The 72,089-nt window shown below is 49.6% G+C and overlaps 1 protein-coding gene across 1 annotated transcript; it reads left to right on the top strand.

The window, feature by feature from the left end:
• Positions 1–40,546: 40,546 nt before the first annotated feature.
• On the top strand, positions 40,547–70,185 carry LOC144122977 (uncharacterized). Its single transcript, XM_077655916.1, has 5 exons — positions 40,547–40,705; positions 49,647–49,757; positions 54,346–54,525; positions 66,277–66,384; positions 69,961–70,185. Exons 1-5 carry the CDS (start codon positions 40,586–40,588, stop codon positions 70,048–70,050), a joined length of 609 nt encoding a protein of 202 aa, XP_077512042.1. The 5' UTR covers positions 40,547–40,585; the 3' UTR covers positions 70,051–70,185.
• The last annotated feature ends 1,904 nt before the right edge of the window (positions 70,186–72,089 follow it).

Genomic DNA, 72,089 nt, shown 5'->3' with positions numbered 1-72,089 from the left:
CGACGAGCCCACCTTTCGACGACGCGGAACACCCGGCTCCTGCATCGATGTTGACTTCGCATCCAGAGGCATCGAGGCGACATGGCACCGATCACCATCTCTCTGGGGCTCGGACCACTACTCCATCCTGATTGAACCCACTGCGGCGGAGGCGCGCACCACACGGACATACTCCATCGTCAACTGAAGTGCTTTCAGGCAGGCTGTAGACGAGGCGGACGCCTCAGGCGCCCCATTTTTCACGAGTTTGGTCCGGAGCGTCCTCGCAGCCACCCGAAAAGCAGAGGTGAGGGCGGGGCAGCACACACCTGACAACAAACTGCTCGAGCTTGGGGGAAAAAGGGACCGCGCAGAGCGAAGGGCGCGACGGACCGATAGGGCCGCCGACTGGACGGTCTACAACCGCCCGGACGCGGCAGCGCGCCGCCACGCCAACAACCTACACCGTCGGCAGTGGGCTTCATTATGCCAAAGGATGGAGGACGACGCCAGCTCGCGGAGGCTGTTTGACACCTTGCGGCGCTTCACGGAACCCCAGGCAAACCCGCAGCCGCTTGCTGCCCTGGCAATATCCAGCGGCCTCAGTGACGAAGAGCTCGCTGAGCGGTTTGAGGCCGGTTCGCGCCGCCCAGCCCCGCCGGTGCAGCTAGCATGGCTGCACCCGAGAGCCCCAGAAGTGGTGCCACTCCCTCTCCCGTCACCTTGGAAGGTCCATGCGACGCGCCTTTCACAGCGGCGGAACTGAACAACGCGCTGCAGCGTTGCCGCCGCCGTTCGGCGCCCGCACCGGACGGGGTGACCTACCAGATGCTGCGAAACCTGGATGCGGAGCAACGACAGATCCTCCTGCAGCATATCAGCCTGGTGAGTGAACGCGGGGAGCTACCGGAGGACTGGCGCACCGCGGTCGTCTGTCCTATCCGAAAGCTAGGGCGCCCACCTACGGAGCTGAGCGGATACCGACCAGTGGCACTAACATCGGCGGCGGGTAAGCTGCTGCTGCTGCTGCTGCTGCCAGCCAGCCAGCCAGCCAGCCAGCCAGCCAGCCAGCCAGCCAGCCAGCCAGCCAGCCAGCCAGCCAGCCAGCCAGCCAGCCAGCCAGCCAGCCAGCCAGCCAGCCAGCCAGCCAGCCAGCCAGCCAGCCAGCCAGCCAGCCAGCCAGCCAGCCAGCCAGCCAGCCAGCCAGCCAGCCAGCCAGCCAGCCAGCCAGCCAGCCAGCCAGCCAGCCAGCCAGCCAGCCAGCCAGCCAGCCAGCCAGCCAGCCAGCCAGCCAGCCAGCCAGCCAGCCAGCCAGCCAGCCAGCCAGCCAGCCAGCCAGCCAGCCAGCCAGCCAGCCAGCCAGCCAGCCAGCCAGCCAGCCAGCCAGCCAGCCAGCCAGCCAGCCAGCCAGCCAGCCAGCCAGCCAGCCAGCCAGCCAGCCAGCCAGCCAGCCAGCCAGCCAGCCAGCCAGCCAGCCAGCCAGCCAGCCAGCCAGCCAGCCAGCCAGCCAGCCAGCCAGCCAGCCAGCCAGCCAGCCAGCCAGCCAGCCAGCCAGCCAGCCAGCCAGCCAGCCAGCCAGCCAGCCAGCCAGCCAGCCAGCCAGCCAGCCAGCCAGCCAGCCAGCCAGCCAGCCAGCCAGCCAGCCAGCCAGCCAGCCAGCCAGCCAGCCAGCCAGCCAGCCAGCCAGCCAGCCAGCCAGCCAGCCAGCCAGCCAGCCAGCCAGCCAGCCAGCCAGCCAGCCAGCCAGCCAGCCAGCCAGCCAGCCAGCCAGCCAGCCAGCCAGCCAGCCAGCCAGCCAGCCAGCCAGCCAGCCAGCCAGCCAGCCAGCCAGCCAGCCAGCCAGCCAGCCAGCCAGCCAGCCAGCCAGCCAGCCAGCCAGCCAGCCAGCCAGCCAGCCAGCCAGCCAGCCAGCCAGCCAGCCAGCCAGCCAGCCAGCCAGCCAGCCAGCCAGCCAGCCAGCCAGCCAGCCAGCCAGCCAGCCAGCCAGCCAGCCAGCCAGCCAGCCAGCCAGCCAGCCAGCCAGCCAGCCAGCCAGCCAGCCAGCCAGCCAGCCAGCCAGCCAGCCAGCCAGCCAGCCAGCCAGCCAGCCAGCCAGCCAGCCAGCCAGCCAGCCAGCCAGCCAGCCAGCCAGCCAGCCAGCCAGCCAGCCAGCCAGCCAGCCAGCCAGCCAGCCAGCCAGCCAGCCAGCCAGCCAGCCAGCCAGCCAGCCAGCCAGCCAGCCAGCCAGCCAGCCAGCCAGCCAGCCAGCCAGCCAGCCAGCCAGCCAGCCAGCCAGCCAGCCAGCCAGCCAGCCAGCCAGCCAGCCAGCCAGCCAGCCAGCCAGCCAGCCAGCCAGCCAGCCAGCCAGCCAGCCAGCCAGCCAGCCAGCCAGCCAGCCAGCCAGCCAGCCAGCCAGCCAGCCAGCCAGCCAGCCAGCCAGCCAGCCAGCCAGCCAGCCAGCCAGCCAGCCAGCCAGCCAGCCAGCCAGCCAGCCAGCCAGCCAGCCAGCCAGCCAGCCAGCCAGCCAGCCAGCCAGCCAGCCAGCCAGCCAGCCAGCCAGCCAGCCAGCCAGCCAGCCAGCCAGCCAGCCAGCCAGCCAGCCAGCCAGCCAGCCAGCCAGCCAGCCAGCCAGCAGCCAGCCAGCCAGCCAGCCAGCCAGCCAGCCAGCCAGCCAGCCAGCCAGCCAGCCAGCCAGCCAGCCAGCCAGCCAGCCAGCCAGCCAGCCAGCCAGCCAGCCAGCCAGCCAGCCAGCCAGCCAGCCAGCCAGCCAGCCAGCCAGCCAGCCAGCCAGCCAGCCAGCCAGCCAGCCAGCCAGCCAGCCAGCCAGCCAGCCAGCCAGCCAGCCAGCCAGCCAGCCAGCCAGCCAGCCAGCCAGCCAGCCAGCCAGCCAGCCAGCCAGCCAGCCAGCCAGCCAGCCAGCCAGCCAGCCAGCCAGCCAGCCAGCCAGCCAGCCAGCCAGCCAGCCAGCCAGCCAGCCAGCCAGCCAGCCAGCCAGCCAGCCAGCCAGCCAGCCAGCCAGCCAGCCAGCCAGCCAGCCAGCCAGCCAGCCAGCCAGCCAGCCAGCCAGCCAGCCAGCCAGCCAGCCAGCCAGCCAGCCAGCCAGCCAGCCAGCCAGCCAGCCAGCCAGCCAGCCAGCCAGCCAGCCAGCCAGCCAGCCAGCCAGCCAGCCAGCCAGCCAGCCAGCCAGCCAGCCAGCCAGCCAGCCAGCCAGCCAGCCAGCCAGCCAGCCAGCCAGCCAGCCAGCCAGCCAGCCAGCCAGCCAGCCAGCCAGCCAGCCAGCCAGCCAGCCAGCCAGCCAGCCAGCCAGCCAGCCAGCCAGCCAGCCAGCCAGCCAGCCAGCCAGCCAGCCAGCCAGCCAGCCAGCCAGCCAGCCAGCCAGCCAGCCAGCCAGCCAGCCAGCCAGCCAGCCAGCCAGCCAGCCAGCCAGCCAGCCAGCCAGCCAGCCAGCCAGCCAGCCAGCCAGCCAGCCAGCCAGCCAGCCAGCCAGCCAGCCAGCCAGCCAGCCAGCCAGCCAGCCAGCCAGCCAGCCAGCCAGCCAGCCAGCCAGCCAGCCAGCCAGCCAGCCAGCCAGCCAGCCAGCCAGCCAGCCAGCCAGCCAGCCAGCCAGCCAGCCAGCCAGCCAGCCAGCCAGCCAGCCAGCCAGCCAGCCAGCCAGCCAGCCAGCCAGCCAGCCAGCCAGCCAGCCAGCCAGCCAGCCAGCCAGCCAGCCAGCCAGCCAGCCAGCCAGCCAGCCAGCCAGCCAGCCAGCCAGCCAGCCAGCCAGCCAGCCAGCCAGCCAGCCAGCCAGCCAGCCAGCCAGCCAGCCAGCCAGCCAGCCAGCCAGCCAGCCAGCCAGCCAGCCAGCCAGCCAGCCAGCCAGCCAGCCAGCCAGCCAGCCAGCCAGCCAGCCAGCCAGCCAGCCAGCCAGCCAGCCAGCCAGCCAGCCAGCCAGCCAGCCAGCCAGCCAGCCAGCCAGCCAGCCAGCCAGCCAGCCAGCCAGCCAGCCAGCCAGCCAGCCAGCCAGCCAGCCAGCCAGCCAGCCAGCCAGCCAGCCAGCCAGCCAGCCAGCCAGCCAGCCAGCCAGCCAGCCAGCCAGCCAGCCAGCCAGCCAGCCAGCCAGCCAGCCAGCCAGCCAGCCAGCCAGCCAGCCAGCCAGCCAGCCAGCCAGCCAGCCAGCCAGCCAGCCAGCCAGCCAGCCAGCCAGCCAGCCAGCCAGCCAGCCAGCCAGCCAGCCAGCCAGCCAGCCAGCCAGCCAGCCAGCCAGCCAGCCAGCCAGCCAGCCAGCCAGCCAGCCAGCCAGCCAGCCAGCCAGCCAGCCAGCCAGCCAGCCAGCCAGCCAGCCAGCCAGCCAGCCAGCCAGCCAGCCAGCCAGCCAGCCAGCCAGCCAGCCAGCCAGCCAGCCAGCCAGCCAGCCAGCCAGCCAGCCAGCCAGCCAGCCAGCCAGCCAGCCAGCCAGCCAGCCAGCCAGCCAGCCAGCCAGCCAGCCAGCCAGCCAGCCAGCCAGCCAGCCAGCCAGCCAGCCAGCCAGCCAGCCAGCCAGCCAGCCAGCCAGCCAGCCAGCCAGCCAGCCAGCCAGCCAGCCAGCCAGCCAGCCAGCCAGCCAGCCAGCCAGCCAGCCAGCCAGCCAGCCAGCCAGCCAGCCAGCCAGCCAGCCAGCCAGCCAGCCAGCCAGCCAGCCAGCCAGCCAGCCAGCCAGCCAGCCAGCCAGCCAGCCAGCCAGCCAGCCAGCCAGCCAGCCAGCCAGCCAGCCAGCCAGCCAGCCAGCCAGCCAGCCAGCCAGCCAGCCAGCCAGCCAGCCAGCCAGCCAGCCAGCCAGCCAGCCAGCCAGCCAGCCAGCCAGCCAGCCAGCCAGCCAGCCAGCCAGCCAGCCAGCCAGCCAGCCAGCCAGCCAGCCAGCCAGCCAGCCAGCCAGCCAGCCAGCCAGCCAGCCAGCCAGCCAGCCAGCCAGCCAGCCAGCCAGCCAGCCAGCCAGCCAGCCAGCCAGCCAGCCAGCCAGCCAGCCAGCCAGCCAGCCAGCCAGCCAGCCAGCCAGCCAGCCAGCCAGCCAGCCAGCCAGCCAGCCAGCCAGCCAGCCAGCCAGCCAGCCAGCCAGCCAGCCAGCCAGCCAGCCAGCCAGCCAGCCAGCCAGCCAGCCAGCCAGCCAGCCAGCCAGCCAGCCAGCCAGCCAGCCAGCCAGCCAGCCAGCCAGCCAGCCAGCCAGCCAGCCAGCCAGCCAGCCAGCCAGCCAGCCAGCCAGCCAGCCAGCCAGCCAGCCAGCCAGCCAGCCAGCCAGCCAGCCAGCCAGCCAGCCAGCCAGCCAGCCAGCCAGCCAGCCAGCCAGCCAGCCAGCCAGCCAGCCAGCCAGCCAGCCAGCCAGCCAGCCAGCCAGCCAGCCAGCCAGCCAGCCAGCCAGCCAGCCAGCCAGCCAGCCAGCCAGCCAGCCAGCCAGCCAGCCAGCCAGCCAGCCAGCCAGCCAGCCAGCCAGCCAGCCAGCCAGCCAGCCAGCCAGCCAGCCAGCCAGCCAGCCAGCCAGCCAGCCAGCCAGCCAGCCAGCCAGCCAGCCAGCCAGCCAGCCAGCCAGCCAGCCAGCCAGCCAGCCAGCCAGCCAGCCAGCCAGCCAGCCAGCCAGCCAGCCAGCCAGCCAGCCAGCCAGCCAGCCAGCCAGCCAGCCAGCCAGCCAGCCAGCCAGCCAGCCAGCCAGCCAGCCAGCCAGCCAGCCAGCCAGCCAGCCAGCCAGCCAGCCAGCCAGCCAGCCAGCCAGCCAGCCAGCCAGCCAGCCAGCCAGCCAGCCAGCCAGCCAGCCAGCCAGCCAGCCAGCCAGCCAGCCAGCCAGCCAGCCAGCCAGCCAGCCAGCCAGCCAGCCAGCCAGCCAGCCAGCCAGCCAGCCAGCCAGCCAGCCAGCCAGCCAGCCAGCCAGCCAGCCAGCCAGCCAGCCAGCCAGCCAGCCAGCCAGCCAGCCAGCCAGCCAGCCAGCCAGCCAGCCAGCGACTGGCGCCTTTCCTTCACTGTACAACACCGCGCAGCGCCGTGCACAAGGGGTCACCGCTCTAGGGACAGGTGGGGGCGGCACTCTACGCGTTGCCGCTCGTCTCGGTGCGCAAGCCGTGCTGGAGGAAACGAGCTCCAGCAGCGCAAGGACGTGTGCCTCGGCCTGCCGAAGAACTCCCAGTGCGCCGCAACACTGGCCGAGGCAGGAGCGTGGCCGCTCCAGCTACAAGCAGCGCGCAGGGCGCTGCACCACATCGACCGGCTCCATCGCGCACCGGACGGCGGCTCGCTACTGCAGCGGATGCGCACGCACCCACGCTCACGAATGGGTGGGGCGCTGCAGGAATACGAGCGCCTCACAGAAGCCCCCCCCCCCCCGCCCCCCCCTACGGCCCCTGCCCGCCCTGGCCTGCTGCCTCGGAGATGCAGCGAGAAATCGTCGGCATCGCGGGAAAGCGGAGCACACTCCTGTGCGCTGTGCAGCAGCTGACCAGAGCCGTCATACACGAGGAGCTTCAAGACCACCTCCTCGTGTACACCGACTACTCAGTGGTCCGCGACAGCCGCTCCCTCGCAGCGGCGGCTACCATACCCGCCCTGCGGCTGCACAGCCAGACACACGCCACCTTCCTGGGCTCCTCCACCACGGCGGAACTGATGGGGATTCAGCTGGGATTGGACCTGCTGCTCTCCATCGTCCCTCCGCCACCCGGGAGTGTTCTGCTATGCGACTCCGCACCGCCCTCACCCGCCTGCAGTGCAACGGCCGTGGTACCCCGCTACTGCGCGGCATTCGCTCTCGCATCGTGTGCCTCGCGCAGAAAGGACGCGCTGTGCGTGCACAGTGTGTGCCCGGTCACTGCGGCATCGCTGGCAACGAGGAGGCCGACGAACTCGCGACCGCCGCACACCAGCTACCGCCAAGTGATCTCCCCCTTGCGCTAGAGGACGTGCGTGCGATCAATCATGAACATCTCCGAGGGCAGCACCCCGACCCACGCATCGCAGGAGGTGAGGGCATCGCCAGCATCAACGGCTGCCGCGCTCTTTCGCGATCGCAACGCGCAATGATCCTCCGAGCGCGCATCGGCTGCGTGTGGCCCGGGGAACGACGGGTGCGTCACGGACTCGCGACGAGTGATGTGTGTGATGGATGCGGTGCAGTGGAGACACTGAAGCACCTGCTCCTTCGCTGTGCCGCGTTCGTTGATGCTCATCGTGATATGCTCGCGGCCTACAGAGCGCTGGGCATACTCCCAGACTCGCTCAAGACACTATTGTGGCCGCAGGGCAGTGCGCGCACCCGTGAGCGAACTATGGTGAGCCTCTGTGAATTTCTCGAACAGACGGGCTTGACGTTCCGTCTGTTTTGCGCCAGGTAGGGATGCGCTGTGACCGAATGCTCCGCGTGCACTAACTTGGACGCTTAACAGCTGGGCGCCCCACCCCAGCTATTGTGTGCAAAGTGTTGTGCGCGTGTGTTATTTTATTTTTCTCATTGACTGTACACGAGCACAACCTCGACATCTTTATTGTTACTCTTTGTAAATAGCGTATATATGACCACTCCCTATGTCCTTTCTTGCTGTCCCCTCACCTCTTTCATTTCTGTTCTTCATACTGCCTTCTATCCTTTATTTCCGCTGCCCCAACTCAGGTGCCGCCGACACAGTGATGGCAGATGCCGGGGTTAGCTAAAATCTTTTAACTTCCTTTTTATTATTTTATATCAATAAACACTTTACTACTACTACTTCGGCTTTGGAATCTTCAGAGGCTGGCGCTTAATGAAGAAGACGAGGAGAAGCGCCGAACGCTCCGAAGGTCGAGCGCCGAACGCTCCGTCCCTCGTGCGTGCTTTGGACTGACGGCTGCGACTGGTCTGTGCCTGGACTGTACCGCTGGTTGTTCGCGACGCTGTGCTTTGCAAGACGTTCCTTATTACATAATGTTCAACCAAGCAAAAAGTAGCATTGCTATAATGTTTTGGTGCCACCTGGAAAATTCACAAATGGTCATCAATAAAGTAAGGGCACGAGAAGAATGATAGGAGAAAACTTGGAAAGGAAGGACATATTCCAAGCTAGATGAGGCAATTGCTACCGCGCACTAAAAAATCGTAAGCTACCGCCCGCCACATCTTTGCACCATATGTACTGATATATATCCCATGTAGGACCGAAACATTATAATGTAATTTTCTTCTTTAATTGTGACGGTATACAAGTTGGCACTTTTCAAAGACGAACTACGGGGGTGGCACTTAAGCTCCACACAGAGCACAACATGCAAATCATACATTCGCCTCCGAACGGGTACTATCGCCTCAAGCCTATACACCCCTAACCAACGGGTGGCTGGTTAGTAATAGTGACGAATGGGTAATAAAGAAAACTTCCTAAAAATATATTGGAGCTGTGCATAGACTGCATGGCAGGCACAATTTAAGAGATTTATTTGCAACGTACAGCTAGTCGAATATTATATTTACTGTGGGAACAGTGATAAAAGGTCTGGGACAAACATATTGCACTTTTGTTGATGTTTATGATTTCAACATTGTAATAAAGTTTAGAAGACTATATTAAAACAATGTTCATTTGGAGCATAAAACTAATGTTTTGGCACAACATACAACATTGTATGGCAATTTTTAACAATTACTAACATTAAAAAGTCATCAAAATAATGTTTACTCTCAAAGTTGAACTAATAGTTTATTTATAGCACATGTTATTTAATAATGTTCAACATTAATGTAACATTCCAATGCGACATTTAACGTTACTACCATTATTCTAATGTTCGATGTGACCCGCGACCCATCCACCTCGTATGAACGCTATTGTAATCGACCGCCCTTTACATGGCGTCCTTTCTGTGCGTATATGTTTGTTTCTGTGAGTGCCTCCTATACATTTTGCGATCGGAGCCTCGGCGCGGGGGTTCAGCGGGTAGTGCTCTCGACTGCTGAGCTCGACTACGAAGGTTCGATCCCGGCCGATGCGGCCGCGTTTCGATGGAGGCGAAATGCAGAAGGCGCCCATGTTCTGTGCGATGTCAGTCCACGGTAAAGAGACCTAGGTGGTCGACATTATCCGGAGCTCTCTACTACTGCGTCCCTCATAGCCTGAGTCGTTTTGGGAGTCTAAACCCCATAAAAAATTGGCTGTGGTTTAGCTCTGGTTAAACCTGGTAGGCAGGGAGAGCGACAAGCCATGACTAAGCTTAGGCTTCGCTGCTGTTAAACGATGTAATGCTGCTGATGGTTTACTTGGCTAATCTCTTGTCTATGCTTGTTTCGTTCCAACGCTGAAGTCTGGCTTCCTTCAGAGATGTCAAACTCGGCACGTCGTCTTCTGCCGTCGCGGATTCACTGTAGGAGGCCAAGCGAGCTCGTCTAGCCGCGTCGTCATTACGGCGCTTATCGAGACGTTTGACACGCTCTTCTTCAGTCTCTTCGGCACGCTGCCTCATCCCTGTTTCGTTCGGACGCCGACGTCTGGCTACTTTCAGCCTAGCCGACTCATCGTTCTCCATAACGGCCGAAGCACGAGGCAGCGTTTCTTAGGCGCCGCGTCAGCGTGTGGGCTACTGGCGTCGCTGGAGGCGAAAATTCGGCGCTTGGAGCGAGGCGACGCAGGGAGACGCAGATATCTGGTGAGGCGTCTCAGCGTCGGCGCCGGAAATACCTCGTAGGTGGGGATTGGTAGGGCTGTCCGTTTCTGCGAAGGCAGCAGAGTCCCTTCTATACCCTTCCTATTGTTCCCCTTGCCCCCGCATAAGGTTCCCGTCGCCGCTGAATGGGACGATTAGCTACGGACGGGATAATTGAGGGGCTTTACCCACAATGTCTCTCCACCTCCATTTGGAGACGCCAGTTCGTATGCCCTCATGTGTTTGGTCGCCCTCTCCTGCGGGCTCCGAGCGACGACGCCGGTAGACGAGACGGACGCGACGCCGAACAAACGCTGCTGCTCGCCTCCCTCTACGCCGAACCGTAAGTATATACACATTGCGACAGCCCATCTCCCTCTACTACGCATGCGCACAACTGGCGAGGCGAGCAGCGCCTGCTCCACGACGAGCGCAACGGCGGAGTGACGTCATGCCGGATGGCACGCCGAGTGGTGCGACCATGCTGAAGACGAAGCGGCTACAGTAATGTAGCTCTCGCTATAACAATAATAATTGGTTTTGGGGAAAGGAAATGGCGCAGTATCTGTCTCATATATCGACGGACACCTGTACCGCGCCGTAAGGGACGGAATAAAGGAGGGAGTGAAAGAAGAAAGGAAGAAAGAGGTGCCGTAGTGGAGGGCTCCGGAATAATTTCGGCCACCTGGGGATCTTTAACGTGCATTGACATCGCACAGCACACGGGCGCCTTAGCGTCTTGCCTCCATAAAAACGCCACCGCCGCGGTCGGGTTCGAACCCGAGAACTCCGGATCAGTAGCCGAGCGCTCTAACCGCTGAGCCACCGCGGCGGCTACAAAACAAATTTTACGACCGGAGTGGCGAGTGTCCCTTCCCCTCGGAAGTCGCGCGGCGTTCCTTTCACCTCCGAAGTGCGCGCTCGGGGACATTGTGGCAAGTAATCCCTTGCACGTGTGCGCGCCTCTGTGTTTGTTTGTGCTTCGGTGTTTGTGCTTCGGTGCCCGGTTGTCAACGGAGCTGAGAACAACCAAGACAGCGGACGAGAGAGCGACTAGCGGCAAGCAGTGTGTGTGCGGTTGCTCGACTGTGCGGATGCGCGAGCAAGATCGAGCGAGGTGTATGAAGCTGCGAGCGTGCATTTATCCTGTAAATAAGTTTTCGTTGCATATATAGCCATTTCTTGTTTTCGACGTACGCGTTCAACTGTTTTTGAAATCAATTTTTACATATTTTCTAACACTATCGACCACGAGGAACTCCATGGCCAGCTTTGTCTCGCGCGGTCCCGAATAATGGCCATCCGACGCCTCTTCAAGCGTCAGCGGTTGTCTGACGAAGCGTTATCCAACTGCGCCCCTGAAGATTCTGGTGTGACATGTGACAATGGTGTAGCATTTGACCAGATTGATGCAAGCTTTCATCACCGTACAGTAGGTAATGTCGTCGACCTCATGGAACGAACACAACCAACAGTGAGCTCCAGTGACGCAGCAGACCGAGATGATTCCCTTTCTCCTTTCTTAGGATTGAAGTCCGGATTTGACCAGAGCGATGCAAGCTTTCATCACCGGACAGCAGCCGATGTCGTCGACTCCATAGAAGGAACTCCACCAACAGCGCTCGTGTTGTCTCTTTTTTTGTTCGTCCTGGTGTCTTAGCGCTATATGTTCCGTTATGTTCCGAGCTCCAGTCACGCAGTAAGCCGAGACGATTCCCTTTATCTTTGCTTGGGATTTAAGTCCGGAGACAACAGCAAGAAAACAACTAACTTGCCTCATGAATATGACTTAGGAGAGTTAATAGGCAAAGCTAAACTCACTGGCATCCCGGACTTTTTGAAGTTATGTCTTCTTAATGAGCAATGGTCGCCAAATGTTACACACAACTTTAAGAAGGATGTAGCACCTGGAAAGAAGCCTTTTCGCCACTAATTGCTGGGAGATTACGCCACTTGGCTTGCGTACTCAGCGACAGCGAAAGGCGCCCTTTGTCGTTTTTACGTCACTTTTCCTCCGCGTGTTCACCGGGGTACTCAAGGTAGTTTTAACGTGCGCGCTTTCAGTTATGGAAAAATGCACGAGGCGTGCAGGGATCACGCAAATCCCAATGGCACCAGGAGGCAATGACGGCCTCACAGAACTTTATGGATGTGATGAAAGGCAAGCAGCTACCCATTGTACAGCAGCTGAACAGAGCACTGCACGAGCAAGTTGAAAGGAATCCAGCTGCATCCATCAAAAATGAAGCACTTCAGCCGTGTTGAGCTCGCTGCCCTCGCCGGAGAACTCCATTGCTTTTACGGCATCGGCAACCTCAAGGAAAAGGCCATCTCTTGGTACGAGATGTGGTGCAACAAAACTGGGGACCCATCAAAAATAACTTACTGTGAGCTTCTACATCAGGCGAAGGCATTCTTCCCCGGTGTTGCAAAAGTCATTGAGGTGGCTCTGGCTTTGCCAGTTACTACCTGTACGGTAGAACACTCCTTTAGTACAATGAGGAGAGTGAAAGTCTGGCTACTATCAACGAGGACAAACGACAGGCTGGACGGCCTTTTTATGATGAGTGTGCACTGAGAGCATGTAATGAAGCACAGAAATGACTTTATCACCCGTGTCACCACGCAATTTGCCCGGAAAGATCCGTGGGGTCTGCAGTTGCTGTTCAAAGAAGACACTGACTGACTAGTTGCGTGTTTGTGAACATATTTTGCTGTGTGCTGGTCATCAATTCAGGTGTCGACAACCCGCGTGCGACAAGACTGAGCACTCTTCTCCACGAAGTGATCGTATCTTTTTACATTCTTAATTTTAATCGTTTGTGCGTTAATAAACTCCACTGTATCTCTTCAAGCCACGCATTAATTTGCTGTTCGTAATTTTTCTTTCATATGTGTATTTTACTTATTCATTTGTAAATAAATAAATAAATTTACTCGGCATATAGTGCTTTTTTGCCGCGAACATACCACAGCCCCCCCCCCCCCCCTCCAGCGCCAACAAACAACGGACTCCCCCCCCCCCCCCCCTGCAAAAAATTCTGCTGACGCTCTTGAGCACAGCCTAAACGCCTAAACGGCACCGAAAGCCGCGCAAAGTTCTTAGCCGCGTCCGTCGCTCCGCATGCGAATGGCCCCTTCTCCGCAGCGACACCGCACCGCTGCGGTCGGCACATGTACTAGGCGGCGAACATGATCTGGCGCGCTCTTCGCCGCGGCGGGCGGGCAGTGTCAACACCTAAAATATTCTTACACCGTGGGCTCAACACACCCTACCAGGCTATTATACCTCTGTCGTTGCCTACGAGGATGGCACCATCGGGGCCGCAGCCACCCTCCGCGCCAACAACCCTACGGAGGCATGAGGGCTCGGCCATCGCCTTGGCGCTCATACACGTTACACAAGATCCCAACGTCACTGAAATCTGCACCGACTCCCAAGCTGCGTACTATCACTATAAGCTAAGCATTATCACACCAACCGCCCGACGCATTGTCGCATCGGGACACACTCTTACCCAAGAGATAATCCTCACGTGAGTTCCTAGATCGATCCCCGGCAATCAGCGCGTTCATGCGCTGGTTCGAGAACAATTCCTCCGGGCCCCGGAAGATCGGACATTGAAACCCACGCAGGAAACCTCGTGGGTCCTACTCACATACCACGAAATCACCACTCATTACAAAAAGAGTCGCTTCGCCCTTCAACCACCTCACCGTACACTAGATTCAAAACACAGTGCGGTCTGGGGGCAACTGCAGACAAACAGCTATATCTCGCATCACCAACTTCATCGCTACCACCTTACCTTGACCCTCCCAATTTGTTCAAAATGTGGAGAGCCAAGGCCACCCTCGTGCACTAACCGTCGCAGCACCCCCAACCGATGGCAATTCTCCCATACACAACCGATCCTCCTGCTCATGGGAGGCAGCTCTGCGAGCTGCTCAATTAGCTGGTCAAACATGGCTAGAAGACAGAGCTCTCCGTGAAACCTAGGCCCGTGGACAGTTGGACAAGTAGGATCCAACCTTCCTCGTCCTCTTCATTTGGCCACGCTGGTCAGTGTCAAGATCGGCGAGAAAGCGTGGAATGGAATGTGATGATGCGTCGCATGGTTCGGCGTGAATAGACCGCGGGTGCCGCTGAGAGGAGGAGAAAAGAACGCAGACCCGCTAGCCGAGGGTGTAATACGAACCGGCATCGTCGCGAAGCAGTCGGTTGCCGAGCATTTCGAGTTCCATTGAATCCACGCAAGCATCTCCACCAGAGTGTTCCCCACACGACACCGCTCAAGAGGCCACGATATACGACAGCGGGATCACGGGTCGCCAGCGAGAAGAGTCACGTACAGAGGGCAAAACACGCCTAGAGCGACCTAACTGTGTGTTTCGACCAGGAAGGCAAAAAATGACGATGAAATCCCATGAGTTTAACTGCACGCCCAGAACGTTTTCTAGACAAGCGTTTTGCCCTCTTTGCGAGACGTTCCACGGGACGACCGGTGAACCGGCTACCAGACACCACCAAGAGGCCATGAAACGGCGACGAGACCGGGTCGCAGCAAGGGCCAGTCATGAGGCGGACCGGGGTCTTGGTAAAAGTGATGGGAATATTCACGCCGATGCTCCCGCCATGAGTGGCGCTTTGCAAACCCCTTCCACAAATTCGGCGCTTGAAATAAAACTCAGGAGAGTGGGTAGGCTTGCCTTGGGGGCACATGGAATCACTACTAATGAAGCACTTCAAGGTGGTATGGGGTGGTGAATATTCGAAGCGCGTGCGGCAAAAAGTAAGGTGTAGTATGAAGAACAGTTGGGGCATGTGAATGAGAAAAGATGGGTGGCAACAATTTTCCTGCACTTATACCGATGCAGTATCAATACTACATGAGGCGAAGACTGGATGGCTTGCTATTAAATACAAATCGCAAACGGAAGAAACCGGTAGTAAGACAACCTTGATCAAAGTACAATCCTCAGAAAATACTCACCGAGAAAAGCTGGGTACGCCGAAGTTGGAGCTAAATGTAAGATTTAAGGGAAAACTTTTTTGACAATTCCAAAGGGAGTGGTTTACTTTTCGAGGCTCGGGCTGGGTGCTTGAAAAAGGGTTACCAGAAAAAATTTGACACCACGGATTAAGTTTGCTGTTGGTGCAAGCAAGACGGGGATAGAACATGGTCTTATCCACTGTAAGACCCTCCAACCCTCAGTGCACGATGCCACCGCGGAAATCTGCAAAGCACTATAGAGTTTCGGAATAGCCAGGACATACTCAATTTTTAGAAAGTAGAAACAAGTAAGAGATGTCTAGAGGATTATTCGAGAAGGTGAATAGAGTAGGTCAGGAATGGACAGAAAATTCGCAATTAGTCCGAAGATATTTAGCACTCTAGGAGTTAATGGGTAGGTGACACTTCTCACCACCCTGATAAAAAGAGGCTGCTAATAATTATCTTTCAAAACTCAGGCAGTCTTCAATAATCCAATTTTCCATCCTGTTTTGGAGCCCTGCTATAATGCTATAACAGCCGTATCAGATTTTAGGATTCAGATATCGCTGTCTCCCTGGGTGCTCCAAGGCAAAGAATGCTGCCCATTCTGGTGATTGTGATTTTTTTTATAGCAAAGGCATCTGGGGCCAAAGAGCGCCATGGCACAAGGTATTTTTTTTTTCTTCTCAAGGTGGGGTCATAGACCCATTTCCTAAGAATTTCACCCTAAAGAAGCCGAGCACCAGGGCAGGGGAAAGCTTGTACTCATTGTATCACCGGTGGGTACCCGGCGGACGTGGAGGTCGAACCCCGCACCTCCCGCATGCGAGGCGGATGCTCAAACCACTAGGCCACCGCTGCGGTATGCTGCTTATTCAGGGCGTCATTCGAACACTGCAGTAGTACTGTGCGTAAAGAACGTCCACCAGCATATGTTATACGGCAGCGCACGTGTCACATGGCCTCTGTCCCGCCCGGGTTCCTAACCACGTGCCCGGCCCGGTACGTAAACGTCACGTGACGCGTTCGCGGCCGAATGACGTTAGCCTGGTGATGGGCTGTTTTTCACGCGCAGTGTTCGAATGACGATTGAAATGGCTATGTTGCGCCGGTTGCGCCGGTTGCGCCACACCGCCGAACGCAGTCGCGTTTTCGAAATTTCCAGGATTAGAGTTGTTACTAACAGCCAGCCAATTACAACCAGGCGCCTATTAGTTAAAAATTCATTAGCTTTTCGTTGAGTCAACTGTTTTATAATCACAATCGCTTGAATTATTATGCAGCAAAAGCCATCTTTAGGCTTCAAGAAGCCTATTTTCAGAAACTATACTGGTGGCCTTGATTGAAGCACCTGGATGTTTTGGAAGGACCTTGAGTCGGCCAGCACGATAAACTGTTGACAAAACAAATTCAGCGGGACACCTAATTGCCTTATGTATTCGCAATGTGATAGCATTAGAAGCTTTAATAATCCTGATGAGCCTGGGTAAGATCTGCAGTGTGGACGCAGAAATGGGTAAAATTCTGGCGAGCAAGTATTTCTGCATAAATATTACGGACGATCAATGCGATTGATGCGGCAGAGCGCGCGGCAGAGTATGCGTTAGCATTGTGTTCCTCCCGGACAGAGCAGCCGCTGCCGGGTTCAGACCGTGCGAGCAGCTGGCGTTATCCAGTCCGTCAATCACCGGGTGGCACGCCGTATCCCTCTCCATCCTCGCCACCCCGCTCTTTGCCTTTCCTCTCCTACTTTGGAAAGGGAGATCTTTCTCCACTTTGCCACCGCCACCCGTCGCCTTCCACCCTCCCTTCGTCTTCTCTCTTCCTCCCCTTACCTCTGAAAGTGGAGAGGGACATTTTTCTCTCTGCGCTTTGCCAGCCGCCAAACGAGGCTTCGCGCAGAAATACGGGCGGACACAGTTTTACGACGTGGGGTTCTGATGCTAACACACTGAAATTGACCTGTCATTATGACATGCGGAGTTACGAATCTTAATGAGAATGATGCCTTTGCATTTTCGCTTTTACAATGATCGCCTTCCCAATTCGTCTTGGAATTCGCCGTCCCTTTTCTGTTCCGTCGCTGCACGGGCTCGTTGCTGTTTTGTCAAGGAGCCTAGCTTGTGATGCCTTTTCCGCATCACTTAAGCATTAACTGCTCGACGTCGTTGTAACGCAGTATCTCGCTTTTCCCAGTGCCGCCGAAGCCGCGGCATTTCGGCTCGCCAAGCGCGCCAGGAGTTGTGGCGTCTTCGCAAGTCGAAGGGCCAGGAGTCTTCAGTCCACGTCCGCACTGTTCCGAAGCCAGCGATATAAGCTAGCTCACGACGGCGATGACATATATAATGGCATGCACTATCGGTGGGATGATATGGCGAGCCGATCCGGGCGCAGTACGGTTTTTAACCCTGCATTCCTCCGGCGTGGGCGTCAGTTGAGTTCCGTCCAGCAAGGGGCGCTCTGCTAGAGGCGATGGAATGGTGCACCTTCTGTCTCTCTTACCTATTCTTCTTGCGCTCCTTCTCTTTGAGGCTTCGCAGGCAGACCCACAGCGCTGCGCAGCTACCCAAAACTTCACCTGCCCCTCAATATTACGCATATTATTAATAATCACTGAACGAACGAACGAATGAACATAGTATCCGCAGAAAGATGGCTATACTGTTGCCGCGATATAAATGATCAACGGTTTTACGCCTGTGTGACATGATATTCAGCGGTAACAATTCGACCCGCAAACGGAGCTGGGCTATCGAGACCAAGGAGGATATAACAATAAAGGAGGATATAATATAAAAACAAGTTTTTTTTATATCCTCCTAGATCAAAACAAACTAGACAACCAATGACAGCCCTAGTTGCGCCATCTACGCCCGGAAGTGCGAACGGCTCAAGCTCTAGTTTGCGCCAGTGGGCGAGAGGACGCCACAAATCCGCGGTGATGACACATAAAGCTGTGTGTGGCCTTTGGAAACAATTGAACACCTCATACTCGAATGTAATGGCATCGATCCAGATGTCGATGCAGGCACCGTTACTCTCCCTGAGGCCCTATGGTTTACTGCACCGTGTTAACAATGGTCTTGTAAATAAATCTGAGATAGAAGTTAGCAAAAAGCGATTGGAAAAATGATGGCTCAAAAGCAGAGGTGACATAAGGTTAGAAGTGTGGGACTGAAAGCATATTCGAGGAAACTGGCGGATTTTAGACCAATTTGTGAAGTAGTAAAAATAAAGATAAAGAAAAAGCCGAGCATTGGCGCAACTTCCACCACCCCGTTCCGAAGGGGACGCTCCTATCATCCACCCACCCATCCATCCATCCATCCGTCCGTCCGTCCAGCATGACTTTAGTGGGGCGGCGTGCGGCGCCACTCCTATTTGCTAACGACGCCTCAGATCAGGGACACGTGTCCATAACAGCTGTCGCTGGAAAATTGAAGGATTGTTCACGTAATGTGACATATGTTTTGACTTTGGCCGTGAGCAGTTGGCCACGTATGAGGGTTTACTGGGTCGTGTTAGTGTATGCTCCCACAGGAAGTAGAGAGGCGCGAAGTTCCCTTATTTCTTTCCAAGCTTTGCGGGAAAGCTGCTTCTCATGTGGCAGGAGCCTCACGAGAAGGCTGTTTAGAGGCACCCCTCCTCGTCCCTGTGGGGGCTTCACAATACCCCCTCAGTCGGGTAACAAAGCAGACAGCACTCAAGATGAGGAGCCCCAGGCCCCATCCTCGTCCAGGTGGGGCCTTCACAATACCCCCCACCCCCCACCCCCCTCCCGTCGGATAACAAAGCAGACTGTGCTCAAGATAGGAGGGGCTGTCCCCGTGTGTAGCGTTCCTGTGGGAGCATATACAGCAACACTATGCCTGTGAAGTCAACCTCCCGGCGGAAAGTTGAACACTTGACGTCACGAAAATCATGTGATCGTCTCTCTGCGAATGGCGTTCGGAGCGGCAAGGGAAAACAGACGCGCAACTCTGCTCCCTGCGGGAGAATATACAGGAACACTAGGTCATGTGACAGTCGTGCATGATCCAATGATGTGACCAGTGATTACGTCACTGGTGATAGCTACATGAGGACGACGTGATTTCGTGCGAATGATGCAATCTTCGCGCAGCAAGCCTTTAACAGCCACGGTCCGATGAGATCGTGGTTCGGGCTGCCCAGACCAGCCTTCCATATTTTATTGGCGTTTCGACAGTGCTGGTGAGAGTGGCGCAGTTCCCGGGCCTGCTGTGACGGTCCAGCATGAAAATGAATACTGAAGCGGCACCTGGCACTCGATCGAGACTAGGTGCGTCCCTCGTAGCCTCGCCATTGTACCACCCTAACTTCGGTTACCGTAGCGTTGCTTCGTTCGAGCCGCCGCAATATTCCCTGCATTGCATAGGATAAGTGAGTCCCAAAAGATTAGTAGTTACGACGGGTCTTGCATGCGTGAGTACGGCGTTGCGTTCTCAGTTCCTTCTCAACACTGGCTATGTCGTGCCTTTGAGCGTTTTGTCTTCCCAGAACTATCCAACGCGCAACAGCTCCTTCCGCTATTTTACTCCAGTGATCCACATTTCCGCCAGGTCAGAGCTTGCACTGCAGCTCTGTGAACTGAGGCGAAAATCACACAATATAAAAAAAGCCGCGCACCTTAGAGAATCTGCTGTGCTGGCAAATAGCGCCGCCAATGCGCACCAGCAGGTGTGGCGCGGCTCCATGGCGGCATTCAAGATGCAGAGGGAAAATGTTTAAAGGGAGACAGCGCTGTGCACTACATTACATCAGTTATAGCTCAGTCATTTAGGGACGACTATAGGGTAGTCTCCGCAAATTAGAAACACGGGACAACATAATTGAAAGCAGCTTAGAGCTGACAAATCTTCACTGGAAAAAGGCGGAAGAAAATATTCCTAAACGCACATCCGCAGAAATGGACGAAATTCCAACCAAGCTGATTAACGAACCAAGAAGGAAGGAAACGTTGTTAAAAGCATTGGAAACAGTCGGAACAAATAGGCAAATTCCGAACAGCTGGCGACAGAGTAAAATGAATTTAATTTATAAAGGGAAATGAGATAGAATACGCATAAAATCCATTAGTCTGATTACGATAACATCTGTTATATACAGGCTGACAATGCAGGCGGTGAAGTTAGAAAATGCAGCCATTGGTAGGAAGTCATAATTACGTACTCGTAGAACTTCAGAACGGGTTCAGAAAGGGTAGGCGCTTAGGTGATAGCCTGTTCGTGCTTACCCAATATATGGATATAGCTAAGGCGGGAAACATTATTTAGCCTTCCTGGAAATAAGTGGTGCATACGACAACGAACAGGGGCATACTGAAAGATGAATTGTATCGGTTATGAGATAATTGATTTGCTGCAAGAAATATACCGAGATAATAAAGTTGAAATTACATGTGAAGGGATAAGAAGGGCGACAACTGTCGAAGTGCGCAAAAGATTAATGCAAGCTTGTCCTATATCACTGCTGCTGTTCATGCTTTATATGGTAAATATGAAAAGAAGGTTACAAGAAAGTAGTCTAGGTTATGATCTGTCGTACAGATTAGGCGGAAAGGTTGTTGAGCAATGGCTCCCCGTTTTAATGTACGCGAACTATATTGTACTGCTAGAAGATAGCCAGGAAGATTTGCAATATCTGGTTAATCGCAGAGACGAAGGCGACTCTGCAGGTTTCAGTTTTAACGCAACTAAGTCAGGTGTGATGATTTTCAACGATACAACTGATCGAGGCGATGAAGTACCCAGAGTATGCTGAATACAAATATCTCGGGGTATGGGTAAATATAGCGCAGGTATATACTGAAAAAGCATGAACAGTCTGTTAGATCAAAAGGGCGGAGAGATGCTGGGATAATGAAACATAAGGCATAATGGGGGTACAACAAATATAAGTACTGAGAGATATTTTTTTAGATACATCTTTTATTGTTTAGAAAGAAATAAAGTCTTTAATTTGATTAGATTTGATTTGATTTGAATGCGGTTTTGTGCCCAAGGGCAGAAGTTCAGTACAGATTAGAAATAAGTCAGATAGTTATTGGAAGATTAGCACCAGGTCCCCACGGAAAAAACCACAAAGAGGCAGTAAAGGGGGATATGAGCTTGACATGGTTCGAAACACGGGAAACTTAGAATAAAATATTATATGAAGGACGCATGGACGGTAACAGGTGGGCAGATAAGGCATTTAAATGCTTATCCGGAAAGAACGTTAACTCAAAATGGAAGAAAATGACTAGAAAACTAACTATTAAGTACACAGGACGCAAGGACGGAGAAATAAAGCGTTCAAACTACAGGTAAAAAACGCAGAAGGTAAAAACTGGATTAGTTCAATTGAAAATAAGCAGAGTGTACAACTATATCGAAATTGGAAAATGAAGATCAAGAAGGAATCATTCTATAATAACTTGAGAGGTAATGCTGTACTCTTTGAAGCTAGATCAGGGTTTCTTATAACGCGCAGCTGCAAAAAGAAATATAACCAAGAAGATGACACATGTGTAGTGTGTGGTATATCTGTAGAAACAATTGAACAGCTTATATTCGAATGTGATGTTATCCATCTGGATGTCGATGCAGGCACAGTCACTCTCCCTGAGGCCCTAGGACTTAGAGATGACAATGGTAATGTGAGTTAGCCTGCGGTGTAAGCTAGCAAAAAGCGATTGGAAGATTGGTGGCTTTAGCTCTTTTTTAGTTTCCGAGTTATTTGAGTTAAAAAGCGTTACGGGCGGACGGACACGAACTTGGCCGCGAGCGTGAGCCATTAAAGGGGCACTGAGGAGAAATTGAAGTTGGCTTGTATCGATAGAAGACCATCTCCTGATCACAAAAACGCCACTCTTACTGAAAACAAAGCTTTTGTAAGGTAGAAAATAGGAAGAACCAAAATACAGGTATCGCCGCCACAGTCCAATCTCGCAAGTACAAGCGTGATGACGTCATAGGACAAGAGACGCCACCTTGGAGGAATTTTCCTTCCTTTATGGATTCCACGAATCTCTGAGGCTGACAAAGGAAGGTTTCACGGTTCAATATTGAAGTAAGTTTTGTTTCTAAACCGATAGTGCATTTTTATCACACAAGGAAGTCAGCAAAAAGACAACCTGAATGTTGGAAGCAAAGAAAACGGATGCTTCGCGGCGCCACAGGCGGCCAGGAGAGTTTCGATTCGTTATGGCGCTTCGCGTCTATGAGCTCTGCGGGCCCCGTGTTTTTTTTTTTTTTTGACGCGCCTCGATATACAAGCGCCGAACAGCAGAGGAACTCCAAGTGCCGCTTCAAGTGCTAGTCAACCTTTGAAGGAGCCTGTTAAAGCTGGTCACATGATCGCCACGGTCGATAAAAAACTATGATGGCACGATGGTCAGTGATCGTACAAGGCAGTTCGCAGTATAAAGAGCACTTGTGTCTTCGTACGATCGCCCTGCGAAACATTCCCGGCTGTGCCAGTCAACTTCAAACTACTTAACGGAAATCATTTTTAGGGACGGGAGACAAGGTACAAGGCAGTTAAGAAAAATTGCTGATGGCCTAGCCCTGTTAAGCCAGGATATACGTAGCGAAAATGCGGAGACTTCTGCATCGGAAAAGTGCATTCACTAGATGCGCCTTTATTCATGGTTAAAGCCTGAGCCGTCATGGCGGAGTGGTAGCATCTCATCCTCAAGCGCCAAAGACCCTGGTTTGATTCCGAGCCTCGGCACAGGTTTTCTTTTTTCGTTCAATGAGTGTGCGGGGGGTTTAAGTGGCTCCCATAGATGCCGCCACCGAATACATTGGTTAGCGGTTAAGCGCAGGCTCTGTTAAGGCGCGTTTATACTCCGGTGTTACGCGCGCGCGTGCAGCACGGCGACGTCACGTCGGCCAAAGCGAGACCATCTATACTCTAACTGCGCTTGACCGCCGACGTGTTCGGCGGCTTCGGCGCACTCTGACCGCATTGGCGGAGACTTGGAGCACGTCTCTATTTCGCGCGGAGTGCGCCAGCCGCCGCGGCCCGGCCAGACTGATTCGGCTCCGCGGCGAGGTGCGCGTTGTGACGTAATTCAATAGCTTCGGCAGTTGGGCGGAGCTGTTCTTTTCGAGCTCTCGGCTAATTTAATCCATTCACAGAACACATCTGAAGGTATATGCAAGTGGGCGAGAGAGCCCGACCCAGTGGACCCCGTACCTCCGGTAACGCGCGGAACCCGTTGAAGCGTCGTGCGTCGGCTTTACTTTCAAATCGCCAACTTTAAACTCGAGCGCCCTTGAGCCTCCATCCGTTTTTTTGTGGCTAAAATTTAAATAAATAACCTGGCCTTTGCAACCGTGGGAGACCACGACGCCGCCTGCTGCACCGTGCAACAGCGCCGTTCAAGGAATCACAATCCGTTTGCCCCAAAGATCCCGGCCAGCCTCCGATGCGCGCGCCGCGCCGATCTTTAATGATGATTTTAATGCCCGCTCGCCTATAACGCGACCTTTCCGTTCCCGCACCACTGGCAGCTTCGTCGTCTTCGTGACAATATTGCCGCTTTGCACATAGTTTTTCCGCAGTGCCACGAGGTACGCCTTAACGAGGTTTTACTGTACCTGTGAGTACTAAGGTTGCTGAATTTGATGTGTCTCAATGTGAAATCATAACCGATTCATATACCTTCTGCAGTAAGGCCCGTGAGCCATGTATAAAATTGAAGTTCTGATCTATTGCTATGCGATGCGCTCAGAACAGGTGCTGCCCTTGATGGTCTCACAGATAACTTTGACCACAATGGCAACACAGGCATCAAATGTTGCCTCCAAGCTATAGCTCTCCACCATTCGTTGCATGTTTTCCGCTGCTCTACTGTCTATTTCTACAGTGGCCCACTCATAACTCACCTCAGTTCTGACTGCGGGGCCAATCCAGCAGACATGTCTTACGCAGCGCTGTTCGGATGGATCTTATGGCCATGCCACTGCTCTAATTACACCACACCACTTTCGCTCGGCCCCATGGCGAAATTCCTAACAGAGGTGGGGGAAGGAGGAAGTTGGAGCACCACGAAAGCCAAATGTACAACAAGGACGTAGTGACATGGCCTCGCTCAAAGTTCTTGCCCTGAACTCAAACAGCACATGTCCTTCTGGTTGAGCTTACAACTTTGTCATGCCCGAGCTGACAGCTCACCAGCCACACACATCGAAACAAATTTTTAATTACACATGCCAACAATGCCACACCTGTTAAGATATGGAAGATGATGTTTAACCATCTATGCTCTAACCAACCCGAACTTCTTACCACTGTCAAGTAGATGACCTCGGTTCTCTTCAGCAATACATCCAGCTCATTACTGTTCACAGCTATGGTAAACTGTCATTTTGACCTCCCAGATTTTCTCATCTAGAGGCACAATGGCAATTGGTTAACTGTCTGGTTCTTGGGACCAAGCGCCATTAAGGAATCACTACGACCTCTGGCAAACACTCCCTTAAGGGGCCACCGAAAATCTTGAACCTAAGCTGCAAATTATACTGTTTGAAAGGGCACTACTTTTTTATTTATTTGTACCTCAAAGGCCCACAAGGGAGTATTACATGAGGGGTGGGCTGACATGTATTACAACCTCCTGACACAGATTTTTTTCAGAAAAGGCAAACTCAAGAGCTAAACTGTTCATCTACATCCTTGAGGCTTTTTTCCCTCCCATAATTCTTACTACACTAGAAGTCGTGTGTTGGTGCTTCAATCTTAATGCCACACACCCATATGCATGCAGCACACATCCTTTACCAGCATAGCACCACGTAAGATCATGCCAATGCCTCATTTGGGGGCACGGGGTGCAAGCAGACAGAACAATAGGAACAAAACGCAAACACTAATGTTGTGTGAATCACTCCTGTGCTCTGTCTTTTGGGCTGCATGTCTCAAGGTGAAGAAATACCCTCTCCCCATTTTGCTCAAAAAGTGAAACTACAACAAACATCTACTCCGAACTTGTGAAAACAAAACGACAAACATAGAAGGAAGAACATAAACATGTCCCGTCCATGTCTTTCCATGTATTCTTCAATTATGGGAACTACTTCCTCGTTCAGCTACCTGTCCTACCTACATTCGTCTGTGGCTTCTCGCCTCTCGCCACTGCTTGTCTCTAGGGGCACAAACGTTGCCAGTTTCACAGCAGGAGGCCCACTTTCAAATTATATTTTGCTAGAACAGTGACAGCCTAGTTGCTTTGTTCACTATACAGGGAGGCTTTGTTCATTTGGGGTCTGCAGGTGAAAGCTGTTTTCTTAATAGTGAATGTTTCCACGTTTCCTTTTTGTTTCTTCTTTCTATGTAATGGCTAGGAAAAAAACTGTCGCCCGCCCAATGCAAAGGAAATAGCCACCTAATCTTAAGGCCTCTTCCATTTGGCTACACTTTCTGCACTAGTTCAAGAAGTGCAGCATGAGTTCTAGGCTGGCTCGCACTCGCCGAAATGGAAGCGGAGCTGCGATGCAGCAATATGGCGGTGGCCATGTGTACGTCGAAGAAGCGGAGAAGGCATGGCACTAGTTATTTAATGAAATGATGGCAGTTCTTTGTTGAGATGTTTATGGTTTATGGGGGTTTCACGTCTCAAATTGACTCAGGCTATGAGGGACGCCATAGTGAAGGGCTCTGGAAATTTCGACCACCTGGGATTCTTTACCATGCACTGACATCACAGTACACGGGCCTCTAGAATTTCGCCTCCATCGAAACTCGCCCGCCGCGGCCAGCATCGAACCCGCGTCTTTCGGGTCACGGGTTTCATCCTGGCCGCGGCGGTCGAATTTCGATGGAGGCGATTTTCTAGGAGCCCGTGTACTGCACGTGTACTGCACGTTAAGTGCACGTTAAGGGAGCATGGAGACCTAATTTTGGTGGCATATTTTCTGCTTTATAATGATGCGGAAGACACTACTAAGCATGAATCGCCATGTGGTATTCGCCTACGACCGCTATATGATATATAATCGAATTTTTCTGTCATGCTGTTTCGGTTTCAACAGCCGTCATAGAAAACTGCGATATAATTGCTGCTTTATCGTTTTAATTTACTGGAGGGCTGAAGACAGCCTTCCTCAAGAGCTAAAATGACAACAAATGTAGAAGCACCAATTATATTGCAGTTTTAAGGGCCGCCGCGGTGGCTGAATGGTAATGGCGCTCGGCTGCTGGCCCGGAAGACGCGGGTTCGATCCCCGGCCGCGGCGGTCGAATTTCGATGGAGGCGAAATTCTAGAGTCCCGTGTGCTGTGCGATGTCAGTGCACGTTTAAGAGCTCCAGGTGGTCGAAATTTCCGGAGCCCTTCACTACGGCGTCTCTCATAGCCTGAGTCACTTTGTGACGTTAAACCCCCATAAACCAAACCTATTGCAGTTTTTCACACCTCACATCACCTACAACCTCTCTCTATGAGGTCACAGCCATCGTTCAGCTGTTGAAACTGGAACAGCACGAAAAAAAAAATTCAGTTATAAATTATTTACCAGCCGTAGGAGCATACCACGTGGTAATCCGTGTATAATAATGCCTTACAGTTCATTACAAAAAAAAATCGGTTTGGTTTATGGGGGTTTAACATCCCAAAGCGACTCAGGACACCGTAGTGAAGGGCTCCGGAAATTTTAACCACCTGGGGTTCTTTAACGTGCACTGACATCGCACAGCACATGGGCCTCTAGAATTTCGCCTCCATCGAAATTCGACCCCCGCGGCCGGGATCGAACCCATGTTTTTCGGGTCAGCAGTCGAGCGCCATAACCACTGAGCCACCGCAGTGGCGTGATTACATTACCAAGAAGAAAACACGCACCCAAAATTTAGGCGTCTGTGCTCCCTTAAAGAACCTCAGGTAATCAAAATTTCCGGAGCCCTTCTATACGGCGTTCCTCATAGCCAGAATTGCTTTGGGATGTTGAACCCCCCATAAACTATAACCTTTCAGCAAATAACTGTCGTCATTTCATTAAGTAACTCGTGACATACCTTCTCTGCTTCTTCGACCTACACACAGAGGAGGTGAGTGACTGTCTGAGGCGTCATAATGAAAACCTAAGCGGTCAAGTCGAGTCGCATGGGCAACATTTCAGCGCTAATTCGTAACTCGCTTGTCTGTATACATGAAATGATTGTTTTTTCTGTGAAACTACGATTTCCTAGAACAGGTTCATGGTAAAAGTTCATTGCGATTTGCTGCTTGAAAGTTCTTTTAAGTGTTTCAGAATTTTGGTGGTCGTTGGTGTCGGCGGCATGCAGTTGGCTGCAATTTCGTGACGACAGCAAGGCTATCAGACAATCGGGCCTGCACTCGACCATTCGTTTTGTAAACCGGCCAGTGCCAAGCTGCATTTGAAATGCATGAACTGACGCTGCACACTGCCGGCACCACCGCGGAACTTCACAGAACTAGTGCAGAGAGTGCAGCCAAATCAAAGAAACCTATGATAACCACAATCTTAACAAAGTGGTAGTTTGGGCTTGTTGGTATAGCATACTAGAAGACATAGCGCAGCTAGCGGGACAAAGAAAAGGAGCACACGGGACGAGCGCTTATCCTGTGTGTGCTCCTTTTCTCTGTCCCATTGTACTGTACTATGTCTTCTAATATCACAATTACCTGTCACACACTGCAACAATTACCTGTCACACACTGCAACAGTGCCTTGTGAGCTTTATGCACCTCACAAGCTTCCAAACAGTCAAAGGACATCATGCACATTGTCCACAGTGTTAATCTCTTTAAGGCCTCTTTACAGCATCAGCTGTAAAAAGGTCTTAAGATTAGAGGCCTTGAAAGAACGCTTGCTTTTCCAGTTGCCTCATGCGCTCCATGCTAGTTGGCCACCTAAGTCCAAACACCTTTCCCACGTAAAACCGATGTTCGGTGCAGGTGGCACAGCACTGATTTTAAAATTATCACAGAAGGTGGAGGGCTCACCTTGTGGCGCCTCAAAGCCTTTGCTGCCTCAGAATTTTAACGTCCCATTTGTTCAGTCTCTGCGCTAGCAAGCGAACGCCGGACTCGAAGCAGGAATCGGGAAGATCCGTGCATACCAGAAAACTGTCTGTCAGTTTTTCTAGTGCTGTTTTCTGAAATAAATATGAATTTAAAAGAAGAACATGTTTCACTCTGCAGACACCAAAGCGTAATCGCTTACCTCGCCGCAATTTTGGCACCTGTTTTAGAAAGCTAATTGTAACACCGCATTAAGTCAACACTCTAGTGACTTTCCCAGCCGCGGGGCCACAAAAAATCGGACCGCCTACAAAGCTCATCACACAAACGGTTAGATCAACTCACGACCGGCTTTATTAGTAATAAAGCCAGTCGTGGTTCAACTGGACGGTTGTCAAAAGTTTCCCGCCTTTTTTCGGGAGCACGCAAGAGCAGGTAATTATGCGTGTTTTACATGACCATGAGTTACGTTGGGCTGGGTTGACAAAAGATATGAAAATACGCTCAGCGCAAGCTTATTTCTGTAGACCCGCACAGAGCTTTTGAGCAGAACTTATGATAAAACAGATGAGTCTTTCCCTCCGGGCCTTTGGGTCCACTGCCGGGCAAGCGGGCTCAGTGCTAGTCCTAGGTTGTCTGCTAACACAAAATATTCGGGCGCAAGGATGTTGACAACTCAAAGCCGAGTGTCAGATAACAGGCACTCACTCAGTATGTGCATACTAAAAGATAGAAAGAACAAATTACTCACGTGCAACACGATCGCGCGCTCTTTCCGCCGACCGGCCATAGTGCTGCTGAAAGCAACGCTCGGCTCGGCGCCTCGGCTCAGACAAGGCTGAAACCGCAAAAAAGTTGCCGGACGTGACGTCTTTTCTTCAAACCGGATGCGACGTCATGGGTTGAAAAACGCTTGCGTTATTTCGGCCTGGTTGCAGCAGTCACTGCCCAAAGTCCAACAGATAGAATAGGCCAAAAAAAAAAGGGAAGCCAAACCAATAGAGAGAAGAGAGAAGCCAAACCTATCGAGAGAAGATCAGAAAGAAGGAGAGTAACAAGATAGAGAAGAAAAAAAGAAAGGTACATAGAAGGAGGGGCACAATGTGTGTGTGTGTGGGGGGGGGGGGTGGAGATACTTTAACTAAGCCGTAGACTAGTTTAGACAGTAATTTTCTTTCTATTTCTGTGCGCCGAAAATGAGTGTTGTTAACCGGAGCAGCCTCACATTCACAACATTAAGAAGATTGCTGCACTATTTTGCCGAGCCAATCAGAACAAAAAGAAATGGCCGCGACCTCTTGACTACACACGCACATTTCGCGTGCATCCTCAGGTCTCGTGCATTGTCATCTTGCGGCATGCATTGCGCTCGCGACAAATCCTATCTTGCCCTATCTTGCTGACGTGCACGCTACAAAGTGCCTAAAGTTCGTTTTCTTGCAGTGTTTCCCTAGCACACAGTTCAGTGGCCGCGCTAGAGCACTCACATAATCAAACACAGGCGAGCGGTAACATTCGGTGTCGCATGACTAGGCTCGCAGAGCGGATTATTTTCGTCGCACAAGTCTCGGGAGTCGGGCTTGTTCGCCGCCTCGTGGGAGCCGCATGATGGCTCAGCGCACTCACTACTTCACGCGCATCGTCGCATGGCGCCCTTCTCGCCGTTCACGATTTCGGCCAAGGTGGCTGTCTAGCGACAGTCGTTCCGTCCACTCGATGCATTGGAGATCATCTGATTGGTCTCATGGGCCGACCGCTACGGCTGTCAAAATGCCCATTGCGTCTCCTCGAAAACCGGTCTAGGCCACCGCTTCGCACGCGTTTTTCGATTCCTTCGGTCGACGGCGCAGCTCTTCGTCAACATCACCGCACGCTGTGGCTTGCGATGCCTCGCGTGTATCTGCACCCAACGCCTCGAATAGGTCTCGACTGGATGGTTGCTTCGCGCTCGTCGTGCGATCCGTTCAACATGCCGGCCAGCCCTTCGGCCGTCCCAGAACACGCTCCCGGCTTCCTAAACCGCCTGTCGAGGCGCAAGGGGCGCTTAACAGATGACTGGGTCAGCGTCTCGCACTCATGATCTGTTCTTCTCAACGTGTCGCGAAGCGTCCCAGCTCTCTCACTAAAATCAGTAGTCTCCTACATCTCGGCGACTACCGCATCGGGTAACATCCGCGTCATCCGGCAGATGAAGTGCCTTTATGCCTCTGGAGCACAGATTGCCCGGGTCTGTAGGCTTGACCACGCAAACCTCTCGGATTCTGAACCCGGGAAGGTCTGCCTGCTGCTCGCCAGCTCTAACTCGGCATTTCGCAATGCGATGCGGCTATAAACCTTGACCTGCAGTTTCAGAAGCCTCGCCTTTGCATCGATCTGCCTGCCTTCTTCGAGTCCCTTCCTCTAAAGTTTCCCTACAACTTACGAGCTTCTCTCTCTCCTTCAGATTTTTGAGCATTTAGATGTCGAGCCTCCTACTCTGCTTCTATATGAAGAAGCTTCAGCTTGAACTGAAGTTCGAGCCGTCTCACCGCGACTGCGAAGTCAATTACAGGCACGTGAGTCTGAGGCATTGGGTCTCCTTGCCATCCATGCCTATTAATGTACTGCGCATGTCAATACCAATACTCTCGCTCAAATGCCTGGTCTGACGTTGCTCCTATAGCTCTCTCCTCTCTCGATACGTCGTTCATCGCTGTGGAGCCACATCCTGACTTTGGTGCCTCAAGCCACCACCCTTCGCACGCGTCTAAAGAATGCCTATCAATGGCATGGTCACTAGGGCAGGTGAGCCAATGCCGTGTACCGGGGCTCGTTTTTCTCGAGTGCGTTGGAGAAGTCTCTTTTTTTTTTCTCCGGTGGGCGCACCGGAAATGCCTTGTGTTAACCGTGCACCGTGGGCTTACAGACTATTTACAACTTTTTATGCGCAAGTTGTAAATAGTCTGTAAATAGTTGTAAATAGTCGTAAATAGTTGTAAATAGTTGTAAACAGTCTGCAAGTAGTCTGTTGACTACTGATCCGGAGTTCCCGGGTTCGAACCCGACCGCGGCGGCTGCGTTTTTATGGAGGAAAAACGCTAAGGCGCCCGTGTGCTGTGCGATGTCAGTGCATGTTAAAGATCCCCAGGTGGTCGAAATTATTCCGGAGCCCTCCACTACGGCACCTATTCTTCCTTTCTTTCACTCCCTCCTTTATCCCTTCCCTTACGGCGCGGTTCAGGTGCCCAACGATATATGAGACAGATACTGCGCCATTTCCTTTCCCCAAATACCAATTATTATTATTATTATTATTATGCGCAAATGCATGCTTTTGCCAAATGGCACTTATTGAGAGCATGTGCGAGGTCCATCACTTTCTTCCTGCCACTCAGAAGGCCATTTCTTCATTGACAGGCAGCGGAAATAGCGACGGAATTCGTGAGAGATTCCCGTCACAAATGGCCGTTGGTCTGATGCTTTATACCAGTGAAGGAAGCAGACCTCTCCTCCAATTTCTTTTGTCCGTAGAGGGAGTGTGTGGACAGTACTACTAGAATGTATTGAAGGACTGTGGCACTGTGGCACTCTGGCACATTCTTATAAGCCTGCAAAAACCGTTCACATGGGCTTTTCGAGGCCAGAGGAGTCTAATGTCTTCTGTTACGGTGTAAATTAAAGCAAACTATTATCTCTTCATGGGACTAAACGCCTTGGCGTTTATTCCCCCTGGTCTTTCCTGGAGCCGTGAAATTGATAATATAACTAGTATGCAGAATTCTAGATTTCCTGAAGTTATGTGCAGAAAGGTTACCACTTCATGTAAAGGATACATGATATACATTTAATGTCCGATCTCTTCCGGGAATGCGCTTGTGCTGTATAGAATCCATGGTTGGCACGTGATGTGAAGAGTTTAGAAATAATTGATATCATAGCAATTCGGGTTTTTTTTTTCAAGTAATTGAACACCAATGTAATGCCTGGCTTGAGGAGTTAGCGGTTTGGCTCTATGTTAATCAACTTCAATTAAACGTAAACAAAACAAAGTTTATGCTCTTCCATCCAAAAAACAAACCATTAGATCATCACATCAAACTATTTTTTAATGACTTTAACATCGAGCAAGTTCATAGTTGCCGGTTCCTTGGTGTGTTTTTTCGTAGCGATTTGGGTTGGAGTGATCATATAAACTACATTAGACTAAAAATGGCCAGATCTATTTATGTTATTTATCGTGTTAGACATCTCCTCCCATTACAAGTTAAAAAACAGTTATATTTTGCCCTTGTTCATTCTCACCTGGTGTATTGCAACCTAGTCTGGGGTACATGCAACAAAACTGATTCATACAAATTGCTTTCTCTCCAGAAAAGAGCTCTACGTTTATTAAGTTCAAGTTCATCTGTTGAAGCAAATCTTTTTGAAATATTTCATGTTCGCAATTTCATTAATTCATACAATTTTAGTTTGGCTCTTCACATTTTTTATAAAGTCAAGCATGACTTTAGCTCTTTTTCTAATACTTATAATTCAAGAAACGTTGCGTATGGTCTACGTTCCGTTGCCCTATCTACTGCAAGACCCAGAACAAATTATGGTAAACAAACAACCGATTATCAAATTATAACATTGTGTAATGCCTACCAGTATCTTACTCAGATTGCTTTAGAAAGTTATAATGTGTCTGTATTCAAGAAAAAACTGACGATTCTTTTCCCCCCCGGTTAAATTTCAGCTAATTCTGTATACTTAGTTTTTTTTTTATTTTTTGAGTGTGTGTTTGTGTTCTGTTTCCTTTATTATTTTTTTGAATGTGCATATTATGAAATGTTTCGTTTATTGTTAATTGATATTTATTATTGTCTATCATTAACTATTTTCTATTGTGATCATGTTTGCTCATTGTTTTTTTATCTTTTGTCCATTCGGCCCCCGTTTTCCATGATGTGTGATCGGGGTGTAGGCCTTGTCAGGAGGTATGCTTGGTCTACCTCCTTTAGCCTCACCTCGAGGGCATATTGTATATAATATGGCCAAATAAACATACTACTACTACTACTAATTTCAGATTCTCGAGAGGGGAGGAAAGACAAGATGAGGGATGACTGCAGAAGCGCAGAGAAATTCTTAGCATGAAATTTTTGCACAACATATCTTACACTCATGCACGTATAGACCCCGGAAATTATTTTACAAGCCTGATTGCTTCGTTTCGACTGGACTATGTAAATATGATTAGAAACGTTCAAGATGTCATTTTTGCCAAGAACCACAAGCCAATGGAATAAGCTACAAACCGATGTCGCAATGATTGTCACAGGCGAGGCATTTCATATCGGATTATGACTACTGGTGTAACACAATGAAATGTCTCTGTACAATTGTTCCGTTTAAATGTGCTTACACATGCATGACGGGTTGCGTTTCAGGCATTCTTTGTTATGTTTTGTTTTCTTCTGACTCCCCCCCCCCCCCCTCCCCTGTAAAACTTACGGGCACTGTGGGTAGTGGGATAAATAAATACCGTTGATCAAAGGAGGCATTTCACTCTCTGGTCAATTTGGGCGGAATAAACAGCAGCCTCCTTGCCCTTTTTGAGTTCTCTCCAGTTTTTGCAGTGCAAACATTGGCAAGCACGTGTAGCAGATCAGGTGTGCTCTTCCCGAAAGAAACGTAATGTTCGGGAGTCGAAATTTAATCACTGCAGTCTTTCTCCTAGAACATAGAGGAGCAAGCGCGACTTGAAAACGCGCATACTTGGCGCCGGCAGTATACAATCAGGTGAACTTGCTTCACTTTCTGTTCGTGCCTCCTCCATTGTTACTTTTAGTGCGCTAGCACCAAGGCTTCTACTCCGCCGAAAAGCCGTTGTCTGTCTGGTTGACGCTTGATTCTTGTGGGTGGCGCCACGGAGGGCAGGTGGCAACCTTCCCACCGTTGTCCCGTTGTCTGTCTGGTCCCTCCGTGATCTGGAAGAGCTGGGTGGCAGGTGGGCTGCCTGGGTCACGTGATCTTGTGGCATCATCACAACCTGTCCACCCGATTGTGAGCATACTTGCCACAGTGATAGGTGGCAGTTCAATTAATGATTAGTCGCGAGAGTTTCCTCGGGAAGGGTAACGCGGGTCTCACAAGCCCGACCGATGACAGCACCTGCCATCGCAGGACAGTGATGCGTCGGTTAACCACTCGGCCACTGCGCCAGGAGCGGTATGAGGACTACCAAGGACCTATAAATGTAAATAATGACCAATTCTACTCAGTATAAAAGAATGCAGTATCACGCAAACTTACATCATATGATATATCAACCAGGGTTAGGCAGTTCAAATCAAACAAAACCAAAGAAAGTCAAGACAAACCGTGCAAAACGAGGGGCTAACCGTGTTAGCGGACTATATTTCATGATTAGCCCCAAGTTAAGCTGCCCGTGACTTCTTTTTTTTTCTACGGAAATAAACGGGGCTAGAATTTTAAATAGTATAGAAGCATTTGAGTATCCAGAAATTTGATTTGTTTTTTGGGTGAATATAACGGCAGACGGCTGCAGTCTGAGATGGGCACAGCTCCTCTGAAAATGGGTTGTGCGGAGGAACCAGTGTTGATCAGGTCGGAGGATCAGTGTTGATACGCAGGGTTGTTCATAAGTTTCCAGGCCGTAGGATCTGCTCTTGAACAGTAGATAGTCGCACACTTTGGGCGCCTGTCGAGACTTTATATGGCAAGGTCCTCGGGGTGCAAACGGGACTCATGCTCACCATTCAGAGAATACGAGCATCAAGAGGTTCGTAAATGCCCAATTACACGGTTAAAAGGCAGACACTGTTTCGTAAGGATATTTGACCAACCTGCACGTTTTGTTGTGTAGTATATACGACAGACGATGGCGCATCAGATAGTTGTGCCTCGGAGATGTGTACTATGTTCTGCCCTGATGGTCTATTTTAGCTGTCAGGTTCATGAACATATGTGCCAGTGCACTTCGGTGTCCATTATGTCGTACAACGCCAGCGGTTTCTGAAGCGCGTGAAAGATTTATACCTAACGACATTAAGGACACTTTTTCCTTTTTTGTGCTATAGAACCCTTCAACAGGTTTTTTTTTCAGATGTCCTTACCCACGCAATCCGTTGGAATAAAGAGGTGGTACCATATAATCAGGAGACTGAATAAGATAATGCTCCCATGTATGAGAGTGGTTTGTATTGGCTGACGCTTGGGCTATCATACCGCTGGCTATCGTATTTGACCAGAGTACAACCGCCAACCAATTATGAGGCAGTTTTGATACGTACGGTATTAAATATAATATAAGCAGGTTTTCCTCATTTTTCTTTCGCAAACTGAGGATACAGTAACTTGGAAAGCGGACTTAGAATCGCAGGCAGCCATTTGCAATTTGGTAACGCACTTTTTATCTGAATTAGGGTGGTCAGAAGAAGATTTCGGGTGGTTAAGATTGCCAGAGGATAAAACTCACTGTGTGGACTGTAGGCCAGGTATAGCGTCCTGAAAGATGCGGGAAATTTAGGGCCCTAGCTAAACAACTTGCTTGTTAACTCTAAGACAAAATGATATTCCTTATGAGTATTGCAGGCGAATGGTGATTAATAATTGCTTGATGTTATATGTGAGTGAGCGAAAAATTCTAATTATGACGATCCACGTCCGGGTTGTTAAGAGGAGCCTGAGAGAGCTCACTGGCAGCCGTCGATGCGATGCTGTGGCAATACGTCGTGCCAGGCGAGGCCGGAAAAAGGGGCACTTTGCAGCGACAGCACTCTGATAGCACTGGCACCTTCAATTTCCTGTGTGCGCTCAGTCACTCATACCAGGAGGGCGACATAGACACATTGGCTCCTACCGCTGTAGTCGGAAACCGCCTAGCTTTTGCCTCAGCGATTTGCGATTTTCAGCTGTGTCAAAAGCTTTGCACAGTGCTCTCAAACTTCCGGCTTCGCAGTATAGTATATAACCTTGGAGAGAGAACAAGCGTTACTGTGGCGTGTGAGTTCCGTCCCTGAGATGCACAATAATCGACTGGAGCTATGATACGTTGCTGGGTCTAGAGCTGTTTTCTCTGGCAGCGATCGTTCGCAAACAATGGGCTCGAGGGAGACAACGAGTCGCACCTTCATATTGCTTTCGTGCGGTGGGCGTCACGTCTGCGCAATATTTTTCCAAGTGCCTTACGTCGATGCCAACGCGGTATAAAGTCTTGGAAAGCGGGATTACAAAGTTTGTGCACTCCGTGTACGCGAGGCCATACAGTAAAGTAAAATTCCCGGGGCGCGAGCAAACTTTGTTGCGAGGAACGCTGACGCAGATCCTTTCAGCGCTCCCATGCCTCGCCCGCCCGCTCATCTTAGTTCGGTGCAGCGTGGCCTAAACCAAGGAGCGCTGTAAGGAGATCCTGAAGCAAACGAAACGCAAAGTAATCCCGCGTTTTGAGATACAGCCTTTGTCAAAAGTTTAAGGTCCAGGAGGCTTTGCTTCCAAGCAGTGAAGAAGGGCTTTTGTAGCATCCTTGGAAGTTCTGACCTTCAAAGGGGTGAGGATGAAAATTCTTCCCTCCTTCCAGAGATTTGGGATGCTTGGGGATGCAAAGTGAGCCACACTAAGTGGCCCGGAAGCAAACTCCCTGGGCTCTAAATTTTTGACAACGAGTTTGCTTCCAGTACTCGAGCTTGATTGTTCTCGCGCTTCCCATCGTTGTCCTCGTTGGTTGTTGGCTCCTTTTAGAACGTTTTAAAGTGTTAGCTTTCATTTTTCTGTCGTCTGCGAGAATCTCGACCAATAATCGAGGTTGTTAACGGTCATGTCGCAATAAGGGGTGGTGGCCGTACCTTATCGCAGTCGCAAAACCCAGTTCATGTTTCACAAGAGGCGTAATTATAATGCATCCATGAACTAAATTCTTTTCTTTCGTACGTTTTTCACTTGGTTTACTATATTTCTGAATTCTGTGCAGCAGAAATTTTAGAATTATTGACAAGCGGGAACGATCATGAGTGCCTGAGCCCAAATGCTACCGCAAGAGGCAAGGTTTATGATCCCGCGGCTATATGAACGCGATCGGTTTCCGTTGTGCTTAGTTCGCGGACCGTGTCAATGACATGTCAGCTTATTGCTAGACTGACACAGCGTATGGTCTCGTCAGGGCTCTTAGATTTCGGCACCCAATGATATGCGTGAACGTTTCTAGTGCAACCTGTTTGTTGCACCCGATGGGTTAATTCAGAACGTTGCTGCTCAGGGTGCTTTCGCTTCTTTGCAGCGCAGCTATTTCATTGGAAAGTTGCATTCCTGTGTAGATTTATGTATGCCTTTGTAACGTTTAAGATGTCGCGTGCTTATGAAGCAAAGCCCCACCATTTCTTCTGACTCTTCATAAGCATTTATAGACATGCGGGCACATAACGTGTCTAACGCTTTCTGCAAGTGTTCAACTGCTGCAACTGTGACACTCGAGTTCCGAAATGTAAAAATGCGTATAATTGCCGGGAAGCTTAGTTGGCACTCACGATGTATTATGTACCGCAAAACAAGCCTGCGTGTGATGCCATTTCCCACGACATTATTGCGCCTTGAACGCACGAAGTTAGAAAAGGACCACACAAGTTAACGCGCCAGTCAGTGACTCCACTTTGCTCTCGCACAGGATTTGCACGAAGCCCACGGACGTCGAGTCCGGGCACCGCGGTGCACGGAACTGCGCTACGGGGCCGATCGCTGAGGGAGCGTCGTAGGAAGGGCCAGCACGCCGCCCCGGGGCGTGTTTATCGGTTGCGCGTGGCGCCCCCGCGCGGCGCCCAACGGCGGAAGTGCATTAGGCGAGTGGCCGCACGCTGGGCGGCTTGCCGCCGCCGGTCCATCGTTGGTCGCCGACACGGCGGAGCTGCTCCGGCGACATAGCACGGGGCACGCGGCGATCAGGGAGAAGGGTGGGGGGATGCAAAATCCAGACACATAAACAGATATAGAGACGCAGATATACCAAACACACGACGGCCTTACAGCGGGGTGGCGTTCCTCCTTGAGAAGCGTTAATGCAATAGAGCCCCTGGGAAGAAGCCTAGGAACGGCGTGATCGTGGTGGCGGGGGTTGACGAGGCCGCCGCCGATGCCGCGTCCACGAAAATTCAGTTTGTCGATCGGCAGTGTGTCTATACATACGATACTGGCAACTTTCCGCTGCACCCACTGAGTTCGAGAAGGCATTGTTGGGCGTCCTCAGCTGCAGCCTCGTTCCTGATAAGAGCCCTGTGGTTTATCGCTTTAACTTGGTAGCCTGTATGAACCCCCTTGCTCTCTACATGCGGCCAGGGGTAGTAGGAAGTAAAAAAAAAACTGAAAAGTTTTTTAATGGCAAGCGCTGTCGGATGATTTCAATTTCACTCTTAAAAGGGTCAAATGTATAGTCAGAGAATTGCATGCAGTTATCTGCGAGAGGCAGCGGCAGCCCCTTGGAACCCGTATTCACGATGTTGTGCAGAATCAGCTCGGCAGAAAGGTGGTGCTCCAATAGTCCCGTAACGTTTCTGAATTCAAAAATTCCACAACATGAACATATACCTCCCACCATCACGAAAAACGCTCATCGCCATTGAAAAAGCGCTTACGACATTTGGTACCTGGAACGAGCATTTTCAAGACTTCCGTTTTTCAAACTGAAGCCCTGTAAATTTAGGCAAACGATTCTAGTTTGCGCAGTTGCCACCACGTGCCGCGCGGCGCTCATCACTCAAAATCACCCGGGAATTTCGAATTTATGGTACATCCCACTGATTTTCAATAGCCGTCGGAAATACTCGGCTTGAGCGCAGGAAGTGTTTTATAGGTCATATTTTGGGGCACGGAAGAAGACTTGGCTGCGATAATCCGCATGTTCGCACAGTCTCCCGGCAGTCTAATTTTGTCAAAATTACAATTTCAAAATATTATCATTGAGCTACACATTGTTCGCTACTGGTGGCCAACACATGGCGTTCGTTGCTGAAAGTGCAGGAAAGCTGGCCACGCAAACAGGCAGCGCCTGACATGCACAGCGACAGCTGAACGGTGAGCAGTCTGGCGAATCGGTCGCGTGTCAGTAGAGAAGGAGGAAGAAGGGCAGGAGCAGCTCACGGCGCGTGTACAGTACGAAAGGGAAGAAGAAGAAGAACTGCCGTCGGTAAGCGCTCAAACGCATTACTGCCTTTCTGCTCATGTTTACGTTTTTGACGCCACAACATCGTCCACAGCACGCCGTGTAACATATCGTGCCTTACACGCTTTGGTTCGATTGGTTTTGGGGGTTAAGGCTAGCGGGAGCACAACCGGTAGCAAACATATATTCCTTTCAGGTCCTGCCTGCACAAATGTGTGGATGCATAAAAAAGTCTCCTAAGGGAATATTATGCGTTTTCCGGTTCAACAAACGCGTTTGTGGAGGTTTAAGAAATAAACCTGCCTCGCTAGTTCGGGAAAAAACCCAGAAAGGGGCCTGTCATCGGTTCATCAAAAGAACGCACACTTAAATTTAAGACTTCCCGGATGGCGTTGAAAGATCCCTGCACGCAGCGAGAAGTGTGATGTTTACTTGTGTTTGACATGAGAAGGATATTGCTTCCTATTTCTTGTGATGTGATGTATCTTTTATCTCTGCTGTAGTGACAGTTTAGCCAATAAATGTCCTACCAGCACATAATCATGACTTAATAATAATGATAATTGGTTTTTGGGGTAAGGAAATGGCGCAGTATCTGTCTCATATATCGTCGGACACCTGAACCGCACCGTAAGGGAAGAAATGTAGGAGGGAGTTAAAGAAGAAAGAGGTGCCGTAGTCGAGCGCTCCTGAATAATTTCGACCACCTGGGGATCTTTAACGTGCGCTGACATCGCACAGCACACGGGCTCCTTAGCGTTTTGCCTCCATAAATAGGCAGCCGCCGCGGTCGGGTTCGAATCCGGGAACTCCAGATCAGTAGCCGAGCGCTCTAACCACTGAGCTACCGCGGCGGGTAGTAATCATGACTTCCATCTCGCAATTCAGGATTTGATTTCTTGATGCTTTGATCCTAGATAATATGCCAGGCGACCTTATAAAGCAATAATCGCACAAAGTGATTACAGCTTCCCAGTTAGTGTGTTCATGGACCTGAAAGGGATATAACTTGCCACAACATCGGTGACATGCTTCCACCGTTCCGACGTTCGAAACCTGGAGTCGATACTTGCTGGAGTGTGAATTGCTTTTAGAACAAGACATTGCGAGCTTGCTGAAACCGATGCTTGGACTTCATTCATAACTTGCTGCATTTATTGCCGCCTAGACTCCAGGTATAAGCTTGATTGCTGCATTGTGGCGCGAAGCCCAGAGAGCGCGCTCTCCAGCATGCAGCGGCGCAGAAGTGGCGTCGATCTCGAAATGACCGCGCTACATTTTACTTCGCAGCCTTCTTTGGAGGCGTAATGAGGCCTCGCGTTCTTTCCTGCCCTGGTCGTTGGTTGGAGGCTGGTGAGAGTGCTTTGCTCCAGCAGACCGTAGTCTTTGTTGCCGGTCGTATGGCGCATGCTCCGCCGTCACAGCGTCCCTTATAGCCCACATGCCGTTTCGGGACGTTATACCTCACACATCGTGCAACACCATAGCATAGAATAGCTTTGCATAGCATAGCACACCACACCACACAATGCCATACCGTATACGATATACCATACCCTGCCATACTACACATGTCCTATCGTACATGTGATATGACATGTCGCATGCAGTCTATTAGATGTTGTTTTAAGAAGCGAGCGGCGCACTCCTGATATATATATATATATATATATATATATATATATATATATATATATATATATATATATATATATATATATATATATATATATATATATATATGTGTGTGTGTGTGTGTGTGTGTGTGTGTGTGTGTGTGTGTTTGTATATATATATATATATATATATATATATATATATATATATATATATATAATATTTTTTTGCTTTTCCACTAAGGCCTGACACAGTCGCAGAGCCCCGAGGCGTGCTTGGGACATCCGGCAATGGCACGAAGGGTGCTAGGTTCCGTCCGAGACAGGATAGCATCGTGGTCCATGTGGATGCGCCAAGGAGGCGCCCCGGTGACAACTACGTCAACCAGCGAACACATCGACGATGTGCCCGTACGTCTTTGCACTACAGTTTTATTGCGTCCCCTTCTCCGGTGCTGTTATCTGGGTATTATCACTATTGCAAAAAAAAAAAACGTAACCATGGTAGCAGATCATAATATATTATTGGACCAGTGATTTTATGGTGCACTGAATGTTAGGGCTAGCAAAATATCATATGTATGAATGGATGAATGCACACCCGCCCAACAATTATGGATACGTAGATTCGTTCAAAAAAAAAAAAATTCGGAGCACTGCAGTGTTTTTCCCCGCGCTGCAGGCTTTAAAAGCTTCATAGCTGCCACCACATAGCTCAACAGGCAGCAGTGCGTTACTCTTGAGTGCTTTTCTAGGCGCTGTATATCTGCCGCTAAGGTAAAAACCTTAAGCAGTTGTCAGTTAACGTCTTGCGATATCGTGAACCAATACTGAGGGGAAAATTCACTACATTTACACTGTGCTGCATAATGCGCTAAACTCAGCGAGAGTTGGGCTGAAAGTGCGCGCTGTGCAGATTTTTAATGCGCGAGCATTGGAACGGCCATCTGAACAAAGCCCCGGCGTCCGTCTATTCATGTGCAGTGGAGTAGAGAGAGGAGGAGAAGTTGAGTGAGGAGGAGGAGCAGGTTCCGTGATGTCACTAAGGGGGAAGCGCAGAGCGCACAGGTGCGCCGCGGCTCAGCGGGAGGAGGAGTCAAAGAACCGCAAAGGGATTGGAAAAATTGGAATTCGAATGGAATGGAAATGAGAATTGCAATCTGCCTTTTTCTCAAGATGTGGCGCTCTCTGGAGAGTGGGCGAGAATGTTGAAAAACAAACGCACGTGGGTGACGCAGGCCCGATCAGGTTGCACGAGGCTCCAACTCCACCTGAGAATTGGCAAATGTGTACTTGGCAGCAGCTACCGTCTACCGCCTGCACCTGTCACTAACACGAACTGCACATCCCCAGCAGGAGCCGGCGGTTTGCTTTCAACCGATGGAACTGGAGGAGGAGACGGGAGCATGCGTAGAACGGCCGTGTGAAAACGGCAGATTTAAAAATTAGGCTTCAGAAAAACGAATGAAAATTGGTTTTGAGCAAAGGAAATGGCGCAGTAACGGTCTCGCATATCTTCGTGGACACCCGAACCGTGCCGTAAGGGAAGGGATAAAAAAGAGGAAGTGAGTGAAGAAAGGAAGAAAAAGGTGGTCGTAGTGGAGTTCTCCAGAACAATTTCGACCACCTGGGGATCTTTAACGTGCGCTGACATCGCACAGCACACGGGCACTTTTTCGCGTTTCGCCTCCATCGAAACGCGGCCGCTGCTGTGTGGTTCGAACCCGGGTACTCCGGCTCAGTAGACGAGCGCCTTAGCCATTGAGCCATCGCGGCGGGTTCAATCTTGCTACGCTTCCTTATTTTGTTGGAGGTGAATTACAAAAATTGACGCAGGTTCCTCGCAATTCTGCCGAAACGTAATGCAGAGCGAAAGCTGCTTTTCTGAAATTTACACATTTATTTCTGCAATTCTCATGAAAGAAGTCAGACAGTTACGGCGGATTTCCTTTCCTCAAGGCCTTTTTTTATGTTCGTTTTCACAGGTGTTAGGTTTCCCACTAACAGCTCTCGCGTTAGAAACGAGCGGATCATTTTAGATGCAGGGGTAAACAAGACCTTCCACACCTATTAGGGGACCGCACAGGTTCATCGAATGGGCGCTAATACGAGGTCAGAGGACAGTTCATTGAAAATAGTGGGGCTTGTTGAGCTGGCAGCATTAGGTTCCGCTATTTATGAAATTTCCGGCGTAGGCGGGGTGGATAAAGAATCGAATTACTAAAAAAAATTCCCCAGAGACCGTGTGAACATAACCGCAGCACCCCATCTTCATTCTGCCAGCTAGTGGCCATTCAAGAGGAACTTGCGGAAACGCATCACTGATGAATGAAAAAAAAACTATTGTATTTACTTATGAGGAGTAATTGGTAGTTTATTGCGGTCACCCTACCTATCTGTGGGAAACATATAGAAGACATTAATTCGTTTACATTAGTAGACATTTTGATACAGCTCCAGTGGAGTGAATGAGTCTGCATTTCTCTCTGCGCAATGTACTAAGTTGTTTTATCAATCGCAGTGCGAACCTCTTTGTAAATAAATAACTTCATTTACAATTTTTCGTTGGCAGAAAAATTCAGCTGTCCGCACTGAGTGGTACTCTGTGAAAGAAAAAATGAAATTGCGCCCTTTCTTGTCGTCGAAATATGTGTGCTTGAGATGCAGTCCAGAAAAGGCGTAGCATGTTCTGAGATGGCTCACAGATGACGGTATTAGACCTTGGCTGTTTGAAATGCCGCTGACTCCGCTCGCTTGGATTTTTCGAGCTAAGCAGCGCGCGTGTTCTCTCTGCCGCGCTCAGCGTCCTCAGTGCTTTCGCTGCTTGACGAGCCGCTTCAGTCGTCTACTGTCGGGCATAAGGGGTGCGTTGGGCCGCCTTCTAATCCTCGAGTGCAGCTGCATTAAAAGGCAACTCCGGTGTTTTTTCGTACCTTCCCGGATTTTACTGAAACTTTCAAGGTATAAGTTCTCCGCAATTTTCTGGCCATGTGTGCCGAATTTCGTAGCCAAGGCTACGCCTTGTGGAAGCGCACATTAATTTTAGAATTTTCTATTTTGTAGCTTCAGTCGGGACTCTTTCTACTGGCCACCTTGCGTGTGTGACAACACGCGCTGACACACTCATTGATATTCGCTCGGTGTATGCTGAAGGACTAAATTTCGCGCTTGTTTTTGGTCACGTCAGACAAATAATCGTCGATGATGTCGCCAAGAGCCGCAAATTTAGGCAATCAACGCACACAGGTTAAGTTCTGGGACAATTCTCGTGACGTCGTAGGTTGATATGTCCTGATGTCGTGATTTGGCTAAAACGCAGTTTCGATTTCGGTTTCCTGGTTTCTGGTGTCTTAAAATACGTCTACTCGGTATATTGAAAAACTTTCTTTTTTGTACCAGATAGCATGTTTATGCCTTTATGCGGTTTAACGTTCCAAAGCGACTCAGACTATGAGGGACAGTGGAGGGCTGCGGATAATTTCGGCCACCTGGGGTTCTTTAACGTGCGCTGATCACATCGCACAGTACATCGGCCTCTAGCATTTCGCCTCCGTAGAAATGCAACGGAGAGGACGACTCTAAGGAATGCGATATGATTATCAAATAAAAATGTTCGCACAACCCCGGACTTACCATTTATGCTGCCGTCATGGCATGGCGACATGGCGAGATGGGTGCACCTTCCTGTCTCTTGACAGACCCAGCCTCATTGCCAGGCCATGGCTGCACTGCTGGCGCCGCCGATCATTAAAAGCTCACAGCAAACGAATCTAAGTTCACAAATACAATAGCAATGTAATCGATAGCAACTCATATATACCAGTTAGAACACACAGCGCGGGGAGTTGTAGCGATGGCGGCGTGATTGGAGGCGAGTGCTGGCCGACTGCTTTGTGTTCGACTAACAGATGCTTCTTCCCGAGTCTCTCAGCTCCGTGATTACTCACCGCTAATAACAAAGCACATTTCTTTTGTTTTTAGTAAGCATAAGAACTGCGCATAAGACGGGGCATAGAAAACAAGCACACAGGACAAGTGCAGACTAAGGACTGGCTTATTGCACCCACGCCTCCTTTCTTCTTCAACAACAAACCGCATGCGAAATAAACTACCCCCCCCCCCCCCTTCCTCCTCTACGCTTCGGGGTTTGTAGTAATACGCACTGTATGCGTCATACTTGGACGAAACTTGGGAAATGGTTAACCCAGCTCTTACCTCCATAAAACTAGGTTTCAACGCGAAGCGAAAAAAAGGCGGAGCCAAAAGCAGCTATCCTGCTTCGCGATGAAACTTACTTTTTCCGCATTAAGGACCGGTTTAACCATGTTTCATGTTTCCTCAAACTATGATACATGCCGTAGTGTACGCCACCGCAGGTTCGGGCTTGAACTGCATCGTGGAGCGAATAAGCCACTTTTTTTTCCAGTCACTATTTTTCACATACTACAAGAGCAAAATTTAAATCTATATATTGAGAAATGGATTTTTTGAACAACGAATTAAGGCAAAAACAACAGGCTTACAATGCATTGCATCACCTTTTAAACTGTTGTTTTTTTTTAGGAAACACTAGCAGTGAGTTACATATGTTTTCTGTATCGTCAAGCGTGGTGAGAAGTCACACACGACACTGGTCTAGAGTCTATGGCGTTCGACTGCTCAGCCAAAAGACGAGCTACCAAATCTTGGCTTCGGGGGTCGCATATCGACGGAGGTGGCATGGAAAAGTGCGTTTGTGCTGGGCGATGTCAGGGCAGGTGGTCGAAAGTAGCCAGGAACACTCTACTACGGCGTCTGTCATAGCTCATGTGGAGCTTTGGTTCGGCAACGGAGCACTGTAAAGAACGCCATGCGATTGTTTTTAGTAATAATAATAATAATTGGTTTTTGGGGGAAAGGAAATGGCGCAGTATCTGTCTCATATATCGTTGGACACCTGAACCGCGCCGTTAGGGAAGGGACAAGGGAGGGAGTGAAAGAAGAAAGGAAGAAGGAAGTGCCGTAGTGGAGGGCTCCGGAATAATTTCGACCACCTGGGGATCTTTAACGTGCACTGACATCGCACAGCACACGGGCGCCTTGGCGTTTTGCCTCCATAAAAACGCAGCCGCCGCGGTCGGGTTCGAACCCGGGAACTCCGGATCAGTAGTCGAGCGCCCTAACCACTGAGCCACCGCGGCGGGTAATTGTTTTCAGTAAAAATTGGTTTCTTGGCTCTTTCTGGCCATGCTAGCATTTCTCCGGTAGCAAAACACGCTTTCGTCGTCGAGAAAATTGGGTTCAAAAATCTTCCCGCCAGTCGGTTCAAACTCGTGACATCCTTGCCGAAAAGGACGGGTGGCCACCATTTGAAGTGCATAGTAGGATAGCGTAGGCTCCGAGATCCGCACGAACTAGCACTCTGGGGTCGACGCAAGCACTTCGCTTGCAAAACCGGACACTGGATGGCAACACTTGTATTTCGTTTCTTAGTCGTTTGTGGCCGCGGTGGCTTAGTGGTTAGGGTGCTCGACTACTGATCCGGAGTTCCAGGGTTCGAACCCGACCGCGGCGGCTGCGTTTTTATGGAGGAAAAACGGTAAGGCGCCCGTGTGCTGTGCGATGTCAGCGCACGTTAAAGATCCGCAGGTGGTCGAAATTATTCCGGAGCCCTCCACTACGGCCCCTCTTCCTTTCTTCTTTCACTCCCTCCTTTATCCCTTCCCTACGGCGCGGTTCAGGTGTCCAACGATATATGAGACAGATACTGCGCCATTTCCTTTCCCCAAAAACCAATTAATATTATTATTATTCCCGGGTTCGAATACGACCGCGGCGGCTGCGTTTTTATGGAGGAAAAACGCTCATGCGCCCGTGTGCTGTGCGATGTCAGCGCACGTTAAAGATCCCCAGGTGGTCGAAATTATTCCGGAGCCCTCCACTACGGCACCTCTTCTTCCTTTCTTCTTTCGCTCCCTCCTTTATCCCTTCCCTTACGGCGCGGTTCAGGTGTCCAACGATATATGAGACAGATACTGCGCCATTTTCTTTCCAAAAAAAACTAATTATTATTATTAGTCGTCTGTAGCTTATAAATCCAGAAGCTTCGGAGGCCGCGGGTTCTTCGGATCCCACCGGCGGCATGTGGTTGTTTTTTCTTCTGCTTTCTAACCTATAAGCGATAAAATAATTACACTCTTAATCTCCTACTTATCAGCATTAAAAATTAAAACAAAAAATAAAGATAGGAACATTCCGTTATGCTCCTTGTTTTCGGTGCAATTGTCTTCCTTCATATGTACTATAAAAGCTGCGTTTTCCGTAAGAGTTGTCTCTGAGATTAGAACGCAGTACCCTGTGGATACAGGTCAACCCCTATTTCTCCTCAGTGTCCATTCAGGTTGTATTTTTTTTTTATATATTGTCGCCGACAAACGTAGGGCGACACAAAAGGGGCTTTTAATCGGATGACCAAGAAGACCAGCAGCGCGCGTCCGAGCGGGAACGTCGTCTTCCTCGCTCCCACACGGGCCCAGCCATGCCTTTCGGCCGCATGGCGGCGCTCGCAGAATGTGAGCAGTGCAGCAATATATGGGAGTTTAACGTCCCAAAGCGACACAGACTATGAGGAACGCCGCAGTGGAGATTTCCGGAAATTTCGACCACCTCGTTTTTTTTTTTTTTAACGTGCACTGACATGACACAGTACACGGGCCTCTAGAACTTCGCCTCCATCGGAATTCCACCGCCGCGGCCGGGATCGAGCCCGCGTCTTTCGGGTCAGCAGCCGAGCGCCATAACCTCTGAGCCACCACGGCGGCTTCCCTTTATTGATTTATTTTCTTTCATTTTTACATACTGCAGCCCCTATTGGGGCTATTGCTGGAGTTGGGTTAACAATTCGTGTAAAAACGGCAGTGTATACATACAGACACAAAAAGATTACATCTAACATGTTTGAACACATAGCGCCAACAATGAAATAGGATGTAACTAATAAACTGAAGCAATGCACAGTAAACACAACACAAAAGAAAACATGTGGCACCGATAGCTGTTAAAAATGAGTAATGGAATGGACCGCGTTATGTCAGGAATAAAGCTCTAATGTTCAATAGTACGAGGAAAAAAGCTGTGTTTGAAATTATTAGTACGGGCGAAGTATGGCTTAATATTAAGGCTGTGATGACTCCTGGTTGATCGGAAAATATCAGGGGTAAAGTAGACATTAGGTGTGACATGATAAAGTCAATTGACGATGCAGTGCAGGAATTTCAGTGACTCCACGTGACAGCGCACGGACAAGGGGGTCAGATTCAAAGCGGACAAGGAAGTGAAAAATGGCGATCATGCCGATGATATATTAACCTGATGGCTTTCCTTTGGATGCTCTCGATTTGATCCATTTCACTTTGTTTATGAGGATTCCAGACGGGAGATGCGCATTCAATTACGCGACGATTTAAAGATTTGTGCATTGATAGCTTAGTTTCTTATGGTGCATTAGTCAACGCTCTCCTCAAATACCCAAGTGTTTTTAATGCTTTAGAACAAGTTAAATTAATATGTTTCGCAGAGTACATGTTAATGGTGAATATAAGGCCGAGATACTTATATTCGAAAGTCCGCTGCAATGATGAATTATTGAAATCATAATTAAACAGTTAAAGGGACGTGCAGTTAGTGAAAGACATCACTACAGCTTTAGTAAAATTTAATTTTCATTTCCCATTTGATAGACCAGGTGCAGAAACTATTAAATGAGGTGTTTAGTTGCAAGTGATTACCTAGTGTGTTAATTACTTGATATAATACACAATCATCCGCATAGAGGCGTATTTGTGATTTGACATTGCGAGGTAAGTCGTTGATGTATATTAGGAATAATAAAAGGCCAAGCACTGACCCTTGAGGAACGCCAGATAATACATCGACAGGACAGGAGTTAGTAAAATTGTAGGAAACAAACTGTGAGCGGTGGAAAAAAAAAAACAAAAAATAGCGATCCAATTAACCAAGAAAGAATTTTTTAAAATGACGTTTAGTTTGCACATGAGATTATAATGTAGTACAATGTCAAAAGCTTTCGAGAAATCTATAAATGTGGCGTCCATCTGAGCTCCAGAATTGAGGGCGAACGAAATGTCGCGCACAACTTCAATTAGTTGTGTTAGGGTGCTGAAACCTTGTCTAAATCCATGCTGAAAATTTGAGAGCACATTTTTAGATTCCTGAAATTCTACTATATGTTTGTGGATTATGTGTTCCAGTATTTTACGCGAATATGATGTTAATGAGATTTGTCTTTAATTAAATAGAAGCTGTTTGTTACCAGATTTGAGCGATGGAAACACCTTCGCTATCTTCCAGGACGATGGTACCGCACCAGAGGTTAGCGACACACGGAGGATGATGGTTAGATATCGAACAGTCCATACTGAATGTGGCAGTTTGGGTTAGTTGGTATGACAAGACATAAAAATGTACAGCGCGCTTGAAGACGACAACAACGAAGGAAGACAGGAGGCACAACTTGGGAAAACAGGAGACAGATAGCGATCGTGTGTCTTCTGTTCTCCCATGTTGTGTCTCCTGTCTTCCTTCGCTGTTCTCGTCTTGAAGTGCACTGTGCATTTTCATGTCTCCTGTCTTCCTTCGCTGTTCTCGTCTTGAAGTGCACTGTGCATTTTCATGACCTTTTAGGCCGAACATACGTATTCCACCATGGTGGGAGGTCCCGCTCGTGGTCCTGCTTGCTTAACGGACCTGGTCTGCAAACCAAGTCGGCTAGTCCGTAAAAATTCAAGCAGGGAGCATTGCTTTATTTTTAGCTGAAAGCTCGCCATGAGAAAGCCTGGATGCTGGCTCGATAAATCTTAGCACAAATACTAGTTCAAATACAAATACAAGGTCGTTTACACGTCATCTGGAATTCAGGCACCCTTCTCATTTGTGTCCTCAAGCGCACGTGCAACCCGACAGAACCACCCACTAAACATTGTTCCTTTCAAACCACATACAGATTGCTTTAAATTTTCTTTTTTCCCGTGAACTTTTGAAATTTGGAATTGATTGTACGGCTCACTTCGCTCATTGCCAATTGAAGAGTTCGTTGTTCAGTTGCCTATCAATTTGGCCTGTTGATCTGTTTTTAATACTTCTATGTTATCTATTTCTATGCTACACATGTTTTTTTGTTTTTACTAATGTATGTACCCACTCCTGCTATGTCTCTCCTATGAGACAACAGTATTTGTAAATGAATAAAATAAATAAATAAATAATAAATAGCTCACACGAACGGTGCGATACGAGATTACAGAAGGAGCTGTTTTAGGCCGACAGGCATTATTTCGCCCTTCCCTCTACCCAGGACGTTGTGACGCCCTGCCTGGCGCCGGGGAATCAGCTGACGGGACCACCTTTCGTCTTCAGCACAAAATACTTCCAGACTATCGCTGGCGCGCTGAATCTCACAGAAACAGTGAGTTGTCACCGTTGAGAATGCACCACCACTGATGAATGACTGCCCCGTGCGGCCGTTTTTGTGGAAATCTCAGCTGGCGTTTTTGCTGCCGATTATTTTAGTTCTCATAAAAAGTGAACAGTTCATCGCACGCAACCAATCTCCTCATAAAGCGGGATTCTCTTGCGGCTCGGACGAGTAGGCTGACAAGGGGCTGAATAAGGTGGAGGAGCGAACTCTGCGGCGCTTGCAGACAGGAACGCTTCTCCGTCCTGCCACTTTGATCCCAATATAGATGGGCGTTGCCCGCACTGTGGAAAGATCTGCGATATCTTTAACATGGTGCGGGCATATGGTGCTGAGGAAATGAGTCTTTGACCCCACCTTGAGTAGAAGAAAATACCTTGTGCCATGGCGCTCTTTGGTCACTGATGCCCTTGCGCCATAAAAATTCATCATCATCATATCATCATGATCACATGGTGCGGGCATGTACTCAAAATCTTCGCCTTCCCCCTTCCTCTACCTCTACACGGCAGGCATAGGAGACTGCTCCACACTGGAGTCCCAAAGGGCTCTGGTAAAGCGGGTGCGGGACGGGGCCTCGTCGTGCAGTGTCCCGCCCGTACAAAAATTTATTTAGACAGTCTATAGACTGTTCATACACTTATGTCTATAAAGTCTATAGACAAACCCTAGAGAACCGGCTATAAGCAATACAAATCCTATTGACAGTCTATAGACAATCTATACATTCATGGCCATACGCTTTTATCAGAATTTTGTCTATAGACAATCCATAGACTATGGATAGACAAAAAGAAATGTCTATACAAATGCTTAGAGTCTATAAGAAGTCTTTAGACTGTCCATAGACCAATTTAGCAAGAATAGATTAAGAATATAGACAATGTAGCACTCTCTTTTTGAGCATTAAAAAGTTTTTCGCTACAACCGCAACCACAACCACCACCTGCAGCGTGCTTCCTGTTTATAGACTTTGATTAGAAATCCTGGAGCTTCCCTTCCCTTCTTTTTTTTTTTTTTTGCAGAGTTAATATACTGAATTTACAGTAAAGGCGGTGGCCGCAACGCCACGCCCACCTTATCCACATTCTTGCTGATTGTGGCGGCAACCATTCTGGCGACGCCTCTTGATAGTTTACTCCTACAACGCGGACCAATTAGGGGCGGCCCAATTGTCAAGAGCGATCGTTTCAGGTCACTTGGTTTATCAGCGGTAGCACGACGGCCGCTACAGTCAGCATTTCTGCAGCGTTTTCTATATCGGAGTACTCAGAACCACAGGAAATTCCCATTAAACGGATTTTAACGCTTACTGGAGCAGCGAGTTGTTGATCTCGTGCCTCTTTGTGTAGGCATTCCTTGATGGCACCACGGACGATTAGCATAACCTCCTCACCACGTTTTACTGCCTTTTTTTTTACAATTGTGATTCGCTTATAACCTCACTCCTTTCCTTTAGTGTTTTTGATTATTCATTTATTACGTTAGGAAAGTTTATTTCCCTTTCTTCATGAGCATTACATTAAATGAAGCTGACAGCCTTTCTCGTTTTTCGTTTTTTAGGCCGATCAGTCTTCTTGTTTATTTTTTATTGCGACATCATTTAGGTTGGTCACAATATTCCCTGACTGGCCGAGAGCGTCCTGACGCACCTGCATCACTAATTTTGAAAATCTGAGGGCTAGAATGTTCGAGTAGTCTTCCATTAGATTGTCATATGGAATTATGCTAATCCGGCCCAATAATCTTCATTAATTCGTCCACAAATCTACCTTAATCCACCCACTATTTTCCACTAACCAACCAAAGTCAATTTTTTGTGGTGGGACTACTCCCGAAATTTTCGGGGCCCTTGAAATCTTTTTTTTTGGAAGGGGGGGGGGGCATTTCTTTTATAAAATTGTTGTTAAAAAGCCCCTAATTTTTTTTTCTCTTAACACGCTGATGTCTCTTTTGTGTATGAATACCTCCAACTTTTTTCCTTACAGCAACATTTGCGATGTTCGCATTAATTCTCTTTGCAGTCATGTGCTTCGGCTGTCAGCACAAGAAATTTCCGTGGTTGCTATTACCGTGTTGCTGAATACACTTCTTGGGACAGTTTCACTTTGAAGCAACCAGGAGTCGCTGTACTTTAAACTGGACGATGAATGAGCGCAGCAAATTATATTTTTGTAATATTAGTCGCTACCATCAACTGTAAGTAATAGTAGTGCGAGTGAAACGCCCCGGTTTGCATTAGCGGCATTTACCATTGCCTCCTGGGCTCGGCGTAACTTTCTGAGGCGAGGTAGATCATGATCGATACGGAAGCATATGCACGATAAGACACTGTTTAGAGTGTTTGTACACTAAAGCCAAAATCACCGCGGGTGATATGTCATCATCATCAGCCTAACTGCGTCCACTGCAAGGCTTCTCTCATATCTCTCCAGTTAACCCTGTCCCGTGCCATCTGCGGCCATCTTGTCCCTGTAAACTTCCGAATCTCATCCCTCCATCTGACTTCCGCTCCCCCCCCCCCCCCCCCCCTTCTGGGCTTGCCTTCTCTTGGAGTCCTTTCCGTTATCCATAAAGATCACCGGTTATCTTGCCTTCGCATTACATGCCCTGCCCATGACCATCGCTTGTTCTTGATTTCGACTGAGATCGTATTAAATCGCGATCGTTCCCTCACCCACTCTTCCCGCTTTCAGTCTCTTCACGTCACACCTATCATTTTCCTTTCAAGTTCGCTGCGGTGTACCCAATTTAACGTGAACCCCTTTCGTTAGCCTCTACGTTTCTGCGCCATAACTGAGTACCGGTAAGACACAGCTGTTATATACTTATCTCTTAAAATATATTTGGTGAACGTTCATTCACGACCTGTGAGTACCTGCGAAATGCACTCCATCCTATCCTTATTCTTCCATTTTTATTTCATGGTCAATACCTGCCCTAAGTAGATGTATTCCTTTACGACTTCGAACCCTTTGCTGCCTTTCCTGAACTGCTTTATCCTTCCGCGGCTGTTGAACATTAGCTTTACGCAATTGCGTATGCAGCTCGTTCGGTCTGAAAGCCGTGCCGTGACCTTGAATTGACAGGAAGGCCTCAGAAACGTGACGGAAATATTCTCAAAAGTTTCAAATGAGTGAAAAAATTCTCCGTCATTGGGGTTCGAACCCAGGCCCTCTTACCACTTAACGCATATGCCACTAAGGGTCGTTGGTTCAAGCGTGTTAGGTTGGCACCAAGTGAACACGTTGTGGTGTGTATGACAGTAAAGTGCGTTGGGTAGCTGTACTGATATTGTATTAATTAAAAAATAACACCAAATATAAATATGCTAATTATGTGTTAAAAAGAAGGAAAAGGCGCTATCGCGATTGCTCTTAAGGCGGAGCTTAATCGTCTTCCTATTTTTTTCCTGCTTATTAATTTTTAGACGCCTGTGATATCTAACCGGTGATAACTTCTCCAAGCGCGTCACCGCTGCGCCAAGCACCTACAGCGGATGACGCCTGCGCCGATTGGAAAACACCGAAGGGTTTTCGGGCGTACTTGGATTCGAAATCAGTACTGCCCTCTTATGAGACAGATGACTTAACTCTAGCCGATGGTCGCGGTTCACTCGTAAATGACGTCAGTGCAGTCCAGTCACACGATACGGTAATTAAATTACTGTAATGCAGTTACAGGAATTTAATCACTTGGTAATTTGTAATGTAACCAATTACTTCCCTGGTTTTGTAATTTAGTAATGTTATAAGTATTGGGTATTAATTTTTTTATTTTGGTGATTAATTAGGGAGAAAAAGTAATTAATTACTGTTGAAATCATTTCATGAAGTATGGACCACTGCTCTTTGTGTAAGTAGAAATTTGCTCTCTTGTTTGACGGGTCGGACATCTCGAAAGCAGAAGCAATGCGTCAGAAGCCTGGGCCAGCAAGCCAGAGAAGTTGCGCACGCGGGCAAGTGGATGTGCCTACAGCCTTAGACACCACCATGGAACTGGGAAATCTACGTCTTTTCTGGCGCTTCAGGATAACACAGACATACCGACACGCTATTTTACGATTGTTTGGATGTACCCAAGGTTGAAAACGCTTTTCATCATGCACAAGACAGGATTGCCCTTCGTCAGTGGAACAGCTATTAAGGCGAATTGTATCCTATCTTCAAGGCAAGGACAATATTTAGGCGCCTACTTAGAAGCTCAGCAACGTCTGTGATGCAGTAAACTGAGGGATCTGAAATGATTTTGAGCTGCGTCCAGTGGACTTTTCTAATGTGCGAAAATTAAAAGGTGTTATAATCGTAATCGCATTTACTTTCTGAAAACAATTGCAATGTAGTTTGATTACTTTCTGTGAACAGCAATTGGTGATGTAATTTATTTACATTTTCGCAACTTTCACGAAAGTAATTAGCAATGTATTTAATTGCTTTTCAAAGGTAAGTTTGCCATGTATGTCCGCTGTACGTGGTTTTCCCTCTCTGAAAAAGCTTGAGAAACACTTTTCGTGCCCAAATTTTTTCACCCGCAAAGGCTTGTCCTAATTCCACACTGTGCTGCACCCACGCTGTCACAGTGCCTGTCGACGGTGCTCTTCAACTCACTGTGCTCGCGCTCGGAGGAGAGCCTGTCGGCGGTGCTGTTCACCTTCTCGTTCGCGTACTCCATCGCCGGCCTGTACATGCTGCTCAACGGCGTCTGCAACTCGCCGCTGCCGTCCGGAGACACCTCACCCGGCCACCGCTCCGGGCTCATGGTGAGCCCCGCTGGGCGCTCCGACGAATTGTGCTGAACGGACCGAATGAGACGCTTTCACGTTTCATTTGGATCATCATTTGGACAGTCCGATCGTTTTAGGGCGAAAAGCTCTACTCTCCACATGCAAAGCTTAAGGCCAAAACCGCTTGACAATAACCTTCAACCAGGAGGGGCGAAAGTGTGGCTGTGACGTCAGATCACGTGCCTCGCACGCCGCAGCGCCGCAGCTGCGCTCGATTCTCACCCCTGCCTCCCTCGCCTTGAGCACACCTTGAGTAACACCTCTGCCACCGCTCACCGAATCACGTGGCTGTGACGTCAGATCACGTGTATTGCTCGCCACCGCGCCACAGCTGCGCTCGCTCCTCGCCCCTTCCTCCCTCGCCTTGAGCACACCTTGAGTAACACCTCTGCTACCGCTCACCGAATCACGTGGCTGTGACGTCAGATCACGCGCCTTGCTTGCCGCCGCGCCGCAGCTGCGCTCGCTCCTCGCCCCTGCCGCCCTCGCCTTGAGCATACCTCTAGAAACACCTCTGCCACCGCTCACCGAATCACGTGGCTGTGACGTCAGATCACGCGTAAGCCTGTCGTAAGCCTGTTGGGCTCTGCATTCTTTTTTTTTTTTTCAGCTCCGGCTTCTACGACGCGCAGCATGGCGCCGCCACTGCATACGGCCCCGTCGGCGCATACTATTGTGACTATAGTGAACTAGAATACTGGTCTAGTGGCGCGAACAGAGGCGCGCGGCAGCGGAGCGGCTGAAGCAAAAGGCCTGTCCTCACCGCAAGGGGCGCTGCAGCGCCTTTTACTAGCTCCGCGTCTCTGCCGCCGTGTTGGCCGGGCAGTACGAACGGCTCAACACTTGCGTTTTCGCGCCTTGCTGCTGGTGTTCTAGGGCCGAATTTTGCATCGGTTGAAGAGCTTCATTTATTTCTGTCGCACCTGAGTGCATGGGAAAACCGGACTAATGGAATGCAAGGCTTTTATAAGCAAGCCGACAGCTACAGGACTGCGTGCGACACTGTTTAACGTGTTGTCACTGTTGAAGTACCTAATAGAACGTGCAGGTTTCAGTTGCCTGAGTGAGCCAGGATCCGGCTAGGCATCTTATCAGAACTGTGCGCCAGTCTTCGTTCTGGCTGCAATACCCATATTCAGCGTCTGAGAAGACGTTCCTAATTATACTGTAATCTGCCTTGCACTTAACAACCTTTCCCACTCAGTTTCTACGGGAAACCGCGAGCCTGCATCCTCATTGCCATTTTGTACGCAGATACTGTCCAGCAGAGCTGTCCCAGTGGCACGCAGGAGCTTGATGGTAAATTATAGATGCAGGCAACTTGCAGGTGCAGCAGGCGCAGCATTTAATTCTGAAAATACCACCGTACCATTCCACTTGCAATGTAGCATCAAGTGACAGGGGGCTAATATTCTAATTAACACTCTTGTCTGGGCGAGTTGGCTCATTTCTAACAAATAATACACTTGCGCAAAGAAAACAGGACACAATAAAGTAATACATACGACAAGAACAGAGCGCAAATTCCAAGTAGTTTATTAAGAGCAGGCAACTTGAATATATACCAGTGTTAGCCAACAGAAAGATTAAAAAACCAAAAGGAAGATAAACCACGTGCGCTGTTAATACCAGCAAGCCGCTGCCAAGGGTACAACCAGATATCATTCTGTCAAACTGATATGATACTCCATAACAATCAAAACATAAAACCAAAAAAGAGAGACTGAAGAATCATGAGGTGAACAATGAACGCGGGGAATATGAGATATCTTAGCAAAGCAGTGTCAAAAAAGCCATAACAAAAGCAGTCCAACATAAAAGTGATACATGTCAACGGGTAACTATCCTCGTTGCAAAAGCAGTGTCAAAAAAGCGAGTGTGAAACGCTAAACACATTAAGCCGGAGAGATAACAGCACCGAGTTTCACCGACGTAAAGCAACCGAGAGGACATGGAATTTACACATGTCCATCTATCTCTTTGTCGAGCAGAACAACTGAAGCAGTACTAACTCATTCGTCACCGGTGTTAGCAATATGAAAAGCCTCAATTATTTCTCTCCGAAGTTTGGTCTTAGCATGGGCCAGAATCGTGGTATTGGTAAATATGGGCTTGCAACCATGATCCACAGTATGCTCTGGTAGGCGGCGTCTTTCATTGTTTTTTATTGTCCTCTCGTGCTCCCGCAGTCTCTCGTTGACGCACTTTCCCGTTTGTCCGATATATACGCAACCACAGGTTAACGGAATTCGATACACGACGTTGGTGGCGCATTGGACGTAATGATTATCGTGCTTCTTTTCACATGACTCTCGCTTCTTAGACAGGACAGTACAAATACTAGAAAGCTTACTGGGGGCGGAAAAAAGAACCTTTACGTCATATCTATGGCCTATCTTTTTCAAGTTGTGGGAAATTCTATGGATATATGGGTGACCTTTATGCTCTGTCTTAGGATTGGGGGCTCGAAGTCTTCTTGTTGCCTTCTTTTACCTTCTCTAGAAGACTGACTGTGTCAGTGCTGATGACGTCAGTAGGGTACCCTGCTTTCTCGAGACGGGCAGTTTGGTTTCCAAAACTGTGTTCCATAAAGTGCGGGCAGCTTTTGTTGAGCGCTGCTTGAAGAAGTGTTCCTACAATCCCAAAAGCCAAAAGCTTCCAATCCCAAAAGCTCCCAATCCCAAAAGCTCCCAATCCCAAAAGCTCCCAATCCCAAAAGCTGCCCGCACTTTATGGAAGACAGTTTTGGAAACCAAATTGCCCATCTCGAGAAAGCAGGGTACCCTACTGACGTCGTCAGCAGTGTCACAGTCAGTCTTCTACAGAAGGTAATAGTATTTGTACTGTCCTGTCTAAGAAGCGAGAGTCATGTGAAAAGAAGCACGATAATCATTACGTCCAATGCGCCACCAACGTCGTGTATCGAATTCCGTTAACCTGTGGTTGCGTATATATCGGACAAACGGGAAAGTGCGTCAACGAGAGACTGCGGGAGCACGAGAGGACAATAAAAAACAATGAAAGACGCCGCCTACCAGAGCATACTGTGGATCATGGTTGCAAGCCCATATTTACCAATACCACGATTCTGGCCCATGCTAAGACCAAACTTCGGAGAGAAATAATTGAGGCTTTTCATATTGCTAACACCGGTGACGAATGAGTTAGTACTGCTTCAGTTGTTCTGCTCGACAAAGAGATAGATGGACATGTGTAAATTCCATGTCCTCTCGGTTGCTTTACGTCGGTGAAACTCGGTGCTGTTATCTCTCCGGCTTAATGTGTTTAGCGTTTCACACTCGCTTTTTTGACACTGCTTTTGCAACGAGGATAGTTACCCGTTGACATGTATCACTTTTATGTTTGACTGCTTTTGTTATGGCTTTTTTGACACTGCTTTGCTAAGATATCTCATATTCCCCGCGTTCATTGTTCACCTCATGATTCTTCAGTCTCTCTTTTTTGGTTTTATGTTTTGATTGTTATGGAGTATCATATCAGTTTGACAGAATGATATCTGGTTGTACCCTTGGCGGTGGCTTGCTGGTATTAACAGCGCATGTGGTTTATCTTCCTTTTGGTTTTTTAATCTTTCTGTTGGCTAACACTGGTATATATTCAAGTTGCCTGCTCTTAATAAACTAGTCGGAAGTTGCACTCTGTTCTTGTCGTATGTGTTACTTTGTTGTGTCCTGTTTTCTTTGCGCAAGTGTATTATTTGTTAGAAATATTCTAATGGAGAAGCTTGGGCGTGTTGGTTGTGGATCATTTTTAAAACACAGCGCTATCAATTCGAGGACGCAGAGATAATAGGTAAGGGGCGATCGAAAGAAACGCGAACAGAGCAGAGCCTATAGGCGCTCCGCTGTTCGCATTTCTTTTCATCGCGCTTTTACTTCGATGGTAGCTAAAGGACGTGAGAGTCGTCAGTAATGCTTTCTAGGATGACCCTATAGCGTATTTTTCTTACCATCCGGCTAAAAGCGCGATCAAAATGAATTCCAACAGCGGAGCGCTTAGGCGCCGGGTTGTTCGCGTTTCTTTCCATCGCGATAGTACACACGAGCGCTCATGTGTACGTCTCGTCTATGCGCGCTCGTATTGTTAGCGCTGTTTCATATTGTTAGCTGCACGGTTATATAGCAAAAAAAAAAAGATGGTGTCTTGAAGACAGGTTGTGAAGGCTGTCTGAATTTGATTCTAATGACCAATTAAAGAAGCGACAGCGAACTCAAGCCAGCCGAGTTCACTCGCATGAACGACAAGGGTAACCGTCGCCCCTCTGCAGGGCCCCCTCTACAAATTGTAGCTGACCTGGAAAATACTTGCATGAAATGCTTTAGCCTCCTATAAAGCTACATGCAGACGGTACCCTTGATATTGGTGTTTAAGGCAAAGGCAGAGATTTGGTTCTCTGGCCACTGTGAAAATCTGGCAGCCGAGCTCACTGTTGTCGGGCCTAGCTATCACTACTTTTTACATAACAAAACCGCCTTCCATTTTTGAACAACCGGAAGTAAAAAGGTTCTGAGTACCAGAAAATAAGTTGGTGCGGTTAGATCTGGAAAGCACCTGTTAGGGTGAAATTCCGTTTCACATAATTTCGGCTGGTTGCTCGAAGAATGTGCCTGCCAGGAAGCCAAGATTTGCTATAACTTTTATTTTGCAAATATTTGCACTTACAATGCAAGCCTTGCCTAAAATTGGGGTGAATATGCTTTTAATCGTGTATAAATTTTTGTGAATAAAATGCGTTTCTGAGGCCGATGAACCGCTTCAGGAAAATTTGGAGGACGCTTAAGCTTCGCCTTTAAGAGCAGGACGCGACAGCGTACGTGTTGCAGCATTGCCAAGGAATCCAAGGAACGCCATCGTCCTTCAGTGCGACCCCTTGCCCATACAATTTAAGGAAACATATCTTGGTGGACACCCGAACCGCGCCGTAATGCAAGGGAAATGAAAATAAAATTTTTAAGGAGAGGAAAGGACGCCTGTGTCACATATCTCGTTGGACACCCGAACTGGGCCATAAGAGAAGGAAATTGAAATAATAATAATAATTGGTTTTTATTGACAGGAAATGGCGCAGTATCTGTCTCATATATCCACCAAACAAATTATATCCACCAGCAAAACTGTGAGCATTTCGCATTGCCCTTTGTCGGTAGCAAACGACATAGAACGACGCGATTTTTCATCATCGCCAAAATGCTTTAAGGGGCGCGGTGAGGAAAAAAAAGTGCCGAGGAGGTTACGTTGAAGTTAGTTGAAGCCAATGGAATGCAGGTTTCGTAACTAGGAGCGTATTATGCACCCCATTGTTACAGCGATGCGGAGAAACGTACACAAGCTCCTGAAACAGCAGCGACGGCGCCGCTAAAAAAGTTGCAGTGGCGCCATCTGGAGGCGTCTACGCCAAAGAGCACGTCCGCGCCCTCCCGTTCGCGCCACTAGACCAGTATTCTAGTTCACTATAATTGGAACCTTATCTGGTCGCCTGCGCTGGCTCGCGCTGACGGGAGTTCCACCTCCTAAATATTCTTGCTCCGTGGCCACCGCCCACCGAATCACGTGTCTGTGACATCAGATCACGTGTCTTGCTCGCCGCCGCGCCGCAGCTGCGCTCGCTCCTGCCTCCCTCGCCTTTTGTAACACCTGCGAAGAGTGTTCTCGCCCCAGGCACGCATATTGAGGCCCCCGCGAGGGCGAATGATGACTTTAAAGTCTTCAAGAGGCAGTAGCTCAGGCGCCCACATCTGGTCCACCGCAACCAAAAGAGACTACCTCAAGTCCTCCCTCTAAGCGGAAATCTACCTCCCGCTCAGAACGATACGTTAATTTTGCCTCGAGGAATTTGAGGCTCGCCTAGAACACAAATTAGAGGCTAGAATTTATAAGCTTGAAGTGAAATTTGCTGAGTTCTCCCGACAAATCCAACAGCAAATGCACCAGTTCCAACAACAAATACAGCAGCAAATCCAACAACAACTTAACACCCTCATGCAACAATTCCAAACACGCGTCACAGGTCTTGAAGCTAGGGTAGACGCATCGGCTGCCCTCCTCACGACACGGGTTAAACCATACGATCGCTTGCCTCCCGCTACAGTCCCCAAACATATCTTAGCTTCAACCACACTTCACCATTGCGCCCCGCCATCTACTTAACGTGTGGCAATGGAACTGCAGGGGGTTTCGCCGCAAGCGAGGCAGCCTGCAGCAGTACGTCAAAATTCGGAGATCCCCCCTCATGTCATCGCCCTCCAGGAAACTCATGGCCCAGTGAAACTACCTGGCTCTAAACCATACTCCCTCCTAGATGTCACCGCTCCCGACACCGCTATTTTGATTCAACGCAACCTGCCGGCCGTCCAACACTCCTTAGACGACGTTGGCGTAGACAGCGTCTTGCTCGAGCTCCCTCGTAAAAGGGGCGACCAAAAGCTCTTCATTCTTAACCTTTATAGCTCCCCAAAAGACAGAAGACGCGACTTCACCCCTCTTTTTTCCCGTGTCAACAAGCTCGCGCACCATTCAGGCCTCCTCATTGTAGAATATTTCAATGCCCACCACACCACTTGGGGTTACCGCGCCGCCAACCGGAAGGGTAACAATAGAGAGTTATAGCATATCGTTACCGTGTTTACGTTATCGTTTACCATGTTACCGGACGCCGGATTTTCCGGTTAGCGCGGCGCACGCCAGAAGACGTTTTAGCGTACCCTCTCTCCCGTAACAAGTTACCGTAGGGCTAAAACGAGTGATGATGATGGCAGATGCCCAGCTTTTAATGATAAAAAAAAAACGGATGCATTGCAATTTCTATGAAGTGAAATGCTACACTTCAATAATCTTTTATCTGCATATAAAGACGTACCGACTACACTTCAGCTAACAGCCGACTCAGCGGCTTTTCAAATGTGCCCGTGAAGCTAGACACCTTTGCCTACCCTGGCCAGTAGACAAATCTCACTACGTAGACCTCAGTAAGCTTGCATAGACAGCGCACGTTGCGTTGCGAGCGCTGTAAAAAAAAGCACAACTACGACACCTGTTCGCCGTGCCGCAACGTCGCTTCTTTATGTGTTTGGATGTGAACACTGTAGCGCCATCTAGTGGCAGTAAGTTAAAGCGCGCCCACACCGGGCCGGAGAAACTTCTTTATTTTCTGAAATTACTGATGAATATAGCAATAGAATTACCAGTCTTTTTTCGAGGAAAAAATCATGAAAATATATAAAAATGTTAAATCGGACACGAAACTGAAGAGCTACAGTGTAGTCGTTGCTATTTGGCTATGTACACGACATATAGTCAGGCTTAACTGCTCAAAAGTCAGCAAATAATCTCAAAAACATGGCCTAGTTGTTACTCGAACCTCAACGTACGAGTAAGTGTTTGCAAATTAAAAGCGAATGCCTTCATGTATAGCGAGAAATGGCGCCGAAGAACGCGGTGGCGGTGCTGTATTTGGTCCGAAGCGGCCGTGCAGGGCGCCGCCATGTTTACATGCGAACGCTAACTCTCCGCAACGCTAAAAGGGATTCCGTAAAGTGTTTGCGGACCGGTAAGTGGCGGCGCTTGCGCAGACGTCGCTTGCCGGGCCCGGTAAACGGTAACGAAAACACGGTAACGATATGCTATAACTAATCTGTGGTTACGGGCACAGGAACTGGGCTTAACCCTTGTTACTGACCCTCAGACTCCCACCCGCGTAGGAAACAGCGTGTCTGTTGACAGTTCACCTGATCTAACATTCTGCAAAAATGCGCTGATCAATCGGTGGCTCAACACTGGAAATACCCTTGGCAGTGACCACTATATCCTCGCGACCACCCTCAGCACGTCCCCGTACCGTCGGAAAGGTCGCCCGAGCCTAATCACAGATTGGGACAAGTTTCGTTCCCTACGTGCTCAGAACGCCCCTACCCGGATTAATAACCTGGACGAGTGGATCTCCGATCTCCACGCAGATATCAGGAATCACTTGTCACGACTGATCAATCCAGTACAGACAGCCGTCTCCTCCACCTAGGCCAGGACTGCGAAAGCATGCAAAACCGCTGGAAAACACAACGCCACAATAGAACGCTTCGGCATCGAATAGATCAGATAGACAAGCAGATTGAGGCGCACACACTCTCATTGGCTACCCAGCAATGGGGTCAAGTTTGTGACAACATGCGTGGCCAGCTCGGGCTAAGCCGCACCTGGCACCTTCTCCGATACCTTTTAGACTCAGACGATTGCAAAACATCCCATCATCAACACCCCGGCTCAGGCCAGGATCTTCTCGATCCTTCTCGTGTCCGGTACCTCAATACTACTTCCCCGAACCCCCCCTACATGGGTGGAGCCAATCCTGCCCTCGATGCGGAAATTTCAGAGGCTGAGGTAAGATTCGCTCTCGCTCAGCTCCGCCCTAACTCTGCCCCGGGACCGGACGCCATTTCCAACAAAACTCTCCGTAATTTAGATGACCCGTCCATTGAGGCTCTCACTGCCTTCATGAATGATTGCCGGAGAGAGGGTGAAATACCTGCTGCATGGAAACATGCAGGCGTGACTTTCATACCGAAGCCAAGCAAACGACTAGCTCTCGAACACCTCCTCCCATCTCCCTCAATTCCTGTGCTGGTAAACTCATGGAGCACGTCATTCTCAACCGTATTAATCATTATGCTGAAGATAATGATCTACCTCCCACCATGATTGGCTTCCGCTCAAATCTCTCTACGCAAGACATTATGATCCAGGTCTCTCGAGAGATACTGTGCCCCTCTACAAGAGCGGGCACAAAGGATATTCTAGGGCTTGATTTAACTAAAGCATTTGACAATGCCTCGCACGGAGCTATTCTCGCTAACCTCTCAATACTAAATCCTGGTCACCGTACCTAGGAGTATATAGGCACCTTCCTCTCTGGTCGTAAAGCTGAAATTAGCTTTGGCTCTCACCGCTCTGACCATATATAACCTTAGGTAGAAATTGCATCCCCCCCCCCCAAGGATCCGTTCTCTCCCCCTTTCTTTTCAATGTCGCCTTGCTGACGCAACTTTCAAAATTAGACGCCATCCCCCGGCTATTCCATACCTTATACGCAGACGACATCACCCTCTGGGTTTCAACAGGCAACGATGCTGAGGTTGAATCCGCACTTCAACAAGCGGTGGACGTCATTGAGCGCCACGTAGCCGGAGCCGACCTTTTGTGCTCACCTCAGAAATCCGAGCTGCTGCTCATTCGAGGTCAACCCGGCTTCCACGGCCATCCTCCCATCTGCATTACTGCTAGTGGCCAACCCATACGCGAAGTATCCACCATTAGGGTATTGGGGCTTCTCATCCAGAGCAATAGAAGAAACACCGACACTCTGGCTAAACTCACAGTCTCTGTCTCGCAGACCACTCGTCTAATTCGTCGCATTGCCAAGAAACATAAAGGCATGCGAGAGGCTCACCTGCGACGTCTTGTTCAGGCGTTGGTTTTCAGTCGCCTCACATATACCTTCCCTTACCTCTACCTTAGCTGCCAGGAACGGGACCGCGTTGACTACCTTATTAGACAGGCATACAAGGCGGCTCTCCATCTCCCCCACCGGACCCCCACATATAAACTACTGGCATTAGGGGTCTACAGCACTGTGACGGAGCTCTCGGAAGCTCATCTCACCGCTCAGTACGAGCGTCTCACCCACACCTCCACGGGACGTCACATACTCGACAAGCTTGCAATAAGCTTCGAAACGACCGTCGCCGAGAAGGCCCAGCGTCCGTCTCATATCCACAGCAACCTTATCGTTACCCCCCTCCCGAAAAACATGCACCCAGAGTATCATGTCGCTCGCCGCAAGGACAGGGCTAGGTCTCTGCATAAAAAGTATTTAACAGATCAGACAGCTGTCTACGTCGACGCCGCCGAATACTATGATCGCGATGCTTTTTCGCTCGCGGTTGTAAACTACTGTGGACGGCCGTTGGTTGCGTGCTCCATTCCCGTCATATCGTCTGAGGAGGCCGAGGAGGCGGCCATAGCCTTGGCGATGGTCTCCACCTCTGCAGAAACCATCTTCAGCGAGTCTAAATCTGCGATTCGTAATTTCGCCAAAGGCCGGGTCTCCCCCGTCACCCTATCTCTCCTCGGCTCCACCAAGGTCCAAATCCACCTGATCTAATTGATCTGGGCCCCTGCACACTCATACCATCCAGGGAACGAGGCGGCGCACAATCATGCCCGAGGATTCGTCGACCGGGATGTGGTGTCGCCCGTCCTGTGGACGGCGAGAGATCGTGTGGTTACATTTCATGACATAACCATGCACTACCGTCTAGGTAGACTTCTATATCCCCGCGCACATATTTCTCTCACCAAACCCCAAGAGGTTGCGTGGAGGCAACTCCAAACGAACACTTCCCCAACCCCGCGATATATGCCCGCATATACCCTGGGGTCTGCTCTCCCTCCTGTCAACTATGTGGCCAACATGCCACTCTATCCCACATATTCTGGGCTTGCCCTCAGGACTCCCCTCCGCGAGGTTTGCAGCTCTCGAATCCAGACCAATGTGAGGTCGCATTGCTGCGTTCGTACTCGGACACACAGATCCGCGTTGTGATAAAAGCCCTAGCGGTCGCCGAACGCCACAAGCTCATGGCTACTTTTTGGGGCTATAACCCCACACCAACTGCTACCTTGGTCGACGAAAAGAAAGTTTATCCTCCTCATCCTGTAACACCTGCGCCACCGCTCGCCGAATCACGTGCTCAGAGTGGAGAGGCGCAAAATAAAAAGTGGCTGTCTGGCAAAGCCTCGCCAGACGACATCGTGGCTGAACGGCGTGCCGGGCCCTCGCGACAAAACGATTTACAGTCGAAGGCAAGCAGAGTCGGATCATCCGGCTGATACAGCTCGGAGACAAGCTGCGTTACAGCGAACAAGTGTGGCGTACGATAGATAGACGGGTGAAGGATGAGAGCAGAGAGCGGAGAAAAGTCGCCCAAAAGTGTGCGGACGTGAGGAGAGAAAGCGCTTTATGAAGAAAGCGTAGCCGAGCTTTTCGCGTGGTTCAGCCGGGTAGAACCACAGCCAGTTTTTTCCTTCACTAATTTCACACCACGGCGCGCATCTTCTCGGGTGAATTATGCCAGTGAACCGCATATTGCATCGCTTTGGCTGCAGACGTGGCGGCGCTCAACAGCGGACCATGTATGTGTATTACGCCTGTTTCGGTACAGCTACTCGCCGTAATTGTTGAGCGGAGTGAATAGAATGTGCGTACTGGAGGAGAATGTGTGGATGCGGAGTATAAAGCGATATTTTAGTTTACAAAATACTGACAATGCGGTCCTTGTCTAACAGTCTCAATGCGTTTTGTTTGGCTCGCCATTCGGCTTAATTCTCAGTATACTGTGCTTACACCGAGGAAAGCGAGTGGAGTATTCCTCATCTTTCCTTCGCTTTATTTTTGTAGCGTGCAGCAATGTTACCGCATGAGGGTGACGAAATTTTTTAGGTGGCACAGTAGCAGCAAGGGAGTAATTACTAGCATCCACCCAAGCGTAGCTGTATGGCTACAAAGGAAAGCTATGCATCTTTCAAACCAACTTCATAGCAGAAGGTTGAAGTGGTCTACAGCTACCGTTGTCGCTTGTTCAGCCCTTTATCTGACATACAAGTCTCGGTGGTTCCCGTGCACTAGAGAACTCATGGCATGCGTATGCCTTACAGGTGGTGCAGCAACTGATCTTCCATTGCGTTGGAACCCTGGTCTTCCTGGCGTGCGGTGTCTACGTACTCGTAAAATACTTCCGCGCATCGCAGGCCACCGCGCCGGCGGTGAGTGCTTACTACGGGGTTTTGCGCTTAGGGAGAGAGAATAAGCGCCAAAAGAAGAACAGCCCAATACCGATATCTTGTACGCGCTTATCCTGCAAAACGGATCCTTGGCAGTTCCCATGACCCCGAAGGCGCACTTTACGCCGTTTGAAAGTAACGCCTAGCTGAGTAACCCTTGTGCTTCATTTTGATTGGCTAAATTATAACTTAAGCGCACGACTAGCCCAATTAACGCCTCCATGCATTGGTTGTGCTGGAACTGACTGCTGCATGGAGTGCTTTGTGAACCGTGGGTTTATTAATTTTGTTCACAGCCAAAGCAGCGCGAGAATCTGCCAGTGGCTCCATGAGGTTTAACTCGAGGCAAGAGCAAACGTACTCTTTTTTTTTTCTTGCATTGGAGAGAATTTTAGCAGCTCCGGGCGTGTAAAGTTATGGTAGGTGAGGTTCAATGTCTGAAAAATATACATGGGCTGTGAGAGACGCCTTAGTCGAGGGCTGGAGGTGAAATTTCGACCAGCTAATTTCGCATTTAGCTTCCGTTGAAATTAGAGCTCTGCAGCAGTGAATAGATTCCGCAACCTTAGGTCGAGTAACCAAATTCCACAGCCGCTAAGCCACCGCGGTGTATGGCTCTTAGGTAGGAACTGAACAAGGAAATTAATGGCGATTTTGTGATAGCAAGTAAAATGAGCGCAGTGTATATAGCTTTCAACTTCACTTGAATGTAGTGAGCGGAGGAGGTTAGTGATTTAAACTGCCGAGCCAACATGAGCCATGTTCCGTGTGGAACTGTATCAGTTCAGCCCGGAGGTAGATGTCCCGTGTCAAGAGCGACCGCAAGTCATGGCTTCCGTGGGAAGTGGGTAGGAAGTGATGTTGCGGCGCGTGCTTATATTAGTTATATTCGCTTGAGATTCTAATTGTTATCTAGTGCGGAAAAGTTTTCTGAGGACCATGCCAGAATATCGCAGAAAAAAATTCCCGATTTCCCAGATGATTAATTACGCAATTTCTGTACGACCCTCGTATATCCACATGTTTACTCTATGCTGCTTTCAGGCTCTAAGCTATACCCCTTGCAACTCATTCTTATCATAAGCAGTTATGTTTGTGAACAAAAAAATATCGTGCAGCGCTAACACATTGCAAAGTTGAGAAATTAGTACCTATACCATTTTAATCATCCATGCTTGCAAAATAAGCAGACATACTAACTGTAATGGTGCCAGAGCTATCGCAAAACACAGAGGTGTCCATGTTAAATCTGCCTTCATTTCGCATGTTCGATTGGGATGCTTCTAGCTGTACATGATTTTTCATATTTCAGCACAAACGTGGCCATCAAATCACGTATAAAAGGTGCCTTGGGTTTAAGGATTTGACTGTTGACGCTGCATTAACAAAAAATGTAAGCAGCGCCGGCATTTACAAAAAATATGAGATTAGTTTCTGATTCCCAACCAGTAGCTTAAGACATCGCCCTCATCAGGTATCTTGTGATGACTTCTGAGTTCAACTTCTGATGAACTGCTGATTAAAATTGGCCACCAAGTTTCTACTTAAGAAGTGATGTGCTTCCTCTTAACAAGATTCTCATTAAGTGCGATGTATACATGTTGAGTGCATGATGCATTTGTGCATTCTTTATGGTGCACGCAAACTAACGTTCTGGTAAAAAAGTAGATGAAATGTCTTGAGTTTCATTTTTTGCAACGTCTCTTTAACATCGCATAGTAAGGCTATGATAATGTTCTCTTAAACGTACTCTAAGCATCCACGAAACAATTATATGTGCAACTTTCGCTGAAACGTAGGACAGTCCAGTACCATACCCAACATTTATTACCACAAAAAATAACCACAGCAAGAACAGCAACAGTAAAGAACTAAGCAGTAAAGTAACGGTAAACAGTGAAAGCAGCAAGTAACAAGAAGATTGACAAGAAAGGAGGGGGCACTTAAGCTCCGCCTTAAGGGTATGACGCAATAACGTAATGGGTTAATTCCCATATTTGCAGAAGGTCATTCTCTACACTCATAGAACCCTGTAAGTCCTCATACATTTTCTGGCGCAGTGGTGCACCGGTTAAGTTATGCGTCACCGCCCTGCAATGGACCTGCCAGAGTAATGATCGTAATTTTTCGCTTACGCCGCCGACGCTGGAATTTCTGCGTCAAGAGACTTTTAAAGCTACCGCGTTAATAGGGCGCCAAAATGCTGTGGACACACGTGTCACACCCATAAGTTCGCCTCATTCAAACTTCTCTATACCTTGCGCGCATGCTTATCCACCGGCAATAAATGGCCTTCCAATATAGAGGTGCTTGTGGGGAGTTGTTAATAAGAAGAGTTTTCTAAAGATATGCTGGCGGCTTGTATGCAATCTATGGTAGGTATAAATCTTGAGATTTAACCGAGAAGTTCTGTTGATGCACATCATTACTGCAGGAACGATGTTTGTGATGATCATAATATTTCGCATTGCAGGCATGTTTCAGCCCATTAGCCAATGCTCCGTAAGCACTACCTACGTTACTCAGCGAAAAGTTAATAAAGATAATCTAGCATTGGTTTCATGGAGTGAAGGGAGCTGCTGCTCTGAAATCTTCATACACCACGATGTGTGCCAAAAAATTTCCGTCACAAAAGTTAACGCAGGAACTCAAGAATTTATGTTGTAAATCTGACGCAAAAACGCAACACATGATGCCTTCTTTGGTGATTTTCTTGCAACTCGCCGTGGTTATGTTGTAATATCAGAAATCCAGTATCAATTTTGTAAGGAAGGTGATATGAATGGACTAGTAATATATCGCACCAGCTTCCAGTCGTACCGTGCACGGGCAAAGAGTGGCGAATATAATGGGCTATGAATATCATCATCATCGTCATCAGCCTGACTACGCCTACCGCGGGGCAAAGGAATTCTCCATGTCTCTCCAATTAACCCTGCTTTTTTTTTTTGCCAGCAGCAGCCACCGTATCCCCGCAAACTTCTCAATCTCATCCGCCCACCTAATTTTCTGCCGTTCTCTGCTATGCTTACTTTCTCTTGGAATCTACTCCGCTACCCTTAAATACTAGCGGTTATCTTGCCTTGCATTACATGCCCTGCCCAAGCCCGTTTCTTTCTCTTGATTTCGACTAGGATGTCATTAACCTGCGTTTGTTTTCTCACCAACTCTGGCTGCTTTCGATGTCTAACGTTGCACCTATAAGGCCTTGTGAAGATACATTGTACCAACGGTACATGCAATATAGTTTCCGGAAAAGTGAATGGTAGACGCTTGTGTTGAAGGCATCTAAATGGCTAGGGTGTCGCATGTATCGCCTTCAAGAACTGTGGCACAACGCTGCTCCTTCATCGATGTCTTCGCGTCGTAGTCGCGGTCTAGTGCGCGCAGCTTTAATCCCTGCTACACCTCTGCAACTGCTGCTTTTTTAGTAATGACAGGCACAATCATCGTGAGGACTGGTGCCATGCGAAACTACAAGTTGCGTTTATTCTCAACGTTCGCAAAATAATAAATTATTAATTATTAAAATCGTGATTTTCGCTTTCCCTTTTCCAGGCGGTGTCACTGACAGTCGCCGGCGTGCACCTGCTGCATACCCTGTATGTCTACAGGGGAGACTTCCAACGCCTGCTGGACAGCTGCTGAGGCCGGGCTTCCGCGCCACGCAGATGGGGGCCCGAACGGTGTCGCCGATTTGTTCCTGCAGCTCCGTCTTTCTAGCGAATTTGTGTTGTGTATCCCCTTTGCATAAACGCGTACCACGTTCAACGTTTAGATTGCAAAGATGTTTCCGAGAGTACTTCTATCCCGCTTCGCCAGAACACAACCGAGGCTGCACGTTGAGTCGCGTGGCGCGATGGGGATGAGCCTTGCCGTGGTTTGAATGCATGAGAACGTTTCCTTAATTCCAGTAGTATGTCCAACTTGCACGATTCAAACTTGTAAAAGGTTCTTGGGCGTGTACATAAACATGTCTTTCAGGAAAACGGTGCCGACAGAGTTGAACGTGCTTTCCAGTGTGGACCCTCTTTATTTATCTATTTATTTATTTATACCGTCTTGAGCTCTAGTGCGGCAAGGATGGGGTAAAAAAAACAGTAAATTAACGAAATATACACTAATACGGCAGGGATCAACAGAACGAACTAAACGCAGTACGGTAGCTTATATAACAAATACAATTCCAATATCTAATAAAGATGAAGTAACTTAAAATAAATTGAAACATGCATTTTAATGTGTAAGATCATGTGGCATCAACTGCTGCTAAAATGAATTTAATAGAAGAGACCAGGTTATTCCAGCAACCAAGTTCCAGTGTTCAATTTACCGTGGAAAGTGCATATGAAATTATTAGTACGAGCGAAGTGTGGTTCAATAGTAAGGTTAAGGTGCCTCCTGGTTGATCGGGGAATAGCGGGAAAAAGACGTCTTGTGAAACACGATAAAATGAATTGCCGATGCAATGCGGGAACTTCAGTAACTGGATGTTACGTTGCACGAATATGGATTCGCTTCAAATGAGACAAGACAGAAGATGAATGGGGAACATATAAACGATATATATGAATGTAATTCATTTTCTTTGAATGCTCTTGATTGTGTAATGTCACAGTGTTTATAAGGTTTCCGAACGGGAGATGTATAATCAAGTTTGGGACGAATTGAAAGTTCAAAAACCTGTCTCTTTTGAAACATTAGTGTTCGCCTTAGATAACCAACCTTTCTTTGTATTTTAATGCAAACGATAATATATTTTGATCACGCCATGTTAATGTAAACACAACGCCAATACGCTTATAGTCATAAACCCGTGTTCAATAGCGAGTCGATAAAGATATAAACAGTAAAAGAGATCTGCTGTTAAGAAAAGAAATTACCGTGTTTAAGTAAAATTTATTTTCATTTGCAAGGTATTACATCCGGTTCAAAAACCAGCTAACGCGTTTAACTGCAGGGGATCTTCTGGCGGGGTAAATATCTGGTATAACAGACACTCGTTCGCACTTGCACTAAACTTAAACATAAGGTGACACATTGCAAGATAAGTCATTAATGTTTATTAAGAATAATAAGAGCCAAGCACCGACCCTTGAGGGACTCCAGATGACACATCGTCATGACAGGAGTGATTTCATTTATTAGATACAAACTGCGACAAGTGTAAAAAAAATAGCAATCCTACCAACCAAAGGAAGTAAGAGGTGACACATTGCATGATAAGGAGTGCAGCGCATTGCATAAAGAGTAGTGCAGCGCAAAAAACGGACAGAAGGGGAAGACACAAACAACAGGATTGGCCCTGCGTTTGTGTCTTCCCCTTCTGTCCCTGTTTTTTTGCGCTGTACTACTTAATATGAACGACCGACTAGCCCACACCAAGATTTTGACAACCAAGGGAAATTTTTTTAAATTGCGCTTAGTGTACATAAGAGGCTAGAACGTAGTACTGTCTCGAAAGCCTTAGAGAAATGCGTAAATATGACGACCACCTTAAATGTCTGGAAATGTCGTGTCCACGTTCAGTAAGTTGTGTTATAGCGCAAAAACCTTGTTCAAAGCCGTCTTGAAAACTGTACAGTATGCTATTAGATTGCCGAAATTCTAATATGCGTATGTGGATTATGTTTTCCTACAACATACACAAATACGGTGGTAATGAGATAGTTCTGTAATTAGATAAA

The sequence above is a fragment of the Amblyomma americanum genome, chromosome 3 (assembly GCF_052857255.1).
Source record: "Amblyomma americanum isolate KBUSLIRL-KWMA chromosome 3, ASM5285725v1, whole genome shotgun sequence".
In the NCBI taxonomy this organism is placed as follows: domain Eukaryota; kingdom Metazoa; phylum Arthropoda; class Arachnida; order Ixodida; family Ixodidae; genus Amblyomma; species Amblyomma americanum.
Note: the sequence above shows the minus strand (reverse complement) of the source record. Positions and strands in the feature narration are given on the sequence as shown.

Excerpts from the sequence above, each read along its gene's own strand:
- LOC144122977 (XM_077655916.1), top strand. The coding sequence starts at position 40,586 with ATGGCACGAAGGGTGCTAGGTTCCGTCCGAGACAGGATAGCATCGTGG. Across the intron at positions 40,706-49,646 it reads AACACATCGACGATGTGCCC|GACGTTGTGACGCCCTGCCT; the intron begins GTACGTCTTTGC and ends CCCTCTACCCAG. Across the intron at positions 54,526-66,276 it reads GCCACCGCTCCGGGCTCATG|GTGGTGCAGCAACTGATCTT; the intron begins GTGAGCCCCGCT and ends TATGCCTTACAG.